The following is a 72,089-nucleotide window of genomic DNA, read 5'->3' as shown; positions in this document are numbered from 1 at the left end:
GTGTCTAACGGCGTGCTTTGTTTCCGCAGCTCTGGTGGGCTGTAGTCGCCGGCGCCTCATAAATAACGCCGCGAGACTCTATTGGAATATGACTTTGCGCCCAGCGCCCGATTGATTTAAGATGACCTCTGCTTCGCCGGCGCTATTGAAGGCCTATTTAACCAGATGAAGGCTCCGATTGTCCCGCGCGCCTGCGCCTTAATTTCCCATTCATCTTCATTAGGGAGCGAGCGCTCCGTTCACGCCTCGCGCGGCCCGCCGTAAATTAGGACGTAAACAGGCTTTTAAACGGCACTTATACCGGACAGCTGCACGGAACCGCCCCGGCGCGCGCTCCAAAGACCAAGACCAGCTCGTTTTCTCTCTGAAGGCCAATCCCGAGCGGATGACGCTGCTTTTTTAATGGCGCCTAACAGTTGTCTCAGGCTTAACCACTGGTGTGTGGCGGTGTTGTTAGAGTAGTTAAAGCGTTATGGGCAGCCTGTAGTTTTTGGCCAGTTGTTTACTCAATGTAAATGAGCGGTGTTCCATCAGGGGCATGTCCAGACACACCACCTGCTGTTAATCTCCATCTCTCAGGTATAGGCCCAAGTGAACACTCTCAATATATCTGTCACTGGGGTGGCACCCTGAAGGGACATATTCCGTACTTTTAGTTAGGGAACATAACTACCATATTCTATATTAATTGTAAATGTTTAAATTGTGTTGATCTAAAACGCCTCATTTAATCTACAGGGCTTTTATTTTATTTATTTATTTTTTTGACAAATTTCTGTATTGAATGATTACAAATACTCACCTCTCCTTCTGGAGAAGAGAATGTAAGGTAAAACCTCTTTTGTAAATTTAGAACCAATTATGTACCAGTACAATACTTTCTCACAGTTTTTTGTGTTGTTTTGTTACGCATTGCCAATGGTATTTTTATGGCACTTACACTGGAACTGACATGGTTCTATTGAATACTCTCATATTGATGTGGTTCTCTCAGGTTCTCAAGGCAGGGAGCACAATTCAAGCATAATCTTTTCCAAATTTATTGTTCCTGTCCAAAGATGTTCAAAGAAGTCAATGTTGAAAAAATGTATTCCAAGACATTTTGGAGCATTTCTATTGGTTTATTTATTATGTTTTTTAGGACAGCTGTGTTCAAATAATGTAGTAAACTATATATCCACAAAACTGGACATGAATGTTTGTCTTTTGACTTGACTTGTGCTGTGTCTATTAGGCTAATATTTTGATTCTGAGCCGATATTATGGCGCCAAGGAATGGAGCATTTCTATTGACTGAGTTGTTTTTAATCAAGGCCCCGGTATTTATCATTCTCTCTCCTCGTTTTTATTATTCCTTGTCATTTTTTATTTTTACTCCCCGGCCCCGTGCGTGCGCCTCGCGCCGCTGTGATCCGGTTAAATGTAATAGAGCATAAATCTGCTTCCCCCGTTCCGGCTCGAGCCCGTCCGCTTAAATGGCGCATTATTCCAAACATATGCATTTTAATCAGCTCGGTCACACTTACAAGCCGCGCGCTTAATAAGAGCATCAATCACAGCCCGGGGCTCGCGGGGTCACGTGCTCAAGTGCGGGCGAGCTCTTCAGCTGCTGACGGCCCTTCGGAAAACAAGGAGGAGCGCCAATTAACGGAGGAACACACACACACACAGAGTCATACCCAAACGCTAGTGTCTCATTATATCTAAATAAAATAGACACACACATTTTAGCAAAAAAGAACGCCGTTGTTGACCAACGATTTCTATAAATGCCTCGTGTTACAGTCTTTGATATATTTGTTTTGTTGTTAGTTCATTGTGCTACAGTCTTCTAGGCTTATTGTTTTGTTTTGTAGCTGATTATTGCTAGCAAGTACCTCTCTTGATTCTTTCGTTTCACTGGTTGTTTATGTTCTGTTTACATTGTGCTGCTCTCCGGTTGTTCATGTTACACTCAGGTTATCATTAAGTCGTTGTGTTACACACTTGATTGTTTATTATGTTATATTCTAGGTTGTTAATTTAGTTGTTTTCTACTAATTTGCCGTGTTACACCGTATGTTAATTGTGCTCTTATCCTGGTGTTTATCATGTTACCCACTCGACCATTTCTTGTACCGCTGTCCCCTTGTTTATTGTGTTCAACGTTGGTGTTTATTGAGTTACTGGCTGTTTGGTGTGTAAATGTAGGCTGTTTGTGTTACACCGTTGGGTTTTCTCATGTTATTCTAGGCTGTTTATTTTGATATACTGTGGGGTTTATCGTGTTATTCAAGGCTTTTAATTCAGTTATTGGGTATTGGGTTACATTGGCATTAATTGTGCCCTCTCCAGGGTGTGTTTCCCGCCTCGCACCCAGTGATTCCGAGTAGGCTCCGGACCCACCGCGACCATGAACTGGATAAACGCTTACAGATAATGAATGAATGAATGAATGGTTTAATGGTGTTACTCTAGGCAGATCCTTGTGTATTACACTGTGGTGTTTGTAGTTTCACTTTATTTGTTGTGTTACACTGTGTTGTTCGTCGTGTTACTCTCTGCTTATGGGGTTTAGTGTGTTATTCTGTATTTATGCGCGTAAAAGCGTTCCAGAGTGTCCGTCCTCTTCGGAGCACGTGCAGCAGCGCGGTCAGACTTGAGGGTTCGATCCACAGCGCGCGCCTCAATTACTCCAAACCCAGCCAATTAACGCGCGCGGGAATCATCGATCTCCCGCCGTTCCGCGAGACGCACCTCATTCCGTCTCTCTATTACCGCGAGAAAATGCAGCTCCGCTAACCCTCAGCTGTCAGACACTAAACCCGTAACCGGGCACATACACCTCTTACAGACCATTCAGAGCCAGGCTGAGACTGCGCGTGCTCTCACATCATTTATTATGACTTAAAGGGCAAAATTAATACTGAAGGGTTTTTTTTTTGTTTGTTTCTGTTTTTCGTTTCTTGACATTCTCTCGTTAAACGACTACTGGTCAATTTACAGCATCTAATTTACATATTTAGTAAGTGATAGTCTGTATTTACAACACACTTGGAGATGATGGTGTATATTTAATCCGTCGCCTGTTTCGTGTTAATGAAATATCGGTTTAATCGTTAAATGCAAAAGTATAATAGTATTTTTTTTCTCTTTTTAAAATATCTTTTAAAATAACGCAATAACACCGTATTTTACATTTAAATATCCCTTATCGGATTATACTTATGAGAGATACTAGATCAACATATCTAGCGTTTAACCCATAATAGTTGTACAAAGAATGGTTGTAAGTTTACAAATTAGTAAATATGTAAATATGATACTGAATATTCACATGTGTAGGTTACTTTTTAACGCTTCGGTAAGTTATTTTAATGATTTACGATACCTTCAGAAACTTTCCTCTAAAATACACTTTTATTATGAAATTCTGCTCAATGCACTCAGACATTACACCAAGATCCTTTCCCAAAACTCTGCCTCTGACTATAATCCGTACAAGCCCACATTTTCCCCATTATAAGAACATAGATATTCTGGTAAAAACCGAGCAAAGACTGAGTCTGGAAGGGAAAATGTAATAATAATAATAATAATAATAGTCGAAGCAGAATGATTCAGACAAGAAACAAAGCCTTCGTTCAGCTGCTTTTCTTTGACAGTGTTTGTCCATGTTTGACACTAAATATAATAAAAATAATTGAGAAAGAAATGAAATGAGTAAGAGGTCTAAAAAAAGAACGAAATAAAGAAAGACGAGAGAGGAAATGGCGATAAGAGAGAGCAGAGAAAATATGAGGCAAAAAAGGAAGTGAAATCTAAGCAAAAGAGAGATAAAAAGGAAAAAACAGATAAAAGAGAAACGAGAAGAGAGCTAAAGGAGGAAATGGGGAAGACTGATAAAACGGGGTTGAGAGAGAGAAAGAGAGAGAGAAATGGCACGGGATGGAGATACATGAAGGAGCTGAATGTGTTCAGTGCAGTCTGGTGCACGTGACCGTCCCGAGGATCTCTCACGCGTCTCGTGTCCGTCAAGCCTCTCGCGCTGTTCCTCTAATCCGCTCCCTCAGCGCCTCGTTACCGGCCGCCTGACCAGGCCGGCATTAGCATTCATTCCCAATTCAAAAACAGAGAAACACAGCAGCACCAGTCCGCATATATCAGTCCTTAATTTCACTCGCACGTGCACATCCCGGGCCCACTGTACCGGGTGCAAGCGAGCGCTGGCGACAACAGAGGCCTAATGAGCCACTCGTACCCAGTTCACAAATCCCCTTGTTAGAAGATGAAAAAGAGAGAAAAAACATCATTTTGTAGGTCTAAAGGAAAACGTATGTGGGTCAATTTGGACGCGGTGGTGGCGGGTGTGAGGGGGTGGGGTATACGTTAAGATTTACCCTTCTTTCTTTCCAGTGTTTGGCAGCGTGTTTTTTCCCCTCATTTGTCCGATCTCATTTGCATAAGTCCTCGGCTGGGATTGCTCGACAGGGATTTGGCTTGTTCTGGACTATCTCTGTTCAGATGCTGTGTAGACCAAGCTTAGGCTTAAACCTTGTATAGGGAACCGACCCTGTATTTCTACTTAATATCTTTCCTAATATACCCCCCCCCCACACACACACACACAGACACACACTCTCACCCCTTCCCTAGCGTTTGGCTGTGCAGCAGCTGTATTCTCTGCAGTGATGGAACACATCTGGGGCGTTTGGAGTGATGTCTGTCACTAGTTAAACCATCCCAGAAGAGTAGAAGCTTGTATTACATTGTTATTACATTGTTACCACATTGTTACTGCATTACTTCTATCGATTTTACAGGAAATGGGAGATGATCATGTGTCTGCAAACAGAGGGTCAGGTTCTCTGAACAGAGGCTAAGCCTAGTTCTGGACACAGCATTTAGAACTGAGACACTCTATAGAAAGGATAATGGGCTTAGCATGAAGTGACAACAGTGTGACCCTTGCTTCTGTGAAGTACAGTTTACATCAGCAGGCGAAGAACCGCATATGCATTACTCAAATATATAGAACCATGAAAAGACCCTTAATGTAGCACTAGGCTCAAGTTCTGTCTGGTAACCTGACATAGAGCAGGGCATCGCTGATGTGTTTCTGGGTGTAGACTATCTACTGCGTGACGTTGCTGGCTGTATTGTTGGATGCACCTCCACGAGGATACTCAAATAATGTCTTCGTGAACGGTGGGCTGAATGGGGCTTTGTTTGTTGCATAGCAGGCCGCTGGCGCTCATGCATCGTCGTCCGTCTGTTTCGACCGCTCTCCGCCTTTTATCTGGTCAGCTGCACCTCCTCCCTCTGGTCCAGCGCTACGGCAGCGGGCTTGCTGAGCACGGCCGGTGTGAAGGTGATGAAGCTCTCAGCTCTGGAGAAGTCCGCGCTCGCTGACCGGTTCTGGGCCTGCGGAGGAGGAGGAGGCGGCGGAGGGGGCGGGGCCCCGCTGGACTGGCAGGCGAGACACGAGCACGCGCCGCCCGGGCTCAGCGCGTGCGCAGCGCTCGCGTACAGCGCCGGGTGTCGGAAGGCGCATAGCAGCTCTGGCCGCGGGTAGGGGTGATGCGACGAGAGCGCGCGCAGGCCGTCCAGAGAGCGCTGGATTAACGGAGCGCCCGCAGCCGATGCCGCGCCGCCCAGAGGAGGGTAGTAGGGCAGCGGCACGTGCGACGGGAACGGGTAGGGCAGAGCGCCAGCAGTGGCCGCCGCGTGGCTCAGCATATACGTGTAGAAGGCGGGGTCAGCGGGGTGAGGCCAGGTCATCGCCAGCCGCTGCCGCTTGTCTTTCATCCTCCGGTTCTGGAACCACACCTGGAATTATAAACAGAGGTGTTCACACTCTGAGAGACAGAGATACATACCATTGATTATTATCATTATTATTCTTTAAGGAAACTATTTTTAGGGAAATCGTTAGGGAAATGTATTACAGACAACCCTTCTAGAGCACTGTCCAATGGACTGGGTACCATCGAAAAATTACTTTTAATTCCTTAAAAATTCTCCAACTCAATTCATGTCACTTAAACATAACCCCTTTGGTGCCAAAAGAGCATTCCATTTGAGACGATACCACAGAGGAATGACTTTGGACTCCCTAAATACATTTCTAATTGAGTAGATGCTATAAACGAAGTTCGGTTCTCGAAATTAGAACTACACTAGCACAGAAAAATGTTGGTTCCCTTAAAGAACATCCGAACTTGGATACCTCAAAAGGAATACACTTGGTCGACCGTGGAACCTTCCAACTGAGTCGATGTATGGTTCCTTAAATGCATGTTTCCCTAAAGGTCTTTATTTGATCAGATAATAACGACTTTTGGTTCCATAGAGTAACTACAGGTCCTTTATAAAATATTCATCAACGGAACCATATATTGTTCTTCAAGAACGTGGGTGCCTGTAGACGTTCTGTCTTATGCGGGACAAAAGAGGTGAGGAAACAAAATGCGGAGGTGGTGGATAGGTTTTTTACACAGCACTGTAAATTACTGTTTTAAAAACATACATCAAAATGGAAATAGGAATTTCACATTTAATGTAATAATGTAAAAGAATGTTTGGTCTTTAACAGTGTGAAGGGGTGGGTTTCGAGTTTAACGTCTCAGTCTGAACCTCTACAGAAGGCTATATTTTGGAATGGATAGGCCAAGCTCTGGGGTCTTTCGGGAGTGTACATTGTTGTAAGTGTTGGTGGTCTTACAAAATATATAATGCATGTGTAGCCTCGGCAAAGACGTTTCCGTTGGGGAGTATTTTAAATTCGTTTTGACTGTTTGGAAAATGCGCCATTTTGCTTTAGCCGCCTGTTCTCAGGAGCCTGTGTTGATAATTCTAAGACGCTGTCTTATCTCTGATCTGAGACCTGCCCCTCGCGTTGTACCTTTATGGTGGTCTCTGGCAGGTTTAAGGCGGCCGCCAGTTCACACCTGCGCGGGCGCGAGACGTAGTTTTCCCGGTAAAACTCCTTTTCCAGGCGTGCGATCTGCTCCCGGGTGAAGGCGGTTCGGTAGCGGCGCATCTGGTCCGGGCCGTAGGAGAGCGCGGCGGGGCTCGAGCTCAGCTTCCCGCCGTCCGCGCCGCTGTCTTTCCCAAGCACCGGAGATTCTTTCTCGCAGCCTGCAGTAGGGAAGGGGAGAGGGACACAGGGCCTCAGGGCTCGGACAGCAAGATGCACATTACACACCAGTACACAGTCCCGCTTTCAGTTCAAGTGCGTGAAGTGTGTGAGGTGTCAATGCGGCAGAGGAGTGGACTGTGCTTTTCTGCTCTAAGAGAAATCCAGTCAGCGGATCATGACAGAACTCAGATTAGAAGCAGATTCATTCACATCAGTGTGATCAGAAAATGAATCAAACTGCTCTTCCTTTATTTACGTGACATATAGACATACTTTAATTATTAGGTTATAATAATAATAATAATAATAATTTTAAGGTAATATTAATAATAATAATGATATAGTGGACACACCAAATGTTTGTGTATATATATATATAGGATATAATTAGTTAATAACAGTAACAGTAATAACTACATATCGTTATTTACTGATAGATTCATAGATACAAGTAATCAAATGATATTAATTATATATATATATACACACACACATATATATATCCAATATCACTGTATGCATTTTCCGTAGCAATGGCATCTCAGTCACCACACAGTGCCCGCTCGAGATACACTGACAGAAACCACAGCGACTGAGAGACTTCTGATTTTTGTGCAGTGTGGTGCAGCTCTGGCTGTGGATACAGAGCTCGTGCACTGACAGCAGGGTCACTGTAGGCCACTCTATTCCCTCTGTATTCCTACTCTATTCCCTAGTTGTTGTGGCTTTATCTAAGTTGACTACAACAAAACAAAACAGAAAAGCCAAACAAACGCAATAAAAAAAACGTCGTCTATATTTAAGGGAAGCTGCGCGCGGACACACACTGTGATGTGGTAAGTGCTCTCATCAACCCAGAACGCGCCCCCCCTGTCAGCAGCCCACAGCGCGTGCGGGACCGAGCTGTCTGGCTGTATTTTTCTATCATTTATTCTCACTTCGCCCCTCTAAAGCTTGTGCTGTACCTTGTCCGCTGGGGTAGTCCATGCTCTCAGGGGTGCAGCTGACATCAATCTCCTCGTAGAAGTCCGACTCTGCGTCCGAGCCGCTGCCCTCTTTGTTGGGCAGCTCGGAGATCTCTCTGTCCGGCACCCGCGGCTTCCCATTGCCGTTCCGCGCGTGAGGAAACATATCCGGGCTCCGGCGCTCTCCAGCAGACTCGGACACGTCGGAGTCCGTCCTGCTGCTCTCCATGGTGTGCGCGGTGCGGTGTGAGGCTCGCGGGGCGGGGGCGGGGGTCGCTGTGGGACGGAGGCGCGCGGGGTGAGGCGCTCGTTCTTGTGGAGAGTGTTGTGCCGCGCGCTCTGGGACCAAACTCCGCGCCCCCCTCTGCGCTCGCGAGCCGTCCGTCTTAATAGGGCGGGCGTCATAATGGAGGGCTCTGTGACGCCACGCGGCGATTCCAAAGGAATAAAACAGGCGAGCTGGGGGTGAATCAAAGGCTACGACACACACATAAACACACACACACACACACAAAGAGAGAGAGAGAGAGAGAGAGAGAGAGAGAGAGAGAGAAAGAGAGAGAGAGAATATATAGAGGACATGTAATAACACTCCAGATTATGACACCTCTTGAGAGAAGGAAGGCTACGGAAGCCAGCATTCAGCACTTATAATAAACACACACCACACACACACACCAATGTTAATTAAGGACAAGGTAAAAGAAAGGCTACTAGGAATAAATTACACAGCAAATTTGTCTCTGTCAATTTAACAGTGTGAGATTTACTTTCCACTCACAGTTCACTCACAGTGTCAATTTAACACCGGCAAACTTGCTGTGTAGGAATTGAAAAATGTCATGAACTATTAGCCTGCGCTGGAAAAAATGTCTTCGAGTAAAAGTGAAAATAAAAAAGAAAGAAGCGTAATAAAATAGTAATAAAAGAAAATACATTTCAATTATAAACTTCATAAAAACAGTCTTGCTTGTCATTCTATGGTACATATTACACACGGTTTTAGACATAGAACATACTACATTTGGATATTATAATACAGAGTATATGTCGTTACATCAGAAATATTGGACCATGTGTGTGTTGTAGGGTTGACTAGTAAAAAGCTGTATCTGTTTACAAACTCTCTACTGAAAACATCATGGCGGGTCGGTGATTTGGCGTGTGGTAACTACACAATGACGTTGAGTGGTGTTGTCGCAATAACGTGCAGAGGCTCCTCCTGGTGTTATTAAAGTCGTCGGTTATAAACATTACCAACAAATCCCAAACTACAATTCGAACACTGAAATGTCACAGAGTTGCGGCCAATGGCTTATCTATTAATTTAAACTAACCATTCATAAACCGGACTTAGAATTCCTGTAGAATGAATGGGTTCTGACAAAAAGAGGGAAGCACATCTCTTTCTGGAGGATTGGGGATGAAATCCAATAATTGGTCTATAGTTTGTAAGAAGTCTGATAGGTGACACGGCCATAATGTTCAATAACGAGGATATCCGAGACTGGAATAATGTGATAGAACCTGGATCAGTTCAAGCCCTATCCATTATCGCGCAGTCTGCAGCCGCTCAGAGACGGAGGCGCTCTTTAATGGCAGCTCAGGAATACATTAGCACATGTTCCTCTCATATCAACAGAGTCAGCGCGCGGGAGGACGTCAAAACCCGTCCGAGGATATTAGAATATTCAGAGGAGATGAGGAGCGCTGTCTACTGTCCGTCCACTCAGCCTTGTTGTCATCTCTCTCTCTCTCTCTCTCTCTCTCTCTCTCTCTCTCTCTCAGTCGTTCCTCCAAAGCGGTGTCAAGTAAGGAGAGCAGAAAGGTCAGGTCCCTCAGAGCGCTGCTCAGAATAACAGACTATCTGACATTTAATTGGATTTGTTTGAGTCCGGCCTAACAACGCTCTCCGGGTTTATACCTGGCTCAGCTGTCGTTTCTCATTAAGCAGCAAAAAAGCGGCAACTCTTTCAGTCTCCAACATTCACTCATTTATTACTATTAATTATTATTACATTTATATAATATGATATTGTTTAATTTTTATACCTCCACCCCCACCCCTTGTGTATATCTGTAGAATTATGCCAATAATGGCATTTTGATTCTTAGGACTAAGTAGTGGTGAATAGGTAGCGCCCCAGTGCTCATGGGTCAGTGGGTTCAGACCTCCACTCTTAGAGGTCTAAGCCACTGAGGGGGTACCCCCCAGGCTATGGACCAGAACTGTACAATATTCTGTAGTGTAGATATTAAAGTTCTTTTCATACACCCCCATTTAATCTCCAGGATTTATAGATTATGATACGTATTTCACACAGTACTGTAGTTTATGCTTATTTTGTTTCCTTAGTGGTCACTGTCCTTGAGGGGTTGTTCTCCCTGTGTCTCTGTGGGTTTCCTCCGAGTGCTCTTGTTTCCTCCCACAGTCCAATAACACTTTGGTGGTGGGTGGATTACCTGTGCAAATGTGTCCATACCACAACCCTGAACAGGATGAAGTAGTTACACAAAGTGAATGAATGATTGAATGAATGAATGAATGATTATTACATATTAGGATTGTAACAATAGACTCAGTTCTCTTTATGAGTGCACAATACTGTGAATGTAACAGGTTTATAGCCAAATGATGATAATGTTTTACAAACTTGTTTGGCCAGTTCAGATTTGTTTGGTGAATTGAATGTATATTTCAAACACTGATGAATTTCCTGTTCAAGTTATTGGTTGTGTGTTGCAGAACAGTTAAATTGAACCCTAACCGGTTTGCCATGACTTTAGATGGCATAATTAATAGAACCCAGACTCTCCACTGTGTAACGACACATGCTTAAGATCATATTGTTGTTTGCAGTGGGACATCACAATGTCAACGTGTCTTGTTGTGTCTCTACTGTAATATACAGAGCTAATTAAACTATAACAACATACATTAGTAATTTGTGAGAAACCATATTTCTTTATGGCATCATGATTTGGATATGGTTTATAACATCTGCTCAATGCCGTATTGTCATATTTATCCACTGTTACATCACAATGTCAAGATCCATTGTTTTGTGTCTAACTGAAGGGCTATTGGACACATCTAGGCCTGCCATTACAGTTACATTATCATACAACATGCGGACATTTCCTCAATGATTTTTGCATGACCTCTGCTTTGCTCATTGTGTTTAATTGCCTATTTGTTTACATAGGAATCCAGGCTCTCTTCTGTTCTCTGGTTTTCTTCGGTCTCTTTATTTCAGGGCTGTTTTGTTGATTTGTTTGAAAGCAGTGCTTTTATTTTATTTGTACTTTATTTACTAAGGATATTTAAACACTTTTATAATCCAGTGGCAATATTGGAATATTGTTAACTAAGTTATAATTGAAGCTCATGCTAATATATTATCATTATTTCAGTGGCATAAGATAATATTTTTCTCAAAATTATGTCTGGGACGAATGTGTCTACCACAGAAATGGCTACTGTGAGATGTTTAGACACATTAAAGGCTGAATAATAATCATAATGGATGCAAGTTACTTTAGGAAGTGACAATAAAGACTTGACATCATGTTTGATTAAATACGTATATGTGATTGTTTGTTTATTGCCGAGATGAATTAGATAAAGTCAGGAAGGAAGTTGTCGCTTCGTACCACAGGTCTCAGGGCAAATGATGGGAAGGTTATCTCCAGCGCAAAGCCAAGCCCTTAACGCGGCTGCTTGCTTTCTGGGAGGAGGCCTTTGATGTGCTCTCTGGCAGTAAAAGTTCACTAAGCACACTGATGTAGAAGAGTGGCTTTTAAGGGATATGGCCTCTGGGGGGTTGAACTCAGTATTACCCACTTCCATGGCATTCAGGGAAGTTCTGGCTGTGTAATATGGCCTGCTACAAATCTACGGCTTGTGTTTAATGCTGATGATGAGCCACCAAAGAAGAATAAATCGCTGAGGATTTTGTTGATATTTATTACATTTAAACTAATCTCATATCTCAGGTTTTCTCTCTCTTTTAACCTATGGCAATATAATAGATTTAATGTCTAATATAGATCTAGATATTGTATTAAAGAATTTGGATGGAAGAACAAAGATGTTAAAGGCATTGTTTCTTAGTCAAAGAAGTGTCAACAAACTATATGAATCCATCATACCTCAAAAAACAAACAAACAAACAAAAAAAACACTGAAAAAAGCACAGGGACAGGACACGCATGGAAGTGGTTAATGACGTCAGAATCCCGTTGTGTGTGGCCGTGGTGACGCCGTGGAATTTGGAAACTCAACGCTGTGCGAGTGCGCCCTCATCTGTTCGAATACAGAACAACACTCTCTCTCTCTCTTTCTCTCTCTCTCTCTTACTCTCTCTTTCTCTCTCGTTCTCTCTCTCTCTCTCTCACACTCTCTCTCTCTCTCTCTCACTCTCTCTCTCTCTCTCTCTCTCTCTCACTCCCTCTCACTCTCTCTCTCTCTCTCTCTCTCTCTCTCTCACTCTATCCCTGTTCTCTCTGTATCTCCTCTTTCCGATTTTAAATTATACTTTGTCTTGGATCATGGGACAATCACAGTTAAGTCTGAATCATGCTCTTCAAACATTTTGTCAAGGTCTACAGACTGATACCAGGACAGTAAAAACACACGTTTACGAGATCAAGTGCTTTTATGACTAAGGTCACTATCCCAGGTTTTCCTTGAAGGAATCTGGAGAATTATATAACAACAATAACAATTACATCAGGCAACAACAACAAAGGTTTTCTGCATCTTTATTGCGTTTTACTTATTATTCGACTTCAGCCAAGTTACTCACAGCTGTGTTGGATTGTGCTGAGATTAATTTTGTACATTACATGTATATGGCTATTAGTTTTTAAATTGTGCGTTGTGTTGTTTCATTATATACATGTACACTTCTTCTTGATCTTGATATAATAATAATAATAATAATAATAATAATAATAATAATAATAATAATGGCGTAATTAAGTATAATTATTGCCACTTGTGTATAATGATGATTCAAGTAAAAACAGAAGTAAGAGTGGAAGCAAATAGAGGCATGTCTATGTTCTAAGTTCTGAATAACGTCTTGTACAGCAGTGCAACTTCTTGACATCCAGCTTTTATCAGCACATTAATGAAGTGGTGTGACCAATCACAGACGCTGTGTCGCTGTCAGCAACACAACACAAAAGATATAAAACACAGCCAGTAGCTTTGCTAACTTTTGAAATGTAGTCGAAATTTAAGGGGTTATGGAGATTTCTTTTTTTCTAAATATCCGAAGAAATCAAAGTTCTCCCATTTTGAAAATACCCAGCAAAGTGCACTTGATAAAATTAAATGTTAATCAACTACCCACTTCTGATAATAGTAATTGCAGTATTACAATTAATAGTACTAATACTACTACTTATTATTTTTTATTAATATTTTAGCAATTATAATGTTCTTAATTGCTCACATATTTTCACAAATATGAGTGTATTTGTCCCCTTCTCATACGCGCTAATTTATAATCTAAGCTAACTAAATTTATGCTAAATTCGTCATATTTTAGCTGTAGATAATTACATTGGCTGAGAGAAGTGGTGAATTCGACCAAGGCGTAATCATACCAGTTCGACTTGAGGCTGAATCAAATCTTCCCTAAACTTGAATACAACTTATCGTCGTAAATGTAGCCTTCTGTCCAATCTCTTTAGTCTAAATTTCTGCACGGATTGCGGGATTACTGGACGAATGTTTAGAGTAGCCTATTTCATAAAGCTAGCTCAACAGAAGTCTTCCTGAGCCCTCCCATCTTCTGTACATTCCTAAAGCAGCAATAAACTTCTGGGCGTTCCTTTGAGACGTCCTTGAACTTTGAACCTGAAGACGTTTGTCATTCTGGAGGATAGCAAATGGTGTAATGCTCCAGGTCGTCTTCTCCAAGAGGAGCTCTGGGTTTACTTAACTAAAAAATCCCACAACACGCAGGCGGCGCTTTGAACGTATCCTTATGACGTGTTCCTTCTGTGAAAGTCGCTTTGTTCTAAACAAATCTCGCCATGTTCAATGTCAAGGCGGGGATATTGGCCTCTGGATCAACCGAACAATTGATGTACGCTCTGTAACCCAAGGGACGCCATATTTATTATGCTCACTAAAACCAAACCTGAAAATGGTCGTGTTTTGGACAGCGTGGCTAGTTTTTTTTTTCAATCTTTCGTAACGTTCTAATGTAAGAAAACGAACAGCCGCCACGTGTCCGTGTTCCTTAATGACATTTTAGTGTGGTAAATTTGGTAGTCTCAAAATGTAAACGATAAACATGAGTCTTCTTAGAAGTTTATCTGTGTGCATATAGACCCTTTAAATGATCACATTCGTCAGTGCTACCTTCTCCTTCTCTGAAATAAACTGTATACATTGGTTTAAATTCCTTATATGGATAAAAATATAGACCAGGTTGATTTTAATTGATTTATGTATTCATCATCTATTACACACAAGTTATATGGTTGGTTTACTAAATGGCTACGTGGTTCCTCTGTTTTTGAGTTTTAAATCTGGATTGTGGTACCACACATTTCTACATTTAAAGCATCTTGATATTTAGTCTGTTTTATTTCAGGGGGCGGCCAACATGCATTTAAACATGTCTAGATGATTCCAACCGAACTAAAACCAGTAGAACAATTGTTCACATTTATGTGCAACAAAGCGGTCCATTTAAAATAAACTCTTTTCTTGAGGAATGTAACAAATTGCCCGGAAAGTGAAGCTAAAGTGTCTCGCATTGCCAGACTCACCAGTTAGAGTCTGGTACCAAGAACCACCTACTACTGCAGGAAAAGAAATGTGACTGACACGCAAAAGGACCAATCACAAATCTGTTACTTTGGCATGACGTGTGGAAGGGGACAGGTAGCCAATCACAATTCAGCTGATAGAATCCTGAAAATGAGGCCAGATTAAAACACTGAAAGTATCAAGGTTCTCCGTCAACCTGTGGACAGAGCGTCTGTGGCTAAGAAGTATTAATCAGCAAATGTTGATATGATGTCCATTTAGGAGAAATTCTCTTTAAACTATGCAAATTTGCGCTATTCTCTAAAAGCATACATCATTAATTGAATTGGAACCTTTATGTTTTTAATGTGCACCAGTTCTTCAAACAGAATCAGAAGGAATAAAGGAATTATTAAAATTGGTACATAACAATTGGATGTATGAGTTTTATAATGTCACTTCCCACAGACCATCAATGTTATGTCCTATAGCAAGTTATTACTGTGTTTTCTATGCTTTTCTTATATAATACACACTCCGGTAGGAAAGACAGTTTGTAGAGAATTGAAGGCTTCGGGAACTATGATGACTGAAAACCTGTTTTCTAGTTGTGTATAGGACTTTTAAAAAGTATTCATTGTCTGAGATGGGAGACTGTATCCAGGGCATATCTTTTTAGGATGTTTTTTACACAAAAATGTTCTTTCTCCCAGTGGAATTACCTTTTCAGTCAGTTCCAAAATAGTAATTTATGTTTAATCACAAGTTCATTCAGTGTGTTTAATCATATTTAGTATTTTGGCATGGTTGTGATTAGTTATGGCATTAGTTACAGAGCAAGAGGACACAGATATAATAATAAACACAGATATTTAAACGTCATGTAAATGCTATTATATGAATTCAGATCTTCCACTGCACTTCTGCAGTATTTTGTTCTTCACCTCAGGTTAGTTTTACTCAAATAATAATTATTTTATTTGAGTATGATTAGGAACCCAAACTACTTTGTGTACTGTACACTAGTGAGAATCTCTGTACTGTATGGCTCGCCTACAAAAGGTCTCTGAATGATTCCATAGAAGAACCACTTTTGGGTCCATGAAGAACCATATTTGTTCAAGAGACGTGAGTGTGAAGAACTTTTTTAAAGGTTTAAAAATCCATTGTTGATCTTAAGGTTCTTTAGTAAAGTGGTTGTTTATGGAACCAAATGTGGTTCTTATCACTCAAAGAACCTTTTGTAGCACCTTTATTTTTAAGCCTGTAGCTGTGGTCTGATCTATATAAATAATCTAAAGTTTGAAAGTGTGAGAACCCCAAATGAAAATGTGTTTATTAACAGCTGAATAAACTCATCTTTCTGTTTTTAACTCAAAACCATAGACATGGTCAAAACTATACACTACTGGATGTTTATATTAACCAATGAAGGTATGAAATTTGTGTCAAATTTAATAATGATTTATCATTTTTTGTAAATACTTATACACACACACGCACACACAAAGTATTTACTAAAAGGAGTTTCTCTGAGAGAAGGGTAGTGTATTCTTCTCTTGACTGTAAAAGCAGCAGTGTGTTTACAGAACTCTTACTCTATCTTACTGCGGTGAGTCACGTCAGATTTTGTGTAAAGATTAAGGCTTTTCAGACCCTGTGAATAAGATTGTTTCTGAACACTAGTGGCTAAAAGAATCAATATCCCATAGTTCACAATATCCCTGTGGCCACAACCTAATTGCATTCTTTTCTAAAGTAAGTACAGGAAAAATAGTAGTGTTTATTTTCATCAGGGAAATGTTTGCTTCTTCTCTGTTCAGTTAAATACACTAAAGTTTTAATTGTCCATTTCTCCAAAGACGTTCCTCAGATGTCATTCCACTTGAATAAAGAATCAGGACGTTCATAGAAAAAAAAGTAGTTTTAAAACTGCAGTTCATAAATGATAAAAAATATTAGAAAATTAACGGAAAACAAATAATGTTGACTCCCACCTTAGAATCAACACGCTCTACTCTTGCTACAAGTGTTTCTGTCCGTCTTTCAGCTGTAGCTCAATGTTCTGAGTCTGAAAGAATGTGTAGCTGTCAAGAAAACATTGCAGTGAAAACAGAACAAAGTTCTAAAAATATCTAATAAACAATAGCAGCTGCTGTTGTTCTCAAATCAATGTACAATTCAGAGGTTGAGATATGGAAAATGTGCAGTTCAGATTGTAATGAATGAAAGCTGCAGGGTGGAGATGGTATTTTCTAAACAGCCATATTTAGGTTTTCTAAATTCTGTACTCTACTCCATATTATATTTAAATAATATTTAATCAATATTCATTTTATACCTGTAAGTTCCGTCATGACGTCATTGCGTCCGCGAAAGCCTGTGGGCGTGTTAAACCTATATTAGCCATTTTGAAAAGCCTGTTTTTCACCTCTTAAACAAATCTCAGCCCCGCCCAAAATACTTCCCGCTCACGTAGTCTGGTTGACGTGGAAATACCTCACGAGGTCGTTCTTCCATTTTACATTTCCTAGAAAATGTTTATTCTTTAATATGGTATTGACATAACCCAATAAAACGGAAAGACGTGCCTTACACGCTTCAGTTCACCATCGTGTCACTGGACACGTTTTTGTGCAACGAAAATGTGCAATGCTCACTCTGTAACAATGAACCTAATTCTAACCCACTGGGGTAGTTACTTGTAGCGTGTGAATAAAGTAGTAGTAGTTTGGCAGCAAGGTCTTTAAAAGCACCACTTTGTCAGATGAAGGTTCTATTTGCCCGGTTCCTGAGCGTTGGAAACAGTCGGAAAAGGCCAAGGGCGAGTCTACCAGGAGCAGGACATATCTTCAGCTAGTAGCTGAGGCCATTGCTCAGCCTGATACTGGCCCGTGATCCTCGCCAAGATAAAGCGCGCGCGCGCGAGCTGCTGACGGTGCTTTTGTGCAATGGGAGAGACCTTGATCAGATAACGAAATTGTTTTATTGGCACTGACTTCTGTCTGTGCGGAAACGTTCAAGGTCACAAGCCACTCGCATCGTCTTATTCTTCTTAAAGAAAGCTCACCTTCTTCCAAATCGGTGGCATTCTTCGTCAGTTGACATTCTGTGGTTTTGAAGTGTATATATCATTTACACAGAACAGAACTATGTTGCGGTGTTAATATTTACTTGCTTAGCAAAAGAATACATCAGATGTGGTCTGTGCATCACTGGGTGGTACCCTCGTGGGTATTCAATGAACACAATCGGATATTTTATTATAGTGCTGTACATTTTTAAGTTGCCACGTTTTTTCCATTACTACTAAAACATATATCTATGTTTCTTCTAGAAACGGACATCTAGATTAACAATTAGGGTTTTTAAAACCTCTAGAACCACCGTGAGGCTTCCCAGACAGGAATTAAGCCTAGTCCAGGACTGCATCATCCTTTCAATGGAAGATCACAATTCAGAATGCTGTGCTGTCCAGGACCAAGCTTTATCCCTGTCTGGGAAATCGCCCCTTAGTAAACAATAATATGTACTATACATTTGTTCCGAAGGTGAAGGTTTTCTTAAATATATGTTGTGCTCTGAGCTTTGTTAATGAAGCCAGTTGAGTTCAGAAAGAAAACTCAAAAAAACATTTTAAAGGGTTCATTGCCTGAATAAATTGATTGTCTTTGGAAGACCCTAACCCTGTTGTAATGTTAAATGTTACATGTTAAAAAAGGGCTTTCAGCTTGTAAGTGTTCAAGGTCCACGTTCCCAAAAAGCTTCGTACAGCATAGATCCTCCTACCTGTAATATTCCCCCCACCATTTAACCGTGATATTAATTCTACGAAGCCATTGGAAAACCAGCCCTGTTCTGTTTTATGGAGATTTTGTTGCCTTTTTTCAGCTATATCAATGAGACACATGAAGCGGCCAGTTTGCCCACCAACGTATAATCAACTGACCTCTTACTTCCTCCAATGCCGCAGACGGTATTTTAAGTACACGTCTTACGTTGTTGTGCTGTGGTCGAGCTTAAGTGCTATGGAGAAGATTAGAGTTTTAAGCCATGAATCCAGCAGGTTCAGCTCTCAAACTAAACACGCTTCCCGCGCCCTTTTTAATGAGTATGACCAACTTGAACTTGACCATGGCGCGCGCGCAGGAAGGAGGCTATAACTTCACTGCGTAGCACTCACATACCGCCAAGAGAGGGCTTTCTTTCTAGTACTTACTGGGCTTCTTTAAAAAAAATAAATAAATACACGACAAAATTGTATGTAATTGAATAGTAATTGAATATGTATTGTTTATATGATAACGTGAAGGTTTGCGAGGATTGTCTCCTGAAGTCACATTTGCACGATACAATCTTTGTATTATTTTGTAATAGCTTACTGCCTACTACAACTCCACTCTGTTCCAGTGCATCTTCATTCTTAAATACAATGGTGATGCGCTACAAAAAGGTTATTTGAGCGATGCCATAGAAGAGCCACCTTTGGTTCCATAAAGAATGGAACAAGTTTAAATGAACTTTAAAGTCGAGTGATGAATTTGTAAACCTTTAAGTTTCTTCACGCTGACACATGATCTCTTAAACAACAATGGTCCTTATGGCGCTAGTGGCTCTGGAATAGCTCAAAGAGACCTTTTGTAGCACTATGTAATATCGTATATTTTTTTGATTATATATTGTTAACTAATAAATAATAAGTCGAATTCTGCAAATATTCCGTGTATTTCTTTACTTTTTTGTTTGTTCATAAATGTGTAAGTGTTTTTCAAAGCAGAATTAATCAGGGAATACACATTCATATGTTCTATTTCAAAATCGTATGTGAGACTTGAGACTTCTGAATCAAGCATAACACGATAAAAACAATGAAAGGTTCACTGATACATCGCGTTTAACTCTTTTTACCGACGATGTTCGAATTAAATTGGGTATGTATTAATTTTTTGAAACTACATTATTTTTAACAAGCAACGCACACATTTCATCGAAGTAATCATATTTAAAACTTCCACTGACTGCAGCTGTAGTTGCATTGCTGATTTATAAGTGAATGATCGCTGTATAGAAGTTAAATCCAGAGCATGTCTTGTTTACATTGTTATTATATGCAACTATAGGTCAAGGGTCATGATCGAATAACATGAATAAACTCAAATTTTGTGCTACGAGTTTACACCGGTAGATCGCGCAGGACTTTAGTTTTTATCGAAACCTACACATTCAGCTTTTTAGAAATAAGTAAGTAAATACAACTACAAGATAGTTTGGCTTGTGTATTTCAGTGTTAAATATTACTAACATGCACGTATTTTTCAAACCGTGCTTAAACATTCTTCGAGTTGACTTTGTGGATTTCATATCCTTTAATATTTTCATGTTCCAGTCTTTATTGTTTTATTTATTCTATATTAGCGCCATCTATAACATTCACGCTAGAAACGCAATTAGCAATCGAAAAACGTCAAAATAAATTATGTGCAATATGTAATTATATGAGTATATGTAAAAATGTAGCTAAAAATGTAGCTAAATTACATTACATGGATAAATAACGTTTAAAACCCTTTCACTGATAAATATTTTTCAGTACAATGTTCGGACTTGCCCTGTGAAGGACTGGCGTCCCCTCCAGGGTGTATTCCCGCCTTGCGCCCAATGATTCCAGGTAGGCTCTGGACCCCCCGCGACCCTAAAAATTGGATAAGCGGTTACAGATAATGGATGGATGGATGTTCGGACTTTTTTTTGGACGACGTTTGGTTATTTTCCAATACGCTAACATTAACATCATGGACTTACATTATGTTATTCGAATATTCGTTTAGATATTCTTTTTTAAATTATAGACCCACTGGTCCACGGTGAGACTATTTTAACTCCAAATGAGGTATTATGTCATATAAAGGACATAAGGGAGGATAAACAATTCAGTGTTTAGAGGCAATGGAGAATGTTCTTTCAATGATCATGATGAGCTGATGTTAAACATAGGTTGCCATGTTCGTTTTGTCCTTCTCCGTATTAAAAATAGGCCTTGCGTGAACTTAGTAATATGTGTAAATGCGTAAAAGTGCAAAATAATGTTATAAAAATTGAATTATTGTATTAATTTAAATGTGAGCTGGGTTCACTCAGTCTACTTCTTTCTTCAAAAGAAAAGAGCAACTTTTTGGAACCACGTGACAATGTGCTCTAATTTAAAGCCAGATTGGGTTGAGTTTGCTGGTTGAAGGTTCCCCACTGCACTGACTCATTTGACCAGTCAGCCTGCACAAAGAAATCTGCCAGGAAACTCACACCCCCTACAACCCTACAACACCACAACAGACACATTCATTATTATTTTGTTGGGCAATTTTACATTCATTTGAAAATGTTTTTAAAATCAACAATCAGATGTAGTTCATGTTTCTTTTTTGCAGAACATTTAAATTCATATTTTGTTAACGGGGTACAGAATAATTATAAGGTTACCCCTATCATCTCGTAATCACTTATGTTTAACTTTAATATTATATAAATATACATATTTTATACAATGAGTAGGTTCAGCCTGGTTAAAAAATATAATTAGCAGCGCATTAGCCTTTAATAAGTCATATATTAATCTCTAAAATAAATTATACACATGCATTTAAAGACATAGCTGATTTTCTAAATATATAAATTACGTGTCAAAAAATATCATAATTGATACTCTTAGAAAATCAGTTAAACATTTATATCTATGAGAGATCTTCTATTTGCGCTGATCAACAGGATACTGTTTATCTACATAGTTATTAACTGTGCTTAAAGTTTATTGCCCACCTACCTCACTATCTTGGCCGCTGAATTGCTTCAAAACTCTTATTCGTTCGTTCGCTGCTTGTTTACTTGTTGATTAGCTTTAGATTTAAAGAATGACGAGCATTCGTGCAGTCTTCGTTCATTGTAAAAAGGTTGCACAAACTTACAGAAATTATATTAAAAATCTAATATTTCATTCAAACAAATGTATAAATATTTCATTAAATGTAGTTAATTAAGTCTAATGTAACCAGGCTACATGATTGTTACTACATTAAGTCAGTATTTTGGTGTATCCTTTAGTACAGTGCAAACAGTGTAAATTCTTTTCGTCAGTTTACCCTCAAAATGTTGTAATTCTTGTATGTTATTTCACCGATGAGCTCAAACCAGTCTCCCGAAACCGCACTTCATCACTCCATGGTGACATTGGCTTTCGCTGATTTGACGGGACGGTACACAGAGTCAGGCCTCACTTTCTAGCCGCCATTTTATTGGACACTGACGCCCAGCAGCCCCTCGCATCACACACCGCATGAAGGCTGAGGTCTACCTGTTACACCTGAATTTGACAACCGTCCACATACCAGCGTCGTTCAACAACAACTTTAAATACCCAGGTTATTTATTTTATACGCAGGTAAATTGTATGCGAAATAATAAGAAACAAAAGAACAGAACTTGTTATAACCATCAGTCGCGTTCAAACAAAGCATGGCGCCTGCTGTTTACACTTCTTCATATACAAGACCATGTTGTTTGTATTCGATCTCACTGAGAGAAGTCGCCACTGTCTAGTTACTGGTGCACAGTTCAAAGAAAATTTTAGAGTAGGCCAACACACGGCTTGGTGTTATAGATTAACGTTTTGTGTATATTTCAGTATCGCTTTGCTATTGTTAATCAGCCTTTAAATAATTCAATATACTTGTATAGAGTTAGCACGACATTTTCATTTATAGTACAACTAATATTAATTAGTACGATTACTGTTTTAAAAGCCACTGTAATTTTATTAAATACCGTGATTTTATAAAATGAATTCTGGATCATTAATGTATCATTAATTTTTTGTTATTTTATATATTTTTTCTATGATTTATTTCTTTTTTCTTCTAGTAATTGTGTTGTTCAACATAGACATTGGTGCCATTTTAAAGTAAATTAAAAAAAGCACATTTTTTTAAAAATATACGTTAAACAATTGTTGAATATCTCACGTTACCAGTACACATGCTAACGTCGCTATACATATCTGGGCCAAATTCATGGCTTATATCCGGACACTGAACAGGTTTAATGCTATTTTAGCTATGTTTTGGATAACAAAGCGACATACAATAGCTAATAGAAATATGTTTTAAAAGATTTCTCTAAATAAATATATTGAAAAATAAAACATTTAGGAGAGAGAAATGAACTTCGGAAGGTCTAAATATTTAGCAATCCGAGCTTTAAAAAATGAATAAATAAATGCTAAAATGCTAATTAAACTAATTGTTTACTCTAACTCTGTTTGTATTTCCGATGTTAATCTGAGAATATTTCAGCGATACTACAGACTTGAAGAGTCACAAGTGAAAACAGATCTGTGCATGGTCCTAAAATCCCGGATGAAGGGTATGTGTCCATGCGGAAACTCTGCAGCAGGAGAATTTACTGCAGTAAACATGGACGGCTCGTGCACACAGCACACAAATTAGGCTGGACTACGCCTTCAAAAGACACGTTTTTTCACACGTCCCCGACAAAATCCGCGGCCTATTTCCAAAAAGCATGGACTAATTCGACTCTGAAACCCTTTTCAACTGCGATGAAGTGTAACCAACTGAGCATGTGTAAAATGCTGTATTTGCTCCTCTTAGCTACAGCTGTAGGACTGAAGTTGGCGCGCTAATAAACGGCAGAAAGCGTCTAAAGAGCCCTGCATTCAGTAGACACTTCTCACCATTGGATTCTTCCACCCTTTTGTGAGCTTTGAGACGATCCTTCAAAGCCTTGAATGGACCAACAGGCGCAGCGTCGCGGCCAGACGGCAACTTTCAACTTGACCTTGGCCTGCAGACGCGTAAAATGGCCAGACAAACACATAGACTACTCTCTGTCTCAGCATCTTGTAAACACCACGGAAGTGGCCGGGGCATGAGCTCCAACGGCCACAAGCAAAGAAAGCTTTTCTCCTAGCTGTCCACCAAAATGTAATGAAGTAAGTTATTTGTCTGGTTCTAGATATTGTTGTAGTCCTACGTTGTATTGTGTGTATTAACATAGTTCAGACCTATAGTTTGTCTTTTATAATTACATGAAATCATAACGACGTGTGGGCATAAGGAACACAGCATAAATGACCCTTAAACATTTAAGGTACAACTGAATTCCCGGTTTGAATTTTATTTAATGTCTGCATGAGGCATGGTGGGTTTAATGATGATTTCCAAACAACCTCTCGCATAAATCAAATATAATCTGTAGTTATAATCCGGTATTTGAGCAATTAATATTACAGATGTGGTGTGGAAGTGATGGACTTTAAGAAAGCTATGCAATAATGGCTCGGGAATCAGCATCCATATATTTAGCGTTGTACTCGTACGTTGTAATGACAAGAAATGAACAGTTCTTCGTGATCCATTTATTCTAATATCATGGATTTTTTTTAACAAATCCTAGTTCATTTTTAACACTTTACATCCTCCTAAACATTTGCATAGTATTATATACTATACTAATACGCTAGAAAAACAGTACAACTACAGAGAGGAAACAATACCTCAGGAAAGCAAATTCAGAAAAAGGGATCATATGCCCGTATGTCGATAGCTCCATTGTGAATGAACATTGACCTCGTTGACTGCAGACAGGACCTTGTTCACAAGCACAAGCCTGGATTCATGCAAATCCGTTTGAGAGCAGCATGAACCCGCTTGTGGGGAAGATTCCTAGGGCTGAGGCAGCAGCAGAAAGAAAGTCCTCTGCCCTTATAAACATTCCACCTTAAATGTGACGTGAAAAAAACATGGAGGGGTTTAAACACTTTGTGCGCTGTTACACGGAGACTAACCCCGTTCCTTTTATAGCGCCGCATTTTCTTTAATTCAATGAATTGTTTGCACTTGAAACGTTCCGTCCCTCGTCGCCGTGTTCACGTGACCGGTTTTGGGCCAATGACGGTGCTGCGCTCAGATGCGCAGTTTGGGCGGAGAGGGGAGAGGGAGGGGGCGCGTCAGACTCCCCTAGACTCTCGCGCAGTCGGCCGTCGAGCGTTTTCTCCGTTCAGTCCGCGAGCTGTTTTGAAAAAGAGAGGCACGCGGCTCGATGTCGGACGGGCTATGACAACGTCACTGCTGCTCCGCCCGCGCTGGATCGACCCGGTCATGTTTCTCTACGATAACGGCGGCGAAGCAGCCAAGAATATGGACGCATTCCCGGGAGGCGACTTCGCCCCCGGCTCGTGCAGGAATCACCCCGCGTACACGTACACGTACACGTCGAGCGAGGCGGCGGGGACCGGGGCGGGAGGGGGTACGAGCACGGGAGCCGGAACAGGAGCAGTAGAGCCAGGCAAACAGTGTAGCCCGTGCTCGGCCTCGCAGGGCTCCGGACCCGCTTCGCTACCGTTCGGTTATTTCAGTGGCGGAGGGTACTACCCTTGCAGAATGACCCACCACCACCAGCACGGGGGCGGGGCTGCAGTCAAGCCCTGCGCCCAGTCCCCTGCGCCTTATCCGGAGAAGTACATGGACATGTCCGCCTCTTCTGGCGACGATTACGCCGCTTCCCGAGCGAAAGAGTTCGCTTTCTACCCGAGCTACGCCTCCAGTCCCTACCAGCCCGTGCCCGGTTACCTGGACGTGGCCGTCAGCGGACCCTCGGAGCACAGGCACGAGCCTTTATTGCCGGTGGATAGCTATCAGCCGTGGGCCATCAGCGCCAGCGGCTGGAACGGCCAGGTTTACTGCACCAAAGAGCAGCCGCACTCAGCACATGTGTGGAAATCATCCTTACCAGGTGATGCATATTATATAAGACAACACCCTTATAAATGAGGTCATTTAGAAAAGACAGTGGTTCTAGATACAGAACCGCGAACACACAAATATCCATGTGAATACATAAATAGATTTAAAGGGTTATTTTATGCATTAATATTTATAGAAAGTGTTCAAAAAGCAATGTCTGTACAATGTCTGTTGTATATCAATGTATTTAACTCCAAAGGGGTTTCACCATCATTACATGCCAAATAATCTATAGTGGTACTATATATAACTAAAGGTTGTTTTTAAAATCATAGGGAGAATAGAAATAATATAGATGCAGCTACATTTAAAAACACACTTACTGAAAGATAACTGAAGCAATGGGAGCACCGTATAAAGATCCTTTATAGACGTTTGTAACATGTTTATAACCATTTATAACCAAGTGATTGTATACATTCATATGCATTCTTTCATAAAATTCAAATATAGTTTTTATAATTATTAAGGATCAGTTTTAAAATGTGTTTTAGTCCAAAATGTCTGTGGTGGCCTGGAGACAATATCAATGAATTAATTGCATGCTGTCTGTCCTTTGTCTCTCTTTCCCTGAAGTGCACTTCAGAACGACTTTAAGCAACGTTTAAGTGAAAAATCTAAACCTGTAAATTGAGGTTTTCAACCTTCACCTTAAAACATAGGTTCAGTAAAGCAGTGATTCTATAGAAGCATGAACACTCAAAGAAACATTTTAATGATTTGAAAATAGTTCATTTGAAGGACCCCCTTTACAAATGACCCTACATAGCAGCAAAAGGCTTTGCTTTTATTGTTATGAACCCCGTTTTAAAAAACAAGTAGCAATTTTATTATTTTTTTCTGAAACTCGCAGTCGTCTAAAATTGAATATCTGGAATAATTCTATATAAATGTACAGCTTCCAAGTGTGTCCCTTAATCACTGGACTAGGACAAACACGGTGGGGTTTCCTGAGCACGTGGCCATTTGGCATTTAATAACCTGTTAATTCTTTGATGACGTCGAACACCATGTTAATGTAAGCGCCAATAACCTGCTGTTACTGACCCGGTTCTCTTTCCGTTCCTCGTTCAGAAGCAGTTCCTCACGGAGCCCCGGAGGTCAGTTCTTTCCGGCGCGGGAGGAAGAAGCGCGTTCCCTACACCAAGGTGCAGCTGAAGGAGCTGGAGCGCGAGTACGCCGCCAACAAATTCATCACCAAAGACAAACGGCGGCGAATATCAGCGCAGACCAATCTGTCCGAGCGCCAGGTCACCATCTGGTTCCAGAACCGGCGCGTGAAGGAGAAGAAGATTGTCAACAAAGTGAAAAGCACCAGTTAGCTATTCACGAGTGACGCTGAAAAATAAACTGTAAGAGCAGTCCACGTCAGTTCACGTCGATGACTAGCCCGCGCGCACTCTCAAAGCTATGTATTCAAAGTTATATCCAGATTTCAGATTGTCTCAGATTTTTGGTTTGCCTGGACTACTGCATCGCGCTGTGTTGCGTTTTGGAGCTGACACCTTTCACATTGACGCGGTGCGTCAGGTTTCTTTTTTTGCGCTCTGTACCACGTTATGGAGCACAGTGTGTGTGGCCAACCCTCAACTCAGGACAAAAAGAAGGTCCCTGACAAAGTGTGTGTGTGTTTGTGTTGCTACAGTTGGTATTTAGGCTACATCCCTTTTGGATATTGACTGAAAATGACGCTATATTGTGGCTTGCTTGACTCTCGGCAATGGCTCCTTCCTCTCCGTTGACTCACTCGGTGTCTCGCTTTGCTGTCTCGCTCTTTCCAGTCATACACACGAGCCAGGTGTCTTCTTCTAGTATGTACGGTAGCAGTAGCTGAAATGTGCGCTTGTCTGTGCCAAAATGTGTCCTTATCTATCTGAATATTGAAGTGGCTCATCTGTGTGTATTATCGTCCTATTCTTAGTGGTCTACGACACTTCAGTCCCAAATAAACCACTGTTTTACTGAGTAATGACTAACCCTTTTCTTTATACATGTTCCATCCCGATTCCTTCACCACCATGATGAATTTACCCAGCTTCCACATTCAGAGTCAGTCAGCCAAGACTTATAAGGAGCTTGCGACCTGCTTGTATTGAAGCTAAAAGGCTAAGGTTGCTAACAGTGATTGGAAGTCTCTCTAATGTGAGGTTAAGCTCAATTTCCTGGATAGGGCTTAAGGGGAGTCATGTGGACACTGTCGTAAATCATCTTAATAATATACCTCAAGTTACACGCTTAAGGAATACATTAAATATTTACGTTTAAATTAAATTTTAGCTCATTTTAAAAAATGTACTTGATATGATTCAACATTCAACCCACTTTTTTCACTTTCCATTTAACGTTTTGCTGAGACCTTTTTTTATTTCACGTAGAACTTCACGTAAATTTCAGTGGACAGTCTCCATTCCGAATAGTAAGCCTATGTATTCAAGTTTAATAAACTATCCAAACTGAAATCAAAATCATTTGGGCACCAAACATATTGTTTCGCCTTGTGTTGTTTAAACCATACCTTTAAATACTAAACTGAAAACTGAATTGGTCATTCAAGCGTTCGCGTGCGCACTCAGTAAGCAGGCGAGCTAATGTTCATATTGGAAGGTCGCCAAGATTTTACACAAGCCTGTCTGTCAAAATGATTTACGGCCAAGAAGATTCGCATTGCTCATTTCCCTGCTTTGAGAGATGAGCACAGCTAACAAATCATTCTCTGAACCCCGTGGCATCGTATTAATTTGTTGTCTTACATGAAAAACACAAAACAGCGTGAAATCAGCGCGCAGATTCGCCTACTAGCTACACCTACATAAATATATGCATTCACTATATAGAAACTCGAAAAACCGTTTTCCTCATACGATTATAAGAATCTCGTCGTTGTATTGTGCGGTGGGGTTAAATATATCCAGTAAAGAAGTAAAGAAACCGTTCTATCAAGATACAGGGCCCTATTTCGTTTGTTTATATTGAATCAGGGCCTCTGTTTCGTGTGACTGGTTTAGTCTTTAATAGAGCAACACTGCCATCTGCCGGTGAACTCGTTCAGTTACATTTCATTTTGAGCGTTCTCTCTTTTCTGGCAATGTTCATTATAATGATTTATACAATAGCACTAATACTGACCCTGATCCCGAACACTGATCCTAGTGACAGTAATCGCTTAATATTTCTACAATTCTAAAACATCTCACTAAAATAGTTTAATAATTTTAGATAAAGTAGGAGAACATGGTACAAACAGGAGAGACACTAATAATTTAATAAAGCTTTGTCTTTTAAATAACTACATGATTATCATGTATTGAGTAAGTCTATGTAAAATATGCGTGTTTAATAATAGTTAATAATTTTCATATTTATACACGACAATATTTTATCTTATTTTTCGTTCCTCCAGACTTTCTTAAATTCTCGAAAGCTTTTTAGGATCACGAAATTATATTATGTTATATTATATTATATTATATTATATTATATTATATTATATTATATTATATTATGTTATGTTATGTTATGTTATATTATATTATATTATATTATATTATATTATATTATATTATATTATATTATATCAGTCAACACTGGTAATGTAGCAAAATCGAGTTTTTTTTTTTTTTTTTTTTGGGCTTCGGAAGAAAAATAAAAATAATAAGAAGAATTCTTTTAATAGTTTATTAGGCCCTAAGCAATCCAGTAACTCAGATTTCGCACTCTGTTATAATTATTAAGAAGAATTATAGGCAGTTTATCAAAATTATGTTGTTATTCCAACGATTAAACCTGTTGTTATTCCAAACCGTGCACAGTAGACAGTCGCTTAAGAACTTTGAATGTTAGCTAAAGACATAACATTTTATACAAATGTATTACACTTGGCATTTGGATTTATGATCAATAGATAAATTGAATTGATTTTCTAAGTTGAAATATATGAACATCTGCTTTCAAAGGAAACACCTGCACATTCAATGCACATTTACTGTTTATTAGATGAATTTAAATATTAGAGAATAGAATGCAAATATTATTATTTGCGCGTATAATAATTTAGATTTTAATTTCTTCAATATGTCACATATATCACTTAAACGTGCACCATTTATCAGAAAATGGTCGTACGTTTTAATGATGTCTTGTGTAAAATGTGATTAATAAATTCAATATTTTAATTTGGATTGTCCGTAATTTTGCTCACGATTGTTTTTTGCAATCCATTATTGTCACGCACCTCTCAAGCAAAATCTCTCATCCCCTGTGAGGCTTTGATTTACTTTGACATTTATTTTTCAAGGTGGTTTGTCAAGTGTGTGTTCTGTGAAAGCTTCTGTACACCGCATCATTTTTGGTTTTAGAATGTGTTGTACCTTATTGTTTTCAGTCCTGTTTCCATGGTTTAAGGGGGATATGACATAGGCTTCAATCCATTCCAGAATGTGCCCTATAATGTTAACTATTACCACCAGACTGACCCTACTCCAAACCTAACCCCAAACCTAAAATATATTTACTTTAGAATGCAACGATTTACAATATGTGAGGACATGCTTTTTGTCCTCGAAATACAGCTCCCCACGAGATGTAAACAGATTTTGTTCCCCACAACGTGCCATATATTTGGACCAGACACTCTCTCTCTCTCTCTCTCTCTCTCTCTCTCTCTCTCTCTCTCTCTCTCTCTCTCTCTCTCTCTCTGATTAAAAAGGTATATCTCTTGTAAAATGTTCTCTGAAAAATAGTTAACAACAGGCTTTCCATGTATTTCGGCTAGCGCAGAAGACTGTATATAAAATCACCCAAAATGAACCAGTTAATGGTGTCTTTATTAAAACACTGTTGGGATTTGTCTGGTTATGGGATCAATGCGACAATATTAAACCAAATGACTTTTAAATAAACGATCTACGTTTGTCCGTCGTTTTTAAGCAATTGCAGCAATGAAATGCATTTTGAGCGATATTTCAAAAAATTGCTTTGCTTGCAAGTCTAACGGAGAACACGACACGCTATAATTACAGCAACGTAATTACAGCAGTGTGTGAAACGTTGGACATCCTTGATCAAATTACATGTTTGTTGTTGTACTACGTGAAAATAAAGGATCTGATTCTCTTCTGAGAACGCTTTTAAAATATGTTATTTTTGTGCTAAATTTCGTTTAATTTGCTGAGTTTGACGTATGAGGGAGGTCTTTTTTTGTTTTGTTTATTGAGGAGCCCCCTATATGGGTAAAACACCTCTCTCTCTCTCTCTCTCTCTCTCTCTCTCTCTCTCTCTCTCTCTCTCTCTCTCTCTCTGTGAATGTTTGTAAAGCGCTCAGTGTCACTGCTGGACTGAGAATTGTCCAACAGTGTCTTGTCTCCATTGATGAAGGACAAGGGGAAGACCAACACAAACTGTGCAGCAACAGACGAGCTACTTCCTTTACATCTTTACGATCTGTAACTGTAGAACAAAAAGTGCTCTGTATGTAGTGTTTTAGTTGATGGGTGTGTGTATATACGTGAGCTCTGTTTGTGTGAGTGTGTGTGTGTGTGTGTATTGTGTAAACTGTGAAAATTTTGTAAAGACTGAGTGGACACTGTTTATTTGGACAGTATCAGAATGAATATCAAATCAGAAAGCTGTGAGTAAGATCTAAATTAGCTTTAATATCTCTAAATTAAATTCTACCTACCAGTATTTAAAATAAAAACGGATAAAAGGCAAGGCATTTACTAATTTTCTTATCTACTTCATTAGTTTTGTAGTTATATTCCCATTCTAAATTCAATGCCAGCAGCACATTCCCAAAAGGAACCATACTTAGGTATGACAGGAGTTAGGAAACGCCTTGATTTTTATGAGCAAGGATGGGTTGAAGTTTGTCACTTTGCCAAAAAATACATCAGTGAATATTCCCACATATTGAGAACAATATTCGTCAATGTATCATTCCAGTATGATTCCAAATATTCATTAAAACTGGCTAAATGTTTACATGTGATAGATAATGCTGGTGAATTTAGAGCCCTCAGCACTGCATTAAGAAGAAGGCATATTCAAAGATGAACTGTATATAGTATGAATTTTATCTCCATTTTGCAGCTATGAACTTCCAGTTCTCCGAGAATGCTTTCTACAAGATTTTGGAGTGTGTCTGTGGGAACCTTTGCTCATAGAAGGAAAATAGGCCTACCTTGTAATCTCTATAATTATTCATCCCAAAAGTGTTAGATGGAGTTGAGGTCAGGGGTCTGTGTGGGACTGTAAAATCAATGAATATTGGGTGCAAATGTGTCTGCTATCTAATGCCAGCCAAGTCCTTCCACACCAAATTCCCTCAACCATGCCTTCATAAACCTTGCTTTGTGCACAGGAGCACAGTCTGGAACAGAAAATGGCCTTCCACTTACGGTTCCCACAAACTGGGACATTCCTACAATTGTCCAAATTGTCTTGGTATGCTGAAGCACTAAGATTTCACTTTTACAGAAACAACCCTATAGCAGTATCCCTCCTCCACCAAGTGTTATAATGCAGTCATAATGTAGTCAGACAGGTAATGTTCTCCTGACATTCGCCAAACCCAGACTCATCCATCAGAGTGCCAGATAGAAAAGCACGAGTCATCACTCTACAGAACATGTTTCCACTGCTCCAGAGTTCAGTGGTGGCATGTTTTATACCACTCCATCCAGCACTTGGCATTGTGCTTGATGATGTAAGGCTTGCATGCAGCTGCTTGGCCATGCTAACCCATGCAATGAAACTATTGGCGCATTTACATTGTGCTGATGTTTCCACATTATCCACATTAAAGAAGGATGAGATCTCTGCAGTTGTTGAGATTTGTCCATTCTCAATGCACTGTGTGCATCAGCATTCAGCAAACGGCTCTCTAACTTTGTGTTCTACCACTTTGTGGCTGAATTGCTGTGGTTCCTAAATGCTTTTACTTTTCAATAATACCACCTCACAGTTGATTGTGGAATATATAGGAATGAAGAAATTTCACAAACTGACTTGTTTCAATGATGGCGTCCTATTATGGTAACAATCTCGAATTCAGTGAGTACTTTAAAATGATTCATTCTTTCACAAATATTTGTAAAAGCAGACTGCACCTGTTAGTAGGTGTGTCTCAACATTTTTCTGCAGGATGATATTTTTTCCCCTGTTTTTGCCATGAACTTATTAAAAACCTCCTGCTTTCTCCCTTTTCCGGTTTTCTCTCTCTCTCTCTCTCTCTCTCTCTCTCTCTCTCTCTCTCTCTCTTTCTCTCTTTCTCTCTCTCACACACACACACATAGAGATGCCCTGTTCCTGCTGCTTTCTCAGGTGATGCTCTGATCCAACACCCCACATCTATGCATCCTGTATCCTGCATCTATGCATGCTGCGTAGTCATGCAGAGACAAATTGAGCCCAGATTTGAATCCGTTTTTACCCCCAACAGAATCACTGACCACCTCCTCCTAACCTTCCCATTTCATATAGCTCATTATCTCTATTAAACTGCTGTTTTGTTATTTTGTTGTTGTCCTCTCCAGTGTGCACCAGAGGAGAATGAGTTCCCCCTTTTGAGTCTTGGTTCATCTCAAGGTTTCTTCTTTGTGCGCTGAAGGAGTTTTTCCCAGATCTCTGTTAAACTGCTTCTTGACAACCTTATGTTGTGAAAAGCACTATATAAATAAATATTTGACTGATAGATTGATATAGTGTAGATGCTTGTTTCAACATGAACGACTGGCATAATGTAGTTATCACAGCAGTATGGCCTTGTTATTAGAGAGCGTAAGACTGTGAGTGCTAGACGTATCATTCAAATCAAATCACTTCAGAAATACATAGTCATACATGGTAAAATTAGCAGTGAAATTATTTGATGCCTGCTCACTTCTGTGAAAAAATATCAACATGAGATCAAATCTACATGAAAAAGAGGTTTTAATAAAATATATTTAAGGGTAAAATACAGATGTAGGAAAAAAGAAACAGAATAATATAAAGATACATTATCTGTAACTGCTTATCCAATTCAGGATCGCGGTGGGTCCAGAGCCTACCTGGAATCATGGAGCGGGAACACACCTTGCAGGGGGCAACAGTCCATCACAGGGCGACACACTCACACACTTCGAGTCGCCAATCCAGCTACCAATGTGTGTTTCTGGACTGTGGGAGGAAACCAGAGCACCCGGAAGAAACCCACGCGGACACGGGGAGAACACACCAAACTCCTCACAGACAGTCACCCGGAGCGGGAATCGAACCCACAACCTCCAGGTCCCTGGAGCTGTGTGACTGAAAGATTGGACGCCAGACCATTGGTGTGTAATGCAGAAGTGACTAGTAAACTGTAGAGTGCAAAATGTGCAAAACGTGACCTGCAACACTGGGTAGGATATGGTTCTGAGTGATTAATGTCCAGTGAAAACTGGGGGTGTTATTGTTCAAATTTCAGAGCATGGCTTGTGATTAGAAAAAGAAAAAGAAGAAAAAGAAACTTTATTAATGCTTTTAGGGAATTGACTTTGCATTTGACCCATCAGTGGTAGTGAACACACAAACACACACTGAGCAGTCCTTCACAAACCCTAGGGGCAGTGAAAACACGCACAACCGGAGCAGGGGGCTGCTAACCACCTCCGGCCTAAAGCTCGCGTCTCTAACCTTAAGGCCAAGGCAAACTCCTCCTCATCCTCTCTGTATTTGCCTTCAGAGCGCCAAAGCCCATCTCTGAGAGAAGAGTCCATTGTTGGAATGGTTGAGATTAGGAGCGTAGCCATGGGTGGGCCACTGGGCCAAGGGCCACACAGTCAGCCAGAGCCAATTCCCTGCATGCAAGGAATCAGCAGCCAAATGGACAGCTTGCTGTCCATCATTTAGTTCTGCAGCCAATGGAGTCACAGTCCCACCTACAGGGGGTTGTTCTGTGGCTAACACCAACAGTAGTGTGCTGGCTCTGGCTCTGCCAAAACCAAAACTGGTGCCGAACTCAGTTCCTCCACACCCCTAAGGTTTGTATTTGCTCCTTACTCATGAAGGAATAATTGTACCCACCCACTTTTGCCCGGCTCCACCCAAAGGTCAGTTTGTAGATGTAGTTGATTTGCAGGTCAAGAAGCACAATTCAAACATTCAGCTTGAACACAACACCCTCTGGAGCACCTGTTAATTCTGATTGGTCCAGAATGTGATGCTTGTAATTGTGCAGGTGTCTTCACCAGGGACCACCACGACCTGTGGTCCTTCTCGATGTAAACTCCAACAGTTCTGAAACTGTCCACAGCTCAGTTGATATACACAGGGTGGGAGATCCTCTCCTGCTTCTTACTGCAGTCTAATATCAGTTCCTTCATCTCTCTGACATTAAGGAGAAGAATGATACCCTGGCACCATTTCTGCAGGTGTCCGCTCTCCTCCAGGTAGGCCTCTCATCATTGTTCTGTCAGCAAGAAACTGAAAACAAAAGACACAGTAATGTGTCAAAAGCAATGATGAAGTAGCACATTAATAAACATTATATATAAATATATAAATACTTTTAAATGAAGGTAAGTAAAAAATAAGAGATAAAAATAAGAGAATGATCAGCAGATCTCCTAGGCCCATGTTTTATTCACATTAGAACACAAAACACATATCAGATGTAAAAAGTGAGATGTTTTACCATTTCATGGCATCAGCAGATCTAGACAAAAAAAAGGTGGGATGGGCCATGTCTACCATTGTGTAGCATCCCTTTTTCTTTTAACCACAGTCTGTAAACACCTGGGGAGTGAGGGGATCTATTGCTGGGGTTTGGGGAGAGGAATGTTGTCCCATTCTTGTCCGATGTAGGTTCTGGCTGCTCAACAGTCCTGGGTATGTGGTTTAGCACTGGCTTGCTGAGATATGCAAGGTTTTGTTTGAAAGAGATGCTGGATGAGAGCATGTGTCGTTCCAAAACCTCTGTATGTATGGTTCAGCACAGAGAGTGCCTTTTCAGATGTGTAAGCTGTGCATGCCATAGGCTCTAATGCAACCCTGTACCATCAGAAATGCAGGCTTTTGAACTGTGTGCTGTAACAAGCTGGATGCTCCCTCTCCTCTTCAGTCCCACAGGACATGGCATCCGTGGTGTCCGATTCCTCTGACCAAAAAACGGTCTTTCATTCTGCCTCAGTCCACTTTAAGTGAGCTTTGGCCTCGACAAGACAGCTGTGTTTCTGGATCGTGTTGACATATGGCTTCTTCTTTGCATTATATAGCTTTATTTAGCATCAGTGGCATGCACGACAAGCTGTGCTCGCTGACAATGATTTCTGGAAGTGATCCTGAGCCCATGCAGTGATTTCCAGTAGGGATTCAGGCCTGATTTTAACTCTTTGCCTTAGGCGGGATATTTAAAGTCTTTCACAACTTTATGTTGAGGAATATTTTTTTGGAATTGTTCCACAATGAGGAGGCACAGTGGTGCAGCAGGTAGTGTTGCAGTCACACAGCTCCAGGGACCTGGAGGTTGTGGGTTAGATTCCCGCTCCGCTGACTGTCTGTGAGGAGTCGGTGTGTTCTCCCCGTGTCCGTGTGGGTTTCCTCCGGGTGCTCCGGTTTCCTCCCACAGTCCAAAAACACATGTTGGTAGGTGGATTGGAGATTCAAAAGTGTCTGTGAGTGTGTGAGTGAATGTTTGAGTGTGTGTTGCCCTGTGAAGGACTGGCGCCCCTCCAGGGTGTATTCCTGCCTTATGCCCAATGATTCCCAGTAGGCACTGTGACCCTGAACTGAATACAGATAATGAATGAATGAATGTTGATATGGTTTTCAAAGCCTATTGTTTCCCCTAAAGACAATGTTTTGTGACTGTGCTAATGGAAATGAGAAAATGTGCTCTATGTTGAACTGGGAATCAAAAATTGGTCTGTGAGATTTGCAAACAGTTGCATTTTGCTTTTATTTACATTTATTTATTTATATTTTACGTTCTCAAACTTGGAATTGAAGATGTATTTACAAAACAACAACCTTTATAAATGGACATCACCCATGTTTTGCAGTTATCCGTTCAATACAATTTCAGCAGAATGTCCTATGTATGAGCCAGGTGTGGACAGTTGGCTAATGACAGTGTGTGATTGTGGGTGTGTACTGTGTATGTGTTTGGAGCATGTATTCACTGCACTGTCTGTGTGTGGCCAGTTTATTTCTTGTGTGTTAACAGTGTATTGACTCTCCTTGTTTGTGTGTGAACTACAAATTCACAGCCCTTTGAGCGCTGTGTGTGGGCTTGGCTGACTGTTTGAAGCCAGTGTGTGTGGAGTGTATGTGTACACTGTGTGATGTCTAGTCTGTCTATGTGTGGACAGTGTGTATTATATACATTGTGTATATGGGCTGGGCTGTGTGTGTAATCTGTGCAGTGGGTATAGGCTGTGTGTGTGCCTTGTTGTTTGTGGTGTGTATGGACTGCATGGACTACATGTAATGGGCTACGTATGGATTGTGTAGACTGTGGACTGCAAGGTCACGGCTTGACAATGCAGTGCGCGCGCTTGCGTCTGGACACGTGCATTCACTCAAGAGCGGTCACGTCATTCAGGCTCGAGTACAGCCCCTGATGCCACAAATGAGTTTCTGGCGCCACCTGACGTACAAACTTGCAATCGCAACTTAAACCTGACACGACTATCAATGACATCGGTGTGGGATCGAAAAAGGTTTTCATGCTTTTCTCGTTATAACACGTAGTTCTGCAGAGACAATGGGTAAAATATACGTTGTAATTCAAATAATCTTTAAAATATTTCTATAAATATGTGTTTTTTCAAGTGAGAACTTGAGGTTACAGGTGTAATAATTTTACATATTACATTGGACATTGCCATATTATATATTCTATGTGACGCAATTAACGACCGCTTTGCTGTATAATGATCTTGAATTGTAGGACACTGCGCCACACCAACCGTGCCTTCGTGTTTATATTCATTAAATAAATATGTACGGGCTGTAACTTCTTGACGCTGACCTGTGGAACTGGGGATCTGCGGTCAGGCTGCACGGGCTTAATGGAGACAGGGTTTTATGAATGGCGCGGGTAAAATGGCGCTGCTCAAGTTTCTCAGCAGGTTTATAGCTCAGGGTGGTCGTCTAGACAAAGAAAGTCAAGGCAATCTTCATTACACACTTGTACTCGGCTGAAAACAGGGCTGTTTTGTCTCCTAGAGTCATTCCTCATATTGGTTTGGGTTTTAACTCTTAAGACGGCCAAATTGCAGTTAAGATTTGTTTGTTGCTCAGGAGAGATCAAGCCTGACTTATTTATGGAGTCTTATATTTTCTGTTTTCTATTGTCTATGCTCTTCCTGTGTCTGTAACCGTTTTCTTTATTTACTCTTGGGCATTACACTCTTCGAATTTCTATGTATTTTAACATTTTTATTTAACCTCTTGAGCCTTTAATTTCCTATTTAAATTCTTTACACACTTTTTTCTGCTTTGAAAGCTTATATTTTCAAATATCGTTGCTGTCTGCTGCACATGAACAATAGGTAGTCTGCCTATGTGTTTCTGTCTTTAGGAGAGTTATATATCTATCGTTGTCTTAGTTCAATGGCAATCGGATTCTAATCTACTGGTGAGGATGTATTCTCTGAACAAAATGAAAGAGCACTTTTGGAAGTTGTTCTGAACAATAGATTCTGTTAATTAGCGTAAATGTAAATACATAATTGGCTCTCAATTTTGACGAGTTGAACAGGCGCTTATTGTTGTAAAAGAATTGTTTTATATTTAGATCTCGTTTTAGCTGCCTGATTTGAATCTCATTTAAACATTTTGCGTAACTCCACTCTAATTCTATTTTGGGGAATAATGTAAAAATAAATACCACATACAAATATACATAACGCGAATGACGTTTGACGAATGTTCAGAAAGAGAAAAAATACTGCGCCCTCTAACACTTCTATGCAGTCTGCGCCACTTAAATAATATGTGTTATTAATGGTCTTAGTAACACCATAACATAATTGCTCAGTTTACATTTTATGTGAAAAAAATGGTTAAATGTGCCATAAGTTTCCACAAATCACATTTTAATGTTTATATTAAATTCTGCAAAATTATTGTCATTTAAAATATCAACAAATTGTAATTAGATTAGTGCGCGCACGTGTATATACGCGAGTACTATAACTGATCTGAGTGATTTAAAACGTTCACCCTTAACGTTATATATTCACATATGAAACTATGAGGAGGAATGTCATCGGTAATTTTGAACTGATATGTATTCAATTTAAAAATATATTCTTATTTACCTATGAATGACACATACGCTCCTCAACATTTTTTCAAAAACAATCAAGATTATTAACGTAAACGGAATAATTTTAACTAGAAAACGAATGCTAATAATTCATATACTGATACTCAAACGTATTACAGACGACGGATGCTATGGCGGATACACTAAAGATATATTAGCTTGTAATAACATGTTTATAACTTTTTGACTAGAACCTAATTATGGAGTTTCCTCTTCTATATTTTGTTGTGTTATTTTGGACGAGTAAACACCTATAACATGTACAACATTCTATAAATAAATTAATAAATAAATAACATTGTTTGGTAATTTTTTTCCAACGCCTTTGTTACTGTACCCCACACATTTTTATTTTTGCTTGCACTTGATTTTAGAAATAACATTTCAGCGAAAAATCTTCAAATGTTGGATTTTCATCACTCTTCGATATTCTTCAGGGTGAAATAAGGATATCGAGCATTTAATTTAACTGCACGCCAGTCTAAGATTATTAGCATTGCTAAGATTATCAAGATCACGACGTGCAATTCAAGTTCAGAAATAAAACCAAGAGATTGGCGCAGAAGAGTAAAATATTATCATTTTTTAAATAAAATAATTAACATTACATTTCTGACCATTTCTGTTTTTTTTTTTTACAAGAAAATACAACACCTCAGATTCAGTGTAGAATGTCCTATTTGTACAAGAATATTTAATCCCATATGCTCTATTAATTATCCTAGGAACTGATCATCCTTTATTCCTTGAATACATTTGAAATACTCTTTTTGTCTTTTTTACATGAAGCCCTTCTGTGAATATTACACAAGGTGTAATGTATTCCCACTGTTTTCTATATTTTGTGAATTTTAGTAACTTTCTCGCCCTGCGATGTGGGAATTTCAGAATGCTCGCGAACAATGGACGGTATTTAGCACAGAAATAGACGTGTAGAGGTCAGAATAAAAAGAAACTGACTGTGTAAGTGGTGATGTATGAGATTGCAATAAAAAACAGCAGCGAATAAAATACCCAATGTATTTATGACTATAACATTTTAGTTTAAAATTCACAATGAAATCAGTTCGTTTATTCATCACATTTTAAGAGGCCTTAACAAAAATAAACTGAAAACTGAAAGCAAGGGTTTCTTCCGGGATTCCCAGTGGGCTTGTCCACCAAATATTGGAGCAGAGGGTAAAGTATATTTTGTGGAAGTATCCTCATCTCCATGGCACTACAACGTGTATCAGTTATTCTGCCTTCTGCAGATGGATCTCTCTTCTGAGAGCGAACTTCTTTGCTCCCCTTGATATACCTGTGTCTTTTTTATATTTCCACTTCTCGTTTTTTTCCTCCGTTCGATGATAAACTAACTTCCTGTTGATTACAGCAAAGATTTCCAAAAATGGGCCTTTGAGAGGAAGCATTGATTGCTGGAAGTCCATCCGGAGAACCAAGTGTGGATTTGTGTGGCGTCTGCAGTCTCTTCTCCAGCCTCTCACCGCGGGTGACTCGTCCCCCCTCCCCCGAACTTGAAGTCGACCACAGCCAAGGCTGCGGTGCACGGCCACACGAGGGGGGCTAGACTAGCGATAGAGAGAAATAGGAGAAACAGTAGAAGAGCATACTCAGACTTAACAGCCCACCATGGCAACACATGGCTTTGTGCTATTGAGGAGCCAGGAACAGCTACAGCTGAAGAGTTTTTTTTCCTTAGAAACAATTGTGGGTGTGAAGAGATTTGAAAAAGGAGACTACCTTCACTGATCTTGGTACTAATCCTTACATAGCATTCATAGTTTTTGGATGTGGAAAACACTCTCCCAAAAACGTAAGTCGTGGAAAAAGGAAATGAGAATTCCTTATCATCTATAAAACATCAAAACTAATTTGCATATGTTCTCGGCTCATCAAACATCAACCCACTATATATTCCATTACAGTTTTCAGAGAGCGGGACTTACCTGGACTCTACAGCCTCCTGCTTTGATGATACATATGCTGCAGATTCGTGGGGGTTTGTGCAGTCACTGGCTGCAGGCTGAGGATTGTTTATTTCTGTCTGTATTTATAAAATGACAAAAGAGCAAAAAAACAAAAAACAAAACAAAACAAAAAAAAAAAAACAGTGCACCATACCAAACAAAGCAAGCAAAAATAGACTGAAAGAGAAAGACAGACGCAGTAAAACTTCAGGTTGATTCCTGTCCAGTGTTTCTGAAGAAGCCGGGCCCCAATTACAGCTGAAAGCTTTCCAACACACGGCGCGGAATTTGTCGGGAGTTGACGTAGAGGCGGAGCGTGTGGTCTCGAGGCCACCGATTTTGTTTTGGTCGCTGTTTTTTTCGCAGGCAAAGGTCACTGCACCTCTGGGATCGCGTAGAACCGGGATTAGAGCCTCGGGGTGGGGGTGACTCAGAAACCAGTTCTAACTCTTAAAAATCTCGTTCGTGTTCAAGGCTTGCGGTTTTTTTTCTTTTCTTTTCTTTTTTGAAGCTCATGTTACTTGGTCTACGTGTGCGTTCTGGAGAGACGTGCCTCGTAGACGGGAATTAAGACAAAGTATAGCGGGGGGCGAGGTGGGGTCCTCCAGTGCCTAATGGAGCTTTAGCGCTTACGGTCACACCAAATTATCCTCAGACCCTCGTAAGCTTTGCCAATCGTAACGTCACGCACACGATGCTTAGAACTATTGGTTAAAGCACCAAGAAGGACTAGGACTAGCAATTAACATCCGATAAACAATAATCATATGCAGATTTGCTTCCAAGGCAAGGTTAAGGCGTTGCTAAGAGAGAGGCCATTTTGTTTTACATTTCTTTACGATTCGCTGTGGTTATTTATATAATATAGGTACATACTGTGTAAATATAGTTATATGTTCGCTCAGCTGTACGTACACATTTAAGTCTCTTTTAAGTTCTTAGTAACTGCTTTTGAAACCCATTGCCATATTGTTGCCAAAATGTTGATTGCTATCTGTATAATAAAGATTAAATGTTTTGATTAAGTTGTAGATACAGTATTCGATCGACGTGTTTCCATTTAGGAATATACCATCTTTTCAAACTGTGGACTGAAAATGATATATTTCAGTATTTCAGCCCACAATTTGAAAATAATTCATATATATATATATATATATATATCCAAAAAAGAAGGCCAGATCTTAAAAAAAAGTTTAGAAACGCTTGAAAAAATCAGCCAAATGGGGCTTGTTTGTGCACCTCTGCAGTTGTTTTGTGCAAGGAACCGGGCAAAGGAAGTTCCGAAGCAACATTTGGCACCAAGCAGTCTGAACATCAAGGTAGTCTTCACGACGAAGGTCACCACAGCCACATTGACACTGACGTTCCTCTGTGTGCAGATGCCTTTTGGTGTGCAACAGCACGCGCTGATTGCTTCCAGATTTCTCTGAAAGTAATGTAAAGGCTTTACACCGACATCTCCCAATGGCAGCTGTGAAATCTCAGAAACATTTTCTCATCATCTTGATATATCACCTCTATATACTAAACCTCATTGCCTTCTCCGCATGCCATTGATTCTATTGTTTTTGTCTGCAGTCCAGCGCCGTCTTTAAGGTATCTCTGAATTTGCCGTAGAGTCTTTTTCAGCGTGTTCACAAAAAGGCAAAGAAGGCTGAAATTAAGAAATGAAGAGACGGGGTGTGCTGTTTGCAGATGCTTCGTTTAAGTGTCACGTTGGCTGAATTAGATGTGAAACAAAGGTGAGCTAGTTTTCACGGTATATATTTCTAAAGTTAAAGTCAACTTAGTATACGTTTTTTGTTTGTTTGTTTGTTTGTTTGTTTTAATATAAAACTACAGACAGCTTATGGCAACCATTTCGCTATTTACGCTCTGTTTTAGAGAAACCAGACACTTGACATGGCCTTGGCTTTGGTTGGGCTCATTTGGAAGTTCTTAGTGTTTTGTTTACGCGTCTAGGACGGAGATAAACATATGTTTTGTTCTCATCTCCAGCCTCGCTTTCGTGTGGAGCGCGGCGGTTAACCAGCAGTGTCAAAGCTACCAGCGTACAAGCCTATATGTGTCTCACTTACTAAAAACGGGGACGCGCGCGCGCACACACACACACACACACACACACACACACACATAGCGTGTGCGAGGGAGTGAGGGAGTTAGAGCGAGGAATAGCGACGGAGCGCACGAGAGAGAGAGAGAGAGAGAGAGGGGGGGAGAAAAAAAAGAGGGAGAGAGAGAGAGAGAGAGAGAGAGAGAGAGAGAAAGAGAGTGAAAAAAAAAAGAAATCTGTCAATTTCTGATGCGGGTCACGTGACCGCGGCCTCCCTTGGAATGGATGATGAAGGAGATGGATTTCCACGTCAGCCTACGTCTGAAGAAATGTTGTGGCTCGCGGACGCGGCTTCAAAGCGGAGGGCGAGTGGAGCGAACCATGCCATGTTGAGCCCTGCGGAGGACGCTGGGAACGGCTCGCGCTAGCCGGGGGCTAGGGTACAACAAGAGTAACAACAACACCAACACACACACCCAGACATACACTCACACACTCACACACACATACACACACACATATACATATACACACACTCCAACACACCCACCCCCTCAAGCCCCTCAGAAAAGAATAATGGATTTCGACGAGAGGGTGCCCGTTGGTTCTAACATGTATCTGCCCAGCTGTACGTACTACGTCTCGGGCGCGGACTTCTCCTCGCTGCCCTCCTTCCTCTCGCAGAGCTCGTCTTCTCGCCCCGTGCCGTACTCCTACTCGTCCAGTCTGCCGCAGGTCCAGCCGGTCCGCGAGGTGACGTTTCGGGACTATGCCGCTTTCGATACCGCCGGGAAGTCGTGGCCACCGCGTCCGCCGCTGGCTCAGTGCTACCCGGCGGAGGACGCGGTCCATCGGGAGTGTCTACCAGCGTCCGCGGGGGTCGGGGAAATGCTGGCGAAGAACAACTCCTCCTCAATGTACCACCACCATCACCACCACCACCACCACCACCATCCCTCCAACACCGGCTCCAACCCCTCGCCGTCGGCGTCCTCCACCTTCTACGGCAGCATCGGAAGGAACGGTGTCCTGCCTCAAGCCTTCGACCAGTTTTTCGACACCGCTTACGGCAGCGCAGAGAACGCGCCCAGCGACGACTTCACCGCGGCGGACAAACAACAGCAACAACAACAACAACAATCCAGTAAGCAACAGCAGCAACAACAACAACAATCCAGCAAACGGCCCGAGCAAGACACAGAGTCTCAGGACCGAGGAGAACCCAGCAGCCCCGAGTCCTCATCCGGGAACACTGAGCAGAAGAAGAGCGCCGCGAGCAGTAAGTATCAAGACTCTTTCCCGAAGAGAAAACTTCTCGATCTTCGCTGCTGCTGCTGCTGCTACTGCTGTTAAAAATTTTATATGCTGTTTTATAAGCTTATAAGGTTTATTGAGGGCTCGAGATTTCCCCCCCAACAAAACGTACTTATAAACTGAGCGAGAATCACGTGTTTGGGATTGAAATTGCCCATGAAACACTCAAAGCTTATTTTTTATTTTTTTTTAAATAAAAAACTGTAAACGTTTAAAACCTATTTTTTCCGCGAGTGTGGTCACAGTAACAGGGCTAGCCCTGGTCAGCAGCGTCTCGCATGACTCTGTAAAATTACAAATGCTACTTTCACGGGTTATTGGCGTTAAAAAGCCCTTGTGGGTGTGTGAGAGTGGCGCTGTGAGCAGCGTGCACACTGGGCTGGGTACGTTAATGTAAGCACAGAGCATGTCAGCCACACTGTGTAATGTGGTATAATAGCATAGGTAAATTTAACTGACGGTGTTTCCTTGTTGGGTATTTGTTTATACGCCTTTCACCTGTGAGCCTGCTGTTTTATATATAAAGGGCATCCAAATGAAGGTAAAAGTATTGTACATGTCTATTCTAATAGTCAGTGTTGGGGGATTGTGTAAAGCCCTTTTCATTACGCACATTTTGCCAATTCAATTTTAATTTCATATTTGAAGATGTATTGACATAATTCATATAATAATCAGCCAGGTTTGAAGTATTATATTTTTAATCAATTAATCTCCAAATGTTGCAGCTTGATACATGTTCTTTATGAACACAATTTAATATTTCATTATTGTCTTAAAGTCCGTGCACATGCCGTTAATGAATATTTTTGCTGGTTTTATATAAGCCTGCTTTAAAATCTAGAGAATCTCCAAATAGTGGTAAATCCATTTAACAGCACTATAAATTCTCTAGTCTACAACCCATTGTGTAATGTATATGAGCATGCGCAAATGTAGCTGCTGTTGAATTAGTGCCGTTTGAAACTGCGCATTTGTTTACAGCAGCATTCCAAGTTTTGCACGTTCTGTGCGTACGCCTGTCCAAATATTAATAATGAGTGTATATAGCAGAATCCGTTTTATAACCCAGGATTTGCAAGACAAAAGGGCAGGTGCTAACATCATAAGTTGGATGTCATGTTCTTATATGATTTGGACAATCAGCATTGCATAATCTAATTAAGCTTCGAGCCATTATTCCAACCACATATAATGAAATTTTACCTCAGAGACGAAGAAACGTTGTTTTAAAAAATACAGTAATTGTATAATTTTAAAACCATGAAAAACAAAGTCTTGGAAAAGAATTAAAACTAGGACCTCCTGAATTGGATTTATTATGTTTGCGATATTAATAAAAAATTGTGGCTAAATGTGGCACAAAAAGAAGGGAATGATGCCACAGTTGCGTTTCATTGTCAGTAGCATATACTGAAAAACAAAAACAAAAACAAACTACGACACTTTGAATACGACAAAATGTTGCGTGAAATTAAATCATCTACATCCAGATATAAAAATCAGAATGAGCAAATGTTACTGAAATTATATCTCTGGAAGTACATGATTTAATTTAATAGAACCCTTTGAATAATAAAAAAATAAAACAATTTTTAAGTTTTTTTCAGCGTGGTCGGTTTGCAATGTAACAAAGCAGAGGTTTATTGTAATGTTCTCTGGGTTTTCCAGGTGCACCAAGGGTCCGAAAGAAGAGATGCCCTTACACCAAATATCAGATCCGTGAGTTGGAGAGAGAGTTCTTCTTCAGTGTTTACATCAACAAAGAGAAACGGCTGCAGCTCTCCAGAATGCTCAACCTGACAGACCGCCAGGTCAAGATCTGGTTCCAGAACAGGCGCATGAAGGAGAAGAAGCTGAACCGGGACCGTTTACAGTACTATACCACGAACCCTTTGTTATAGGACGATGTAAACAACGTAAACAACGCAAATAACGACGGCAATAACATGCGAATCAACAAAATAGGCCACAAGGAACCACGTTCGGCGGGTAATTTCAAGTTCGAGGCCGGACTTGATGCAATGACAGTGAGCATGATCCACGTCGACTACGGGTTATTTTAGTGAATGCTTTATGTTTTTGCTCGTACAATTTTTTTCCCTTTTACGCCTAGAAGAGGTGTTTTGTAAATGCTTGTGGACGCACAGCCCGCTTACAATCATTTCGTCAAAGATTTTGTTGGAACCTAGTTTTCCCCCGGTCTAATTTAATTGGATTTACCCTGCTTGAGGAGAAGTATTAAAAGAAATTCGTAGATTTCCCCCCGTTGATATGGATTCTTAAGAGGAATTACATTACGGCTTTGAGGCTAAAGTCTTTGTGTGACCAAATCGAAAGGTACGCGGGAAAATGTGATCTATGTTATCTTGATTTCTCTTGGCTTGTAATACTATTTATTGAGTGCTACACATTTGCAGTGGCATTTTGTCTTCCATATATCCATATTTGCTGGAAAACAAAAACAAAAACAAAAAAACAAACAAACATCTAAGGGGACTCAAAAAGCAATAACATTTTTAAACCATACTCACAGTTGCACTTGAGTCGTTACTATGACTACAAACACGTACTCTTTGTCTGAAGTTCACATTTCTCTCCAGATCAAGTCTGTAAAGGCAATGACGCTAAATAAAACAGCAAAGCAAATGAAGAGACGTTAGATCGAGCGTAGATATGGAGTCTTCTCACCAAAGCAATGAATACAGAGGCTGATTTTGGGAACTAGTCTTTGGAAAAGCCTAAACCAAAAGCGGAATGTCCTCTTGACTGCAGCTGGACTTGGGCCTAATTGTATGAAACCACCTTTGCACCCAAAGGAGAAGGATTATTTTTCACGGTTTACATTATCCACGTTCTCTCTGCTGCATAGAAACGTGAAGAACATTCTCATTTTTTTAAGGACAAGACTGAACTCCACTGCTTGTTATGCCATGTATCATATATTTACAGAAAAGAAAAGTACAATTAAACATTTGAGAGAAGCACTAAGGATGTTTGATGACTAAACGTGTACTTTCATTTATTTACGTCAAAATCTTTCAAAACCAAGCTGGGGGTAAAAAGGTTAGTACACTGTTATAACGGAAATGAGAAAATAAGCTATAACACCGTTATAACACACTTGAATTTGAATGTTCAAGCCCTTGCACTTGATCAGTGACGTGTCTATTTTTTCGATAGTTGTCCAGAGAAAATTAGAAAATATGTAAATAAACAGTGATATAATTGTCTAGTGGTAGCTACTGGTCCATTTGTTTGTGTGGGTTTCTTTATTTCTGCCACGCTTGTTTCATTTGGGTGTTTTGGTGCCTTGATAACGTTGGTCTTTATTTGTCCTTTAGTTATGCATTCTTCGTTTGTTTACCTCTCATTTTGTTTCTTCTTTCTTAATCTTATATTTTCCTACAACCTTACGAATATGTATTATTTTATGTGATTTTGCTATTTTAGTTTTGTTTCTTTCTTTCTTTCTTTCTTTCTTTCTTTCTTTCTTTCTTTCTTTCTTTCTTTCTTTCTTTCTTTCTTTCTTTCTTTCTTTCTTTCACTGTTACAGGTTTAGTATAGGTGCCTTAATGATGTTGCTCATTGTTCACATCCGTGCTCTTTACAGTCTTCTGACTTTGAACTTCTTTTTCTGTTTTATTTCACTGCTGGGGTCTCAGGGTATTGCTCACCTTGGTGGCTGTGATTTCTCTCTTAGTGGAAATGAATCACATTTTTTGCCCCCCTCCAGAGATATTCTCTGAACCTGAGCTTGCTGTTATTATCTGAGTTTATGGCTGCAGCAGTAGATCCATGTATGATAATCGAGAGAGAGAGAGAGAGAGAGAGAGAGAGAGAGAGAGAGAGAGAGAGAGAGAGAGAGAGAGAGAGAGAGAGAAGAATGAAGTTTATGGTGGCGCGCGGTGGAACGGTTAGGCCTGGCTTGGCGCATCCTTTGAGGCGCTGAGGAATCTCGGCCTAATTACTGGGACATCCTCCCTGTTGCCGCAGCAACGCGGCCATAAAAGCTGTCTGCGTCTAGAGCATTTGGACGATTGCAGTGCGGTGCCATAAACTGTCTCAGAACCAAGGTTATTAGCTACGTTTCCAAGGTGGCGGGTGGACGACCAAAAAGAAAGACAAGAAACCAGGCTGTCTACTCGGTGCTCGAGCACTTTCCGTCCAATTGTCACTCATTGACCAACTCTGGTGTCTTTACCGAGCTCCCTCCGCTCGACGTTGTTCATGCCTTCTGTCTATCTTTGCACAAAGACCGGTTATCGGAGAGGTTAATTCATTGGACACGTGCTGAGCGTCCACCAGGGGGCGCTCCTGAGATCAATGTCATGGCCGAGTGGGATCATGGATGGTCAAACGGAAGCCCAAGACTTTGGCTCAAGACTATGGAAGCTGAGCTGTCTCCAAGGTAAACACCAACAAAAAACACAGCGTGATTTCATGCGGCATTGCTTAAGTGTCAGTCTTTCTGAGCACACCAGTTCGTGTTTGTGGCAGCAGCCAGGTCACGTCCATCTGATGTTTTAAAATCGACTGAAGGGCGACCCCGGTCACATTTCAAACTGAAAATAAGTAGCGCGCCATCTGCACAAATCTACTCAGGAATTTGTTCATAATATTAACACTTACATTTCTATTTATATTTGTAAGCTATTAAATAGGATTTAAGTTAACGATTGTACGATTTAGGATATAATTTACAATATTTGTTTTTCCATTCACTTTCATACTCGATTTATAATTAAAGTATGAGAAGGAGAACATAAATTTCACCCTTACTGTAGCATGCACACATTTGAATACTAGTGTTCTGTTGATCCAAAGAAGCGTTATTATGTATATTTTAAACGTGTACATTTTGGCCCACAATGTTGTGTTGTTTTGTGAGTTAAAGAGGTTAATTAGCAAAGTAAAAAATAACAAATGTGTGGTAATCTTTGCAACAGTCCACAACTTTCATCCAATTTGGATGTTAATTTGGATTTAGATTTCTGAGCTCTGTAGGTCTATGACGGTAAGGGTCTTAGGCCCCTGCCATTAAACAATATCAAATGCAATGCAGGTGCGTGGATCTAAGGCGCGAGCCTTTTTAACAACAGAAAAAAATCACCTGCCTCTGAAATATTTCATGCTATTAACTCTGGTGCCCCGGACGGCGTATAAACCTTCCCCTGTTCTTATTAAATGAAATAAAAGGGTGTAAAGACGTGGTGCCCATTAAAGTCTCACATTTTTTAACCACCGAATCAAATATTTCACAGCAAATGAGCTCGGCTTCAGCCTCCTCCGATTAGAGAATCCATTAAGCACGCGCCAGCCTATAAGCCCCACCCGGTTTTTTTTCACCACATCTAGGAACAAAATTTATGAGATTCATTTTTTTAAATGATCGGTAATGTAGCTGGGAGCTAAGTTATGGCCGACGGGATTCATAGTGACCTTAGCAGTCACGACAATAGTTCATTCAGTCTTAGGCTGGACACACTTTTGGCCAGCAGCGGTCTGGAATTTCTCCAAAGGTCATTTTCCCCTTTCTTTCCTTTCTTTCTTCCGTTTTTTCCAACGTGAACGATGCTGTGTGTAATGTAGACCGTAACTGTGCAATACGATCGGCTTTTTCCGCGTAACGGGTTAGGTGACAGCGGGAAAGCACGAGAAGGGGGGCAGGGCAGGGGCGAGCAGGGTCTTGTTACCGCGCACGTGGACCCTTTGTCTCTCGTGCAAAATAAATGCTTCCGCTGTTCGAAATAAAACGTTAAATGATTGTTAAGGATTTCCGCTCGCTGCGAACACCATCCTTAAACACACACACACACACACACACACACACACACACAGAGAGAGAGAGAGAGAGAGAGAGAGAGAGAGAGAGAGAGAGAGAGAGAGAGATGAGCTCGCGTTTAAGCGCTGCTCATTGCCCTCATATCAGGAAACAAAAGCTGGATTCCAATATAAACCCAAAATTACAGAAGCCCAGTTGTGTGAACGTTTCTTGTACGTGTATTACAGTGCGAAATTAATTCTTATTCTTATTTTTTACTATTATTGTTATTTATTATTATTAGTAGCACTCGTATTAGTAGTAATATTAGTAATAGCAGTAGTAGTAATAGTAGTAATAGTAGTTGTAGTAGTAATAGTAGTAATAATAGTAGTAATAATAGTAGAAATAGTAATAATAGTAGTAATAGTAGTAGTGATAATAGTAGAAATAGTAGTAGTAGTAGTAGTAGTAATAGTAATAGTAGTAACAGTAGTAGTAATAATAGTAGAAATAGTAGAAATAGTAATAATAGTAGTAATAGTAGTAATAGTAGTAGTAATAGTAGTAGTGATAATAGTAGAAATAGTAGTAGTAATAGTAGTAGTAGCATTTCTCATTGTGTTTTCTCAGTGATTGCTCTTCCATCTCAAGACGTTTTAATAACGCAATGTATTTTTAAATATGCATGTAGTGGAATACATAGACATTATTCAGCAACACACATCCAACTGCAGGATGATGACTGTGTTTGTTGAAAATACATATCTGTGATCACAAACGTTGTTGTTGTAGAAGTAGTAGCAGAAGAAGATTATGTAGTAATAGAATGTGTAGTAATAGATGCATTACCAGATTCATGAATATTATTATTTTAATATGAATATTATTAGTACTATTATTATGAGTGACAGTGGTAAAAGGATGTGGAAGAGTAATAAAACATTATTAAGTAGTAGTAGTCAAATAATAATGAGTAGTTATAATAGCATTATTATTATTATTAGTAGTATTAGTATTAGTATTAGTAGTAGTAGTAGTAGTAGTATTGTTTTCCCAGTATTTGTTATACTATTATATGCATTTTTTTTCTTTTATAAAGCTATTAATGCTTTACAATACACATTGCAGAAATTACGTGTTTGGTGATAGTGGGATCATAGTTGTTGTTTTTAATTATTGTTATTATTGTTAGTAGTAGAAGCAGTTGTAATAGTAGATGGACGAGGATTATTTATTTATTTATTTATTTATTTATTGTATCGTTACAGAAGTACTTGTTATACTGTTGTTGCTATACTGATTTTGGAATTTGGGACACGAACACAAGTTGAAATGTAAGAGTACAATGAGAGTTTAATAGGGTACACTTTATGAGCTGGCTTAAGGATTTTTTTATTTAACGTTTCTGGGATAGGTTTTTTAAGCACTCAATAATTTTCAGAATCACACCCCGTTATAATGTTGTATGTTATGACTGGCTATATATGTGTTTACTTAAAGTTCTACTTTTTTTCATGAGGCCTATTTATTTCCAGGGACTACATTGTTTTAAATAAAGACCTGTTTTTCGCCGTGTGCTCTGGAACAAATGATGATTTCACACTGTGGTATGTTTATCCACTGTGTCCAGATTCCAAATCAGGGGAGCATGGCATTATCCTCCAGACTACCGTTATATATGACTTCGTGAAATCGTTCTTTAGGGGACTGCTCCTAATTGGGAATTGATTAGGGATTCGCCCTATTCCCAGGAAAGGCTATTTAGCACCGGAATCATCACAGCGGACATTTACACCGCCACCCTTTCTTGGGTTTTGCGGAAAGCTGTAATTTATAGTTGGCTTCCATTGTACACTGTATCCACTTATCCTCATTAGGAGATATTTTACGCCCTTCTGTTTGTTACACAACGTTTTCACATTTTACAAGTCTCAACATGTCTGTTCATTGGTGATTTGTCTTCGGGTGGGGAACGAGATCTCGCCAAATTCTTAACGGCAGGTAACGACACTTTTCCGCATGTTATAAATAACATTCTCCACGTTTGAAGTTTGGTACGTGCACACTTCCAGCCAGTGGAATTCTCTCTCTCTCTCTCTCTCTCTCTCTGTGTCCCTTTCTCTTTCTGGCTGTCTTTATTTTTTTCTCTCATTCTTTTACAAACACCTAATATAATTGCAGGCGGTGAGGCTTCTTCTTTGTTACAAATAAGTTCCTCTGTACTGTTAGTGACTACACTGAGACGCTAAAAGGACACATGAGGCCTATCCGCAGTGCTGTGCAAACTTTTGGGCACCCCTGCTCTCGTGACACGACATTGTTGATTTACTTTTGAAGGTGTTTATCTGCTGCATTGAGCACAAGGGAAATTCTAAACATGAAATGTGGTTTAGGCAAAAGTTTTCTAGGCAAATTAACCATTAGGTGCCCACCAACGTTAACTGTGAAATGTAATGTAATAACAATGTGTTATTGTTAGGGTTAGACAGTAGTAGTTATGGATAAGGTTAGATGATTAAAGTTAGAATTTGGCTAGTAGTAGATATATTTAAAGTTAGACGAGCAATAGTTTACAATGACGAGCAATAGTCTAATGGATTATTGTAGAGTTAGGTTAGTAATAGTAGGAGTTATGGTTAGGCTGAGTATCCACAAAATTAATGGAAGTATAGGTAAGTACCCCACAAAACATGGAGCAAACATGTGTGTGCGGGGGTGTGGGATATAAAGTGTGTGGGGGGGGTGTAATGCGGTAATCTGACGGTGTGAATTAATACATGTTACTCCAGTGTTTTTTTATTGGTAAACACTGTATTGATATCATTTTCTCCATTTGAAAAGAAATGAAACGCCTGAATCGTGATTTCAAAGCAGTATTAATTTTCCCCTCAAAGAGTATATGAGAAAGGCAGATTGACAGAAGGAAAGACAGGAAAGACAAACTTAAAGAATGAAAGGCAGATTGACAGAGAGAAAGAAGAAAGAAATGTCGGCGGAGAGCCTCAAAGTCAGACAGGCAGAAAGACAGGACCAGAAAAGGTCGGTACGTCATCTGCTCCAGCCCAGGCTTGGTCTCGAGCCCGCGGGCGGTGTAGCTGAGCTGTGGGCGTGGCCCTGTGTGTTTGTGAGCTAGTTGTGAGGTGCGCGCGCGAGTGCTGGAGGTCGTGGCTGGTCTCGTGCAGCATGTTGTGCGCTCAAAATGAGCGGCGGAGCGGACTCGGAGTTCTCCTGGCGGAAGATTACACCTGCAACGACGTGCGTCAACGGCTCGGTAACACAGCTCGCGCGCTCTGAAGCCAACGGCGGCGACGCTCCCCAACACAGCGACGACAGGGCGGCTACCCGCATGCGCTTGTATTCTAGAGCTAGCAGACGACAAGAATTCGATGACGTGATTCCCGCGAGAGGGGTGTCCATGTGGACGGACAGGCAGAGGTCCAGCAGCGCCTTGGCGTCCACGAGCCATCATCAAGACGCATTTCTTGCGCAAGACATAAAACAAGAGAGCTACGCGCCCCTGAACACGTCCACAACAGCGGTCCCTTTCTCCGCCTTCACGGGTGCACGCGTCCATTCCGGATCCTATGCGATCGGCGGGAATGACAGCAGATCTTTCCCGGTTCCGGGCTACTTCCGGCTACCTCACGTGCATCCACACGCCAAACTTTATCAGCAGAGCGCGCAGAACGCTACAACGCCCCCAGGTCAGGGTCGAGGGGTCAGGCCAGAGTTTTCGCATTTCCACACCCCACTGTCCAGCTCCGAGCAGGCACCTGAACCGAGACCAGGCGACGCACTGGGGTCTTCCAGGATCAGAACCAAAGAGTCCAAGGGGGAGGCCCTCGAAGACACTCTGGATACTACTGACGATGAGTCGTCATCTCCCGAGCCCCAAGAAAATACAGGAAGCAGCGCTAAAGGTGAGAGAGACGCATCCTGAAAACGATATTATTGACGCTTTAATATATATATATATATTTCAATCAGCATCAACATATTCATCATATATCTATAAACAAAAATAAACATCTACATCAGTCACCTACAGAAGCAATATATTTACTAAATATTTGTTTAAAAATATTTTAATTACGTTTTTTACATTCAAGAGTGTAACAGATATTCGCAAGACATTTTTAAAAATATAAAATTAAAGTAAAATAATAAAAGCCCCACTTTGGCTTAATTTCAGTCATGTCATAAAAGGCCAACCCACTCAGTTTTTATTGTAACTTTTTTTTAAGGATTTGAAAAGTTTGTCTACATTTTTTCCACATGTAGGAAATATTCGTGTGACGTATCTCGTTGTATATCCGGCTATAGGCTTTGTATAATATTGTAACTGCAACTTTTTTGTAACTATCAAAAAACTATAAATTACACTACTGTGTAATTTCGAGTGACATTGTTTTCCTTGTACAGCCACATTAGGCTCACAATGAAAATATCTGAAAAATGCTTAAGTGACAATCTGACAGGTCTTCTGGAGTAATAACTGCGAAAAAAGCACGCAACACATCACGTGCAATTAAAACTTGGACCAAAGTATCTCTTATCACCTTTACTTCGACTAGTTTAGACAGGCTTTACACACGATTTACTCACATAAGATTGGACTCATCTTACACATTTCAGGTGCGTATTCTAACAAGCTTAAAAACACCACTGTTCACATAAGAGTGCATATTACCTGCTCACGTGTGCAGTTTCAGGGCACAAATTGTTGGCACATGTGATCACACAGAGTTCATGTTCACGTGTGCTTGTGAACATATGTGACATCATGTGTTTTTAGACACTATATTTTTCTCCACACAGATTGAATGTTTTGAGTTGTTAATGCACACATACACACACACACACACACACACACTTAATCATTGAATTGCCCCAACAAAAAGAATCATACCCACACGTTTTCAAAACGTTTTTTTATCGTGAGATGTATATTATATGTTTATGAGAGCAGGCTTTACATATCAAATCAATATACAACGCTCTTTCAGGAGAGAGATATATATTTTCATTTTCAGTTGTTATTAATTCAGAAGGAGATTTAATTCCTTAATGTTTAGTATAGAACATGCTTCTCTTTCTCTTGGTGAGTTCACACATGGCATGGCAGAGTAAACGAAGACGACACACACTCTCAGACCTGTACTGTTCACGATATTCTACAAGATAATATATTAATTAAAGAAAATAAAATCCAAATCATATTTAATGGCGGGAATCCATATCCATCAAAAGAGCAGAAATTCATAATTCGGACGGAAGAAGCCATAAGAGAGGACATAAGAGAGAGTGTGAGTCTATGTAGCATAAAATAAATTACGACGGTGTATTGCAGTGTGCTACAACTGTGCTATGTGTATTTGGAATGAGTGGAATGTGATATTAAACCATTATTACACTTATGCAACAACATGTAGATGTACAACCGTATGCAAATATATATATATATATATATATATATATATATATATATATATATATATATATATATATATATGAAGCAAAAGAAGGGATCTAGAATACTTGTTGTAATGAAAAACAAAATGGGCCATACAGCTCTGACTCAACCAGCCGTGTTTATCTCCCACAGTAGAGGCTAAGACAGAGAACACGTCCAATTGGCTGACGGCGAAGAGTGACCGGAAGAAGCGCTGCCCCTACACCAAGCATCAGACACTGGAGCTGGAGAAGGAGTTCCTCTTCAACATGTACTTGACTCGCGAGCGCCGCCTGGAGATCAGCCGCAGTGTGCACCTGACCGACAGGCAAGTCAAAATTTGGTTCCAGAACCGGCGCATGAAACTGAAGAAAATGAGCCGCGAGAACCGAGTCCGCGAACTCTCTCACACGTACGGCTTCCCCTCTTGACCCCAACCTCCTCACGGCGTCCCGTCACTCTGAGAAGGAGCCACTGTTTGTTTGGGGGTTGCGCCTCGCGTCTGCGTTCTGTGCAAGCTACTGACATAATGAATGTGTTCTGTTTTGAACGGAGATCGTGGCTTGCTGTGATGTTGTGATTGAATGTAGCCTCTTCGCTTTGGGAGGGATATTTGCCAAGGTTGAGCAGCGTTGAGGATTGTAAAAACATGGCCGTACATTTTGTTGAAGAAATGCAAGCGCGCGTCAATGAGACAAAAGACTGAGGAGCTTTAATGCCATGAAGGCCTGGATGTCATGTGTGTGTATATACATAAAGCTCTTTGCACGAGAGGACGAGAAAAAGACTCTCTCTCTGTGACATCAGTATGCAAAGAGCCCGTATTAATGAAAGCTACGTGATGTTTTAAATGTATCTCTCCTCCTTTAAAAACCCACCCCAGCCCCCCTCACCTTTTCATCTTGTTTTGTTTGAAATGGATAGTATACAGCCTCCATGTTTGTGCATTGAATAAATTATTCTTTGTGTGTTCACACGCATCTACGTCTTATTCTATGTTTTCCGTATTTTGAGACAATCAGGTGATTGCAATGTGCCTCAATGACAAAGTGTTGACTTTCACATGACTACAGACTGGTATTACGTGCAGTGCTTGTGTTTATGGTGGTGTAATTGAACTAGTCCAATCTCATTGTTTAGGTGCTGGTCGCTGATTGTTCAAGCTCTCGCTTGCTCTTTTTTTTAATCTCTCCTGCAGTCGTATTTTGCTTCGTGATTCATGTGAATCAGGCGGAAATGGTGGGAATGTTGCTGAGGGCGAGCCGAGAGGCCGCGGTTTGTATTGACCTCGCAGAGCAGTTGATTTCGCTTTTGTGCTGTTTTATGGCTCGCTGCTGTACGAGGCTCGTCACTTTGTTGCGAGTCGTGGGGCAGTTGTGATGGACGGTGTGAGGGAGAAGGTGTGGGCTCAGAGACAGCCACGAGCTCCACACCGTGATCTGCCGAAACGGGATTTTGTTTCTTCATCAAACTGGATTTCTATCGATCCGCAGTTCACAGGTGAGGTAATATTGCACTGGTGCTGGTGGTAAATATCTAGCTGTATCCCCGTATATTGTATGTCTAATTTGTAATAGCGAACACGTGTATTCATATGTGAGATGTATCAAGTTTCCAGTACAGTGTACATGGTCACATTTTCGTACACTTCCAAGTATATTTGAGCACTACAGTATGCATGATGTCAAAGTGGCGAAACTTGGCTGTTATGGTGTAGTTTTTATTTTTGGTTTTAAAAAAAAGCGTTAAAACTGGTTAAAAGAAATGGTCCAAAATTATTTGGTAAAATTATCAATTGCATTGACTTCCACTGAAGTGTATACACGCTGTTTAATTCACACGAGAAGATGTTATTTTGTCAAAACGAGGTTTCGTTAAAAAAGTGTGTGTATTATTTGTATTACAGATTTCTACAGCTCCGAGATACGCTATACGTTTCCTACGGGTTCTGGTTGTTCCACTGTTGTGTCTTGCCCTGAGATTCGACTGTCGAGTGGTTTAGGTAGTTTCATGTTGTTGGGATTGCATTTCTACCTCTGCAACACGAAACTGTCTCAATTGCCACAGTTCAGTTCGCCGCGAAAAGCTCTACGTCTCATTAATCTGAAGGATTTGTGAGTTGTTGACAAAAAATAGAACCTTTAAAAGAATCACATTGAAACGTCTGCATGTAAAACCGCACAAAACGTCTGAAGGCACGTTTTCTAGATTTTCGAAGTTAAACAATGTAACCGCTTCTTTCTACACATTTTAGTACATAATTGTTGTGGTGATTCTTTCACTGATCAAAATGATCCGAGGTATTTTAACACATTGTGGATAAAAGAACACCTAAAATCTGGCCTGTGCAAAAAAAAAAACAAAAAAAAACAAAAAAAACACGATGTTTTATGTTTTCTCCACAGTATTTTAAACTCAGTTTATGTAACAATCGCATTTAAAAAGCCATATTTAGTCCATAGTACACGAGATATTCATATTTTTAATTTAGAATATTAACAATCAGCAAAAATAAGCAGATTAACCAGGGTCTTTCCAAATTGGGCACACGGCCGTAGTCTGCCGTTGACTTTAAGTGTGTTCCCTGTGGAGAAGGTTTTTAGCCGATGTTCATGTCGAAAATCATCAAAACGTGGACTCTGACTTTGGGGTGAGGAGTGTGGGGGCAAAACTTTGCATATGTGCGCAGAATTTGCAATAATCTACAATGCCATGAAAACCAAAAAAGCCCATTTTTCTTTTATGTGGATCTCAGTGAATATACAGGAAGCAGACAAGGCCTCGGTTATGTCCACTGAAGTGTGTGTGTGTGGGATGGCAGTCTGCGTGTCTGGTGCGCAGCAGCGCCCTCGGAGGGTGCGCAGTGAAGCTGAAGGGCGGTCTGCACTTCCGCTGCGCAGCAGTAACAGGCGGCTGAACACAAAAGGCTGGACGCGGCTTTATGGCAGCATTCAAGCCCGGCCGACAGGATCTTATCTGCGGCCTGAAAAAGAGCTGAATAGCGCCGGCGGTAAAACTGTGCCGCCTCAACAAACACCCCCGCGCCGTTTACTGCCTCCAAGTGCCCTACAGTTTCCGTCCCTTTCCCCCCACCCTTTTTATTTCTGAAAGGTGCCTTCGTTTCCTGCTGTAAAACACAGACAGGTTTAGGCTCAGACCGTCTGCGTTTTTTCTCACCAACTGTTCAGCACTGCAGCGTTCAGCAGACTCCTCCAATCTCTGCTTCACCTCCACAATAGAGCCACACGTTTTATTAACGGAGCAGATCTTTAGAGTGGACGACTCGTGTCGTTGTTCAACGTGCTGATTAAAAACATTCAATCTTGAATCTATTTTCCTCTTTAAGTAAATATATTACAAACACATACATATATAACACACATATGCATGATGTTTATTACAAATATATAAATATACACATCAAACATATTTACTTATTTATAGTAATATGACCCACTTGTATTTTTTATTCCTCTATTCTCTATAACTTTTCAGCAGAATAAACTTTGTATAACTTTGTATTGGAAGGAGAATGAATTTTATTTTAATTTTTTTTATCAGCATCAAAATGTATTTTAAACCAATTAAAAATGTTAAAGGTCTGTTTGTAAAATGTGTTATGCCAAAAAATGGAAAACACAGTTTGGCGAAGTAAGGTACAACAAAATCGTGTATTACACAATTTATACAAACATACACACACACGCACGCACACACACACACACACACACACACACACACACACACACACACACACTAAACGATATTTTCAAACCCGCAGAAACCCAACTTTGCTTTTTAAAGCCGTTGAGAATTGGAGTCTCTGATGCTGAACACAACCAAACGTATTTACTTCAAATGCAATTTTACAGTTTTGCGTGCTTTGTTTAGCTGTGGAAGTTATTCGAGTTTACTCTGTTTTCGCAGAATTTTCTATCTAATTTATTATTTATGAATTATTATTCATTAATTACTTAACCCCAGGACCACAGCCCGAATAAAGTAGATCCGAAAACAAGACCATCTGATTGGATGGGACAAGGCTTTTTATTATTATTATTATTATTATTATTATTATTATTATTAAAACTTAAAAGTATCAATTTGGAACGATATACTGAGATTTCATAATACGGAATACATAATAACGGTTCATTGTACGTTTTACCGTTCCCATGCTTAGCATGCAAGTGTTGTTAAGCTTACATTGTCCTGTATTGGTGATGTTGAACATGTCTGGATCTGTGTTTATTTTCTTCTTCTTCTTCTTCTTGTTATTATTATTATTATTATTATTATTATTATTATTATTGTTTCTGTTATTGTTTTTATCATTGCTGTCTCTAAAAGCATCTAACGCAATATCAGTGTCGGCCTTCTAATATCACCTATCAGATTTGTGTTATTAGTTTCGACGACACACACTTACATTTCAACATTTCATTTAATATGCAAATAGCAAATGTTTCAAAAAACAATTATGCATGGACGAAGTTCAGAGTTTTCTCCTATATCAAAATTCCATAGTTGAGAATATGCCACTTAATAAATAATACTTAGTTTGTTTACCCAGTCCTCTCTGTGATTGCATTGTAAAAATATATACATTAATAATAATAATAATAATAATAATAATAATAATAATAGTAAGAAGAAGAAGATGAAGAAGAATTTTAAAATACGTTTGAATGCAATGTAATTCATGTATACAAACACATTTATAATTCTTCATGTTTTATTTTAGTTCAAATAAACGTTCGTCTAGAAGTGAAAGGAAATAATTGTTTAATTGATTTGTTCATCTTCCTATGAAATAGCAACCGATTTTATGGAGTTTTTGGCTATTCTGATACCTGCTTGTGATTAGAAATATGAAACCGTTTTTTTTATTCTATTGCAAAATTAGGAAATACAAAACCTAAAACCACTTCCATGTCATCCAGTGAAACCACCGAACCACTGAAAGTGAAGTAGAAGGTATTTGTTTATTTTATTAATCTTGCTCTGATGAGAACTGTAACGAGGCTGTGAAACCTACTGTAGTTAAAATAGACAACACTGGTCTCTTAGACTCAAACACCTGCAGGGAATAAGCCTATATTTCAAGCACAGTATTTCAGCAGCGTGTCATTGATCTAAATGAACTTTAATGTAGGCTCAACACTAATTCGAACCATTTGTGCAGATATGATGTTTTGGTGTGTGGCATGTGAGAGCCTCGGTTGTCTCAGTGGTCTCGCTTCAAATAAAGATGTTTTATGTGAGATCGCACATAAAATTTTACACACCCCTCAGACCCATTTGGGTTCTTTCGGACTCTTTTAAAAACGGCTTCGTTTCTGAAATCAATCCCATGTATATTTTACAGGCATTGTTTCTATTCCTTCAGTGTTCAGAACTTCCCAGTGTTCATTAGCATTTTTTTCTATTTTTCATTCCATGGTTGGTGTTGGTATAAAGTTCGCAGCGCTGGGCAAAATGAGTGTTTTTTTTTTTTTTTTACAGCGAGGACGATTGATTTATCCTTTATTGTTCCGTCCCTGTGATCACGTGCTCCACGGCACCCAATGGAATGGCAGAATGTCCCCAACTTATTAGGCGGCTGGAGCTTTGCAAGGGGGAAGTAGCCTTTTGATTCCCACACTTTATTATTTTGCGAAGCTGTTGGTGTATGTGTGTTTGGGGTGTGTATGTGTGTATGCGTGTGTGTGTGCGCGCGCTCGCGTGTGTGTGTATTTTTTTATGTGTGTATATGAATGCGAGCGTGCCCCCACCATGTCCTCATCCGGAGCTCTGACAGGATACTACGTTGATTCTCTGCTGTTGCCGGAGGGCGATGAAGGCCACTGCCCGGCAGGCGCTGGACGCGGGGAACTGGGACCCTGCGTCTTCCCCGCCAAACAGCCTATATACGGGGGCTCCGGATGGGGGCACGTGCCCTCCGTGTATCACCCGCACGCTCAACCGCAGCCCCCGTTAGCGGGAGATTACACACAGCCGTGGTTGTTGGACTCGGGCTGCGCTCCGCTGTCTCTGAGCGAGCTGCCGAGCGTCCATCACCACTTCCCCGCCAAGCATGAGCTGCTCGAGCACCCCGGTGGCGTGCTGTCCGGCCCTCAGACCACGATCTTGCACCAGGACTTCACCAGCGGCGCGTGTGCCGCGGACGCGGACGCGCTGGCCGTTCCGACAGCAGACGTTGCAGAGAAACCGAGCCTGGATCCAAGTAAGAGCAATCGTGTTTATACACACGCGGGTCAAGAGGTTGCGGATTGGTAGGTAGTCGTAATGTGAAATGGCCACTTTAGCATTTTTAATAATAATAAATGAAAAACAATATTTGTGATAATGATAACAATATCTAGAAATCTGGAGGTGATACATTTCCAGAAGCTGTTTAATATCTTTGGCGATTAGTTTTACAGTAACTTCATGCTATCGCACCCCCAAATAAGGTCCTGCTCAACACACCCATGTTCAAACCTATAAACTTTATTTGGCATATATTATTTGTCAATGTAGACTGAAAAGTGCTATTTTGACTTGACGTGATTCATTGTGTACATTGGTTCCATGGGAGTGAAATACATCACATCAACACAATCACTGTCCGTTCACGTAGGCTCCTCTTGGCAAGAACTGCGCAGGAGTAATATATAATTTCAAATCACTTTCAGCAGAAGCAGAACTTCTTGGAAACCTTATAAACCACCTAATAAACCAACTTATGAAATTTGCTTGTCATCAATTTTGAGGATCTACGTTTATGCTAATGAGTATTCCTCAGCCTTTTAATCTGTTATTGGACGTTTACTACGTTTTGGAGGCTCTATACATTCTAAAGCATTTGAATTTGACTCTTTATCACACAGCACTACATATATTCTATTTCTAACCTCCCAGACGTATATTTTTGTTGTTGGATGAACGATTAAGTGTAATTATATTAAGCTGGCGGGAATACCGTTTAGCTGGTACATTTTACTAATGACTTACTAAATATTAAATGGTTTCTCGTTTCATCTACATTTCTTCTGTTTTATTTTTCAATAGTATCGCTCCATATCTTAGAGGGGGTGGACACTCTCTCTCTCTCTCTCTCTCTCTCTCTCTCTACATTAAAGGATTAGCGGTAGAGAACAGTGTGGTTGTTGAACATTATTAAGTTTATTTCACTGATAACATTTTCGAGTTAATCTCCCACAGCAATCATACTTACACCAAAAAAACAAACGTCACAATAATGCGGTTGTTCGGTGTATTTTTGCTGGCCTACTTTGAAGTATAAAACAAGGTCCTACGTAGTGCCCTATTAAGTGTACGGCCTTTCAGTGTTGCACCCCAAGAGTATGTTTAGCCATACTGTTACGTATGACCATAAACCGCGATTATGAAATTAGGAATTTGGTGTTAAAAACGGAACTTAGTCCATTCTTCTTTCATAACTGAGACCCCCAACCTACTCCCAACCCCTTCTTCTCGCTTCCTCTACCTTTCCCCAGATAACCCCGTGTCCAACTGGCTTCACGCGAGCTCCACGCGGAAAAAGCGCTGCCCCTACACCAAGCACCAAATCCTGGAGCTGGAGAAGGAGTTTCTCTTTAACACGTACCTGACGCGCGACCGGAGATATGAGGTCGCGCGCCTCCTCAATCTCACCGAGAGACAAGTCAAAATCTGGTTCCAGAACCGCAGGATGAAGATGAAAAAGCTCAACAAAGATGGCACGAAAGACGAGTAATTAAAAAAAGAGCACTTAGGCCAAGCCGTGTTGAACCCAATGGGATTATTGGTTTATTTGATCCTGCTTCGTTCATTCCATGACTTTCTGTTGTTGTTGTTATTGTTGTTGTTTGTCTTTAAAGCATGCTTGTATGGAGTCGTGTTGAATATTTGAATTTTTTGCGTGTCTCTCGTGAACTCTACCTTACTGAATGTTGCACAAATCCAGTTGATTTTTACTGAAAGCGAGAAAAGTGCGCTGACGTGGCCTTCTTTTATTGGCCCCTTACCAATCCCGTCTTTTTTTTTTTTTTTTTGTTGCTGTTGTTGATGTTGCTGTTGATCTAAAAAGACACGAATCCCGTGTTTGTATTAATTTTCTTTGTCATTGTATTCTTAGTATATTAATGCACATTTAGAGCATAGTTGTGGGAAATTTCATGATTTTTTTTAAAAATAATTAATATGTGTTTAATTTCTCGTTGTGTTTTACATTCTCAGAGCTGACCGTTGTAAACCGGCTTTATGCAGTGCTATGTAGCATTCACACTGAAGGGGGTTATAAGGTCATATGCTCAAAAAATATTATAGGAATTTGTTCTTAATTACCTTAGTTTTTATGACTACCTAGGCTCTTCACTACCTATTTCAGTTTAAAAAAAGAAGAAGAAAGAAACATGGAGATATCTATATATGCTAACATCTGAACTCCGCTATGAATTGAGTTGAGTTTTCACATGAATGAGTTATGTGAGTTTCAGGGAGTGAATAAAATAGATATTAAAATATATTAGAAAATAGTTATTAAAGAGAAAAAGAAAAAACACTGTAGTTAGTTAAAGAAATACCTCATGGGCTGCGGAGCGCCCTGATCATTTGCTTTTGTTTACTTAAATCTCAATGTCATTTGTACTTTATTTATTGAAGAATAAAATCCTATCTGAAAAAAATAATAGCATGGAACTTCGTGATTATTATTATTATTATTATTATTATTATTATTATTAGTAGTAGTAGTAGTAGTAGTAGTAATTGTTGTTGTTGTATTGCTATTGATATTAGCACGCTCTTATTTTGTCACTGTTCATTTCTAGTTAAGAATGTGTAGAATGAAATAGTATCGTTTTTATTTGTTATTTCCTTATCGTTCGCCAACTTTAGCTCTTTACATTGTTGTGACTAAAAATGATTTCTTAAGACGTCGAAAAACAATTCCTTGATCCTTTGCTTTTTTGTTGTTGTTTATTGACATATAGAAATCGCGAAAACGCACAACCCTTATAAACACTCACACACCCCTCAGATTCGGTCCAATTTAAAAGATCCAGAATATTTTTTATATGTAAAATAAATCTGCGTAAGTACAAAGCCCATAGGAACACATTTCTGCACATTTTAACGTGCAGTTGCTATTGGATTGCTAACTAGAAAGAGTATATTGTAATAATAACAAAAAATAAAGTTGCTAATACAATAGGGGACTTTCTTCAGGAACATTTGCATACGTGCAAGTCCTATTTTGTTTTCTACACGCACTAAACTGTTATATTTATATTTGACCTCTGGGTGGGATGTCCTCAAAACATAACTAAAACGCTGAGTTATATTTGACCTGAGGTGTTCAAAACTTTTGCATAGGACTTTGCATCTGCTTCTAATCTAAACTACCCTAAAAACAGAGATTGAATCTGTGTGCAGTCGAGGCCAACACAAGCCTGGAGCAGCAGCTCATCACCGCTCTGACAGAAGAGATTGCTAGCTGTATACCACCATAAAAGACAATTACCGCTATAACCGTTTATGGGGTGCAAAGCGCTTCGAGGCGAGAGAACGCAACACAAGAGAGATGATGTTATTAGAGCCAACTGCTGAAGGCCAGGGAACGTCGCCCCTGGAGCGCGCATCCGATCTGCGGCATAGACATTGTCATCCTGGCGGCCATGATCCAGACTCTAGGTTTTGCCCAAAATGGCGACATTCAGAAAAGAGACCGAACCGAAGTATGGCGGTGGGTGTTGTGCTCTGTTATAGCAGCACCACTAGAGTTAAAATGTACACCACATACCAGACAGGACATGCGGCTGTTGTGACGCACGTGAGCCGCAGATGGACGATTACTTCAAAGGCCTCATCGCGGACTCGCAACCATTAAAGCTCGAGGCCTGCAACACTGTCTGGCATTCCGCGTTTAATGGCTTTATGGCTGTCCAGGCACAATTAGGGCCGTTTTCTGAAGCCCCCCCACCCCAACCCTGCACCCATTTGGACTAGTGCTCGCCCCCACCTTTTCTATCCTCTGTGAGACTGCACAAAAAAGCCAGCGGAAATAATCTAGTTTTATTGGCGTCTCTGGCTGCGGTTGACCTCCATCGCCTTTTGTCTGGACGTTGCGTAGCTACGCTTCGATAAGGAGAACGTATTCAACAAAACTGTCTTGACATAACTACAGGAAAAACAACACAGAGTAAGGTTACTATGCGGCATTCTATTGCGTGCGAGCACCAAACTAAATTTTCACTTCAATCCCTGCGGACGTGAGAGAACCTAGCGCTGGGAAAGTTTCATGTTGCAGTTACAAGATCTGACCACTGGATGTCAGCAACGGTCCACCAAAATCATCAGATGCTTTCAAATTGAGGAACAGTAGCCACTTTTGTGACGTCAGTTTTTTTCTTTATTCCATAAGAAAAACATAAACCTACATGTGTGATGCAACGTTTAATACAAGGTGTATATATCAGCTATAGTATTATGACGTTCCCTTTCTTTCTACACTCATTGTCCATTAGCTCAACTGACCATACAGGAGCACTTTGCAGTTCTGCAGTTACAGGTTGCACTGCATAACTTTTGACTCAAGGTTTGCCCCCTTTCACCTTGTTCTTCAATGATCAGGAGCCCCAGAAAACCACCATCCTGTGAGCAGTGTCCCATGTCCACTTATGAAGGACTAGAGGACGAGCAACAAACCGTGCAGCAACAGATGAGCTACTGTAGACTTTACATCTACAAGGTGAACCAATGAGGTCGGTACGTCTGACAAAGTTGACAGAACCTTCAGTGGCACAACTGTGTCTGATCTACACGCAGTACAACTCACACTCAAATGTGTCTGATCCACCTGCCAAACCATACCTGCCCTGTGTTGGCTGGGCGGCTCCTGCCCATTGAAGAACAACGTGAAATGCGTCAAACGATGTATGCAGAGCATCAGATGGACTATATTCTGTATCTGTAGAACTACAAAGTGCCCCTGTATGTTCAGTGGAGCTGGGAGAATGGACAGTGCGTGTAAACACAAGGAGGGGGTCATAATGTTATAGGTAATCGATGTATATAAGAATGTGTTTATGTACTCTGCAGTGAAAAACCTTTACAGTTTTGAATAATGGCTCAATTTTTTTCTGTGGTTGCAATATATGTTTGCTTTCACCCAGAAGATATTTTATTGCAAGTAACTTACTATGCAAATGCAACCTATATTTTAATAAACCAGGCTTTTAAACTTTGTGTTTTTGCAGACTTCAGTCTTTAAATTAGATATTTGAATGTCAGCTGAGTTGAATAAACAAAAATGTTAACAATAAAGTCTTATTCTGTTTTAAAACCTTCATATAATGGCCATCATTACACCATCCACTATATTTAATGCTATTAAGGATAACAATTCTGAAATAGCTTAGTTACAATGATTATTTAATTATTTTTTACAGACGGAATAGTGAGAAGTCAGATATGTGAATAATGCCTCCTTTATGATATACGATTACACTACGGAGGTCTGTGTAGGACATGGTTCATATTCTGCAGTTCTCGGTGTTGTGTTGCTCTTTACAATTGTGCCCTGCTTGAACTCACTTTGTAATTTAAGATGCGTTGAGTTTAATGGCCAAGCCCAAGAAAGATTACTGCCGTTAAGGTAGTGATTCCAATCAAAGGCAAGCAAAGCAAAAAGGAAAAAAAAAAAGATTGATTATGGCTGGAATATCAATATATATATATACATTTTTTGTCTTTTTTTTTTTTTTTTGTTATTGTAATATTTTTAATGCCCAAAATTTCAGTTAATATTAAGAACGGATAAAACACGTAAAGGATTTTAAATGTACGTGTCAAACTGCAGTGATAAAAAATGAATGGATCATAAGTTAAGCAATAATAAATTAATATATAAAATCTTATAAAATATAAGTAACGGATTCCAAATGCGTAAGATTAATTCACTTATTACTCTGCATTAAACGATATAAATGTAATTATTTAATAGAAAGTAATTCATGAATAAAACATGTAACTTTTTAAATAATAATAATAATTATTTTTATTAGTATCAGTATTAGTATTAACTAATAATTCGATCGTATTGTATAATTACTAATTTATCGTTTTGTTAATAACATTAAGCCTTCGATGGTTCAAAAAACATTATTCTACTACGTTGTTTAAAAGGGGTTCATGAATTGCACGAATGTTATTGCTGTAATATACAACAAATAAAAAATAAATAAATAAATAGCCCAAAATGACTAAAAAGCTTTCTGTTCAGTGACGCACTGCTACATTTCTTTGTGGCTTACTTCCAACCCCTGTGTAGACAGTAAATAATCCCCTACTATGTATGAGTATATGTTTTCTGAGTTTGCATTTTAAACACTGGCTGCTGTTTACAGAGTTACACTCTATATGTAAAATCCCAATAATAACTCAGTGCAGAAACAGATGGAATGGATTTGCCCACTGGAAACCCATGAAAGCGCAGATTGTGGCTGATTGGCTGGTGAGGGCGCACTGAGTGCCCACGTGATCTGAGAAGCCCAATGACGGTGAGCGTGGGATTGGCGTGAACTCTGGGCTCTAATGGCATCGTATATCACACAAACTCGTAAAAACGACACTGAGGATTCTGGCCCAACAAATCAATTGGAAGGGGATAAAATGAATTCGTCTAATATTACGGATGTGCCTCTCTTTTTTGCCTCTTAGTAACGCGCTGTGTCTTTTCTCAGTCACATACAGAGGAATAGTGCGCTCTGCTCGACTCTCGCTGTAAAAATGCAGAATGTTGATACACAGAATTACTCAGTGTCATTCAGTGGGATGGTAAGTGCCTTTTCTGCCAGCACTGGAACATATAAAGGTCTGTCTTCGAAAATGACGTGGTTCCACGGTCTTCAGAGTGCACAGATGAAGCGAGGATGTGTGGTCCGTCCTTGGAGAAGAGCACCAGGTATGAACCTTTTTTTATTATCATTCATTTGCTTCAGTTGCATATCAGATGATAGTCTGTTCTGTATTATGGAGTAATAACACAGTAATAACACAGACATCAATGAATCACTTTCACTACCATGTGTTAAACGTTTTAATTGCCCTGTTGCCTGCATGCTAACACCTTCTTGCCTCTGTGTGCTCTTATAGCTGATGTATTTGGCACTTGATGGTCACCAGTCAAATAATAATCAGTGAATCAATACTCAGTGATACACAACCAATAGGCCTGGTTTTCACACCACTAAGGCGTGCTGATACAAATATTAATACCTTGTCAAAATAAAACGTCATGAAGCTTGGACCCCTAATAACCAGAGTAGGAATATTTCAGTCAGTGTTCTGACATTGTGTGTACATGTTGTGTTGTGTCATGTGAAAAAAATCTAGGTTACAATGCGACATCCCTTACTGTTGTTTAACACTAATAATCACTCTCATTCATCATGTCAAAATAATATTTTAGATATAAAATAACAACAATGAACATGTGAATGTTTAAACGTTCCTAAATAGTAATTGGTTTGAACATAGTGTCAGTTGATGTAGACCTTTTACGTGAACCACGGCTCATTTAGTTCTTTAAAGAACCATTTGTTGAAACTGAAATAAAAACAGTTTCAGTGACTGTTTTAAAAACCGTTTAAAAATATAGCACTGTTGACAGTTGTTCACCTCTCAATGGAGTCTCCTTGGCTAATCAGACGACTTATATCACCAGAAGATAGAAAGTCATTTGGATCCCACCACCCCGAAAGCATTTTTCAAATGTTTATATTGGGTTAAGTAAAGTTATGTTGATAAACATTTCTTAAGATGTCAGCCTTCCTGCAGACTAGCCGTGTGTGACGCATAGCTGGGTGACGTGGATGTGACGCATATTCATATACTGCACCCAGGAGAGTAATCCTAGCTCTCCAGACTGTGGAACAACTTTATATTGTGTCCAATGACGTGTGTAACCTTTGTTTTTCATATGTTAATATTTTATATTAACTTGGAGAAACTTTATATATATAATATTTGTGCTTACACACACACATATAACCTATATGAATAACCTGTTTACTAGAATTAGTTTTGAATGTCCTCTCATTTTATAAGAAATTAGAAATTATATAAATAATCGAGTTTTTTTCATAATATGAATGTGTCAATAATCGGCTCATTTCATGTATTTTTTTGCTAAGATGGTGTTAACGTAAACTTACGTAAATCTTGCATAATGCAAGCGGAACACGTCATTTTGTCGTCGCAGGTTAAGCACTGATCGGAGCCCCACACTCGACTGTATTACTGGCTGAGGCTGAGATTTGCATAATCATGTTGGATCAGAATGTGGACTTAGAAATGAAGCTTGCAAGGGTACAGCGTTCACTCCAGCTCCTCCTCTATGTAAAATGGCGCCTTGGAAACATTCCCTGCTTTGCAGCCCCTCCCTCTCCTCCAGAGCCAGGACGCGGCTATAAATCTGTTGTTGTTTGTGAAAATTTACTACTCCGCTGTACAACTTTACGAGGCTGCACGAGTTCCCATTGGCCGGCGGAGGCCACGTGAGCCTGAGGTCCCATGAACATGAACTTTTTATGTGCATGCTTCCTTTCCCCAGAATAGGTTCGCATTCTTCCCCTGCAGCTCGCCTGGTCTCGCGCTTGTTCCGCCAGCAGCATGCATCGTTTCTCTGTTTGTGTTTTGTATATACGTTTGCAGTTGTGTGCTTACAGCTTTTGTGTACAGTGTGTATGGAGGAGCTCAGAAATGATGGACGTTTTTGACACCACTGGGATGCTTTCTCACATCATGTACGAACTGGGCTTTAAGCTGGACAGCTGTCAGATGGGTTGTTTGAACTTGATTTCTGCTGCTGCCATGGAACAACATCCGCCGTGACTGGTAGGACCCTGGACTCATTATGTTATAGCATTCCAGTAACTCTAATAAATGAAGACGTGTATTGTCGTTGCTCTTCTTATGAATATGTTTGGCATTATTAATATTATTACCATGTCATTACGATGTTATTACCATGCTATTGCTTGTTCTATGGAATGTGGCTTGTTTTGCAATTGAATTAGTCTGCGGTTTTCATCGTGTTTGAGCTCACCATAAAAAACAAAACTACATGTGTTTCAAATGTCTTAAAAAGACGTATTGCTTTAATTTGCTTTAAATACTGAATTGTGGAACTGCATCACACAAAAATAATTTGAACAATTCTGAAGACTCTGATCCACGTGTGAAATGGTTTGTGTAGATATAACGTTAAAGACTCCTCTTATCGGTGCTGTTCGGGTCTTTACCAAAATGGAGCATATGGCGCTGTTTTGGTTTGTTGCAGATGTAGATCCTAGAATCGCCGCGTGGTGGCGCTGTAACACAATGCACAGTTGTGTGTTGCATAGGGTTCACGTCAAAAGTTAATGTCCTGATTGACCTTAAAGCCATACATTCATGTAGGTGAGCGTATTGTTCAGAGTTCTGGACTTATATTCCCAAAGCAACTCAGTCCAGGAGTGTGGTTCCTAGGCCTAAGAAATATCTTCCTGTAGCTGCTCTGCTATTTTGAGGTGCTTTGTGAACACCACCCTGGTTTCTATTCAGAACATTTCCTATGTGTCTATTAGAAAAGGGAACATATTGTTTGGTGTAAGGTCCACTTTAGTCCACTGTGCTTGTTTGCGTTGTTTTGGGCTGTATTGAGATAGCAATAGACTGCTTTGACATTTGAAGAGATTTTGAAGCACCTACTTCAACATTATATTAATCCCTGGAAGATCTGTTTATTCTTGAGTGAAGTGTCATTGTCCTGTCTATTGGAATGGGTTATATAAAAGGCTGATATGTATTACGTTAAATAATTTTGTTTTTATGACTTATGTTTGCAGCTATTTACAAAGCGTTTGTTATATATATTTTTATATTTAAAGCAACATTTAACTAAATACATGTTCTAAATCATTCTCTAGATTTTTAATTAGTGCCTTATGTGTACAACGTATTGATTTGCCTCATTCGCTTTGGGCTCATCATCACCACTATCTATCCTAAAATATGTATTAAGTGCAGCCATTTTGCCATGATTTTGAACCAGAGCTCTTTTTACCATTGCCATCATTTTAAGCCTTATAAAACATTCTAAAGCAGAGTTTAAATCACTATGTACATTTTGGGATGCGTCCCTGTGTGATGCCTTTCGGTGTTAAATATATTATGAACGCTTTATGGTCAGCGGGTGTCTGTTAGATATCCCTCATTTACGTCAGTTAAACTCATAACCTAACGACCTCTCTAGTATCTCAAGGACTTATCAATATTTGTATAACATCGTTTGTTATTATTAGATTTATTTACTAACTGTCAGAATTACTATTCATTTATTTTTCCTCAGTGACCTTCTTGGTCGAAAGGTGAAGCTGTTCCGAGTGTCCCGAATCTAATATGTCTTCTCGGAAACACGTACGGCTTCCTCATGCAGACTGTAGCACTGTTTTGATTAGATACGCAGATTAGACCCACCGCTGTTAAACTACATCTACAGCTTCCGAATAATCTCTGCGAAATGTAACGTGGACCTTAAA

At 40.0% G+C, this 72,089-nt stretch overlaps 5 protein-coding genes across 6 annotated transcripts; 4 read left to right on the top strand and 1 right to left on the bottom strand.

Annotated features, from left to right (window-relative positions):
• Positions 1-4,948: 4,948 nt before the first annotated feature.
• On the bottom strand, positions 4,949-8,356 carry evx1 (even-skipped homeobox 1). Of its 2 annotated transcripts, none has more exons than XM_066675909.1 (3): positions 8,086-8,356; positions 6,884-7,119; positions 4,949-5,808 (listed from the first exon to the last, which is right to left on the bottom strand). In XM_066675909.1, exons 1-3 carry the CDS (start codon positions 8,312-8,314, stop codon positions 5,275-5,277), a joined length of 999 nt encoding a protein of 332 aa, XP_066532006.1. In that variant the 5' UTR covers positions 8,315-8,356; the 3' UTR covers positions 4,949-5,274. The 2 variants fall into 2 exon arrangements, with proteins under 2 accessions (XP_066532006.1, XP_066532007.1); XM_066675910.1 differs by having other exon boundaries at positions 6,884-7,107.
• Positions 8,357-24,978: 16,622 nt separating this feature from the next.
• Positions 24,979-27,168, top strand: hoxa13a (homeobox A13a). The gene is made up of 2 exons (XM_066675313.1): positions 24,979-25,657; positions 26,743-27,168. Exons 1-2 carry the CDS (start codon positions 24,979-24,981, stop codon positions 26,988-26,990), a joined length of 927 nt encoding a protein of 308 aa, XP_066531410.1. The 3' UTR covers positions 26,991-27,168.
• A 16,396-nt stretch (positions 27,169-43,564) lies between these two features.
• On the top strand, positions 43,565-46,206 carry hoxa11a (homeobox A11a). Its single transcript, XM_066675403.1, has 2 exons — positions 43,565-44,264; positions 45,974-46,206. The coding sequence occupies exons 1-2, from the start codon at positions 43,565-43,567 to the stop codon at positions 46,204-46,206; spliced, it is 933 nt and encodes a 310-aa protein (XP_066531500.1).
• Positions 46,207-53,268: 7,062 nt separating this feature from the next.
• Positions 53,269-56,404, top strand: LOC136700197 (homeobox protein Hox-A10-like). The gene is made up of 2 exons (XM_066675477.1): positions 53,269-53,989; positions 55,675-56,404. The coding sequence occupies exons 1-2, from the start codon at positions 53,269-53,271 to the stop codon at positions 55,950-55,952; spliced, it is 999 nt and encodes a 332-aa protein (XP_066531574.1). The 3' UTR covers positions 55,953-56,404.
• Positions 56,405-61,263: 4,859 nt separating this feature from the next.
• On the top strand, positions 61,264-63,536 carry hoxa9a (homeobox A9a). The gene is made up of 2 exons (XM_066675666.1): positions 61,264-61,747; positions 63,024-63,536. Exons 1-2 carry the CDS (start codon positions 61,264-61,266, stop codon positions 63,260-63,262), a joined length of 723 nt encoding a protein of 240 aa, XP_066531763.1. The 3' UTR covers positions 63,263-63,536.
• The last annotated feature ends 8,553 nt before the right edge of the window (positions 63,537-72,089 follow it).

This window comes from Hoplias malabaricus, chromosome 6, assembly GCF_029633855.1.
Source record: "Hoplias malabaricus isolate fHopMal1 chromosome 6, fHopMal1.hap1, whole genome shotgun sequence".
Classification (NCBI taxonomy): domain Eukaryota; kingdom Metazoa; phylum Chordata; class Actinopteri; order Characiformes; family Erythrinidae; genus Hoplias; species Hoplias malabaricus.
The sequence above is the reverse complement of the archived record's forward strand: the minus strand, read 5'-3'. Positions and strand labels throughout refer to the sequence as shown.

Excerpts from the sequence above, each read along its gene's own strand:
- evx1 (XM_066675909.1), bottom strand. The coding sequence starts at position 8,314 with ATGGAGAGCAGCAGGACGGACTCCGACGTGTCCGAGTCTGCTGGAGAG. Across the intron at positions 7,120-8,085 it reads GGACTACCCCAGCGGACAAG|GCTGCGAGAAAGAATCTCCG; the intron begins GTACAGCACAAG and ends TCCCTACTGCAG. Across the intron at positions 5,809-6,883 it reads TGCCAGAGACCACCATAAAG|GTGTGGTTCCAGAACCGGAG; the intron begins GTACAACGCGAG and ends TTATAATTCCAG.
- hoxa13a (XM_066675313.1), top strand. The coding sequence starts at position 24,979 with ATGACAACGTCACTGCTGCTCCGCCCGCGCTGGATCGACCCGGTCATG. Across the intron at positions 25,658-26,742 it reads GTGGAAATCATCCTTACCAG|AAGCAGTTCCTCACGGAGCC; the intron begins GTGATGCATATT and ends TTCCTCGTTCAG.
- hoxa11a (XM_066675403.1), top strand. The coding sequence starts at position 43,565 with ATGGATTTCGACGAGAGGGTGCCCGTTGGTTCTAACATGTATCTGCCC. Across the intron at positions 44,265-45,973 it reads GCAGAAGAAGAGCGCCGCGA|GTGCACCAAGGGTCCGAAAG; the intron begins GCAGTAAGTATC and ends TGGGTTTTCCAG.
- LOC136700197 (XM_066675477.1), top strand. The coding sequence starts at position 53,269 with ATGAGCGGCGGAGCGGACTCGGAGTTCTCCTGGCGGAAGATTACACCT. Across the intron at positions 53,990-55,674 it reads TACAGGAAGCAGCGCTAAAG|TAGAGGCTAAGACAGAGAAC; the intron begins GTGAGAGAGACG and ends TATCTCCCACAG.
- hoxa9a (XM_066675666.1), top strand. The coding sequence starts at position 61,264 with ATGTGTGTATATGAATGCGAGCGTGCCCCCACCATGTCCTCATCCGGA. Across the intron at positions 61,748-63,023 it reads GAAACCGAGCCTGGATCCAA|ATAACCCCGTGTCCAACTGG; the intron begins GTAAGAGCAATC and ends ACCTTTCCCCAG.